The following is a 72089-nucleotide window of genomic DNA, read 5'->3' on the forward strand; positions in this document are numbered from 1 at the left end:
GACAGAGAGAGATAGAGGGGGGACAACAGAGAGAGACAGAGGGGGGGACAACAGAGAGAGACAGAGGGGGGACAACAGAGAGAGACAGAGGGGGAGGACAGAGAGAGACAGATGATGAGGATAGAGATAGAGACAGAGGAGAAGGACAGAGAGAGACAGAGGAGAAGGACAGAGAGAGATAGAGGAGGAGGACAAAGAGAGACAGAGGAGGAGGACAGAGAGAGGCAGAGGAGGAGGACAGAGAGAGTCAAAGGGGGGAGGACAGAGAGAGACAGAGGGGGGAAGACAGAGAGAGACAGAGGGGGAAAGACAGAGAGAGACAGAGGGGGAAGACAGAGAGAGATAGAGGGGGGAAGACAGAGAGAGACCGAGGGGGAGGACAGAGAGAGGCAGAGGGGGAGGACAGGGAGAGACAGACGGGGAAGACAGAGAGAGAGAGACAGAGGGGGAGGACAGTGAGAGACAAAGGAGGAGGACAGAGAGAGAGACAAAGGGTGAGGACAGAGAGAGACAGAGGGGGAGGACAGAGAGAGACAGAGGGGGAGGACAGAGAGAGACAGAGGGGGCGGACAGAGAGAGATAGAGGGGGGACGACAGAGAGAAACAGAGGGGGAGGACAGAGAGAAATAGAGGGGGGACGACAGAGAGTAACAGAGGGGGAGGACAGAGAGAAAGAGAGAGAGAAACAGAGGGGGAAACAGAGAGAAAGCCAGAGGGGGAGACAGAGAGAGAGGGAGAGAGAGAGAGAGACAGAGGAGAACAGAGAGACAGAGAGAGACAGAGTTGGAGACAGAGAGAGACAGAGGAGGAGGACAGAGAGAGAGAAAGAGAGAGACAGTGGGAGAGAGAGAGAGAGAGAGAGAGAGAGAGGTGGAGATAGAGAGGCAGAGGGGGAAACAGAGAGAGAGAGAGGCACAGAGGGGGAGACAGAGAAAAAGCCAGAGGGGGAGAGAGACAGAGAGAGAGAGGGTGAGACAGAGAAAGTCAGAGAGGGAGACAGAGAAAGAGAGAGACAGAGGGGGAGACAGAAAGAAAGAGAGACAGAGGAGGAGGCAGAAAGAGAGAGAAAGAGGGGAGAGAGAAACGGAGAGAGACAGTGGGGGATAGAGAGACAGTGGGGGAGGACAGATGGAGACAGAGGGAGAGGACAGAGAGAGACAGAGGGAGAGGACAGAGAGAGACAGAGGGGGAGGACAAAGAGAGACAGAGGGGGAGGACAGAGAGAGACAGAGGGGGAGGACAGGGAGAGACAGAGGGGGAGGACAGGGAGAGACAGAGGGGGAGGACAGAAAGAGACAAATGAGGAGGACAGAGAGAGACAAAGGGGGAGGACAGAGAGAGACAAAGGGTGAAAACAGACAGAGACAGAGGGGGAGGACAGAGAGAGATAGAGGGGGGACAACAGAGAGAGACAGAGGGGGGGACAACAGAGAGAGACAGAGGGGGGACAACAGAGAGAGACAGAGGGGGAGGACAGAGAGAGGCAGATGGGGGGACAAAGAGAAAGAGAGAGAGAGAGAAACAGAGGGGGAAACAGAGAGAAAGCCAGAGCGGGAGACAGAGAGAGAGGGAGAGACAGAGACAGAGAGAGACAGAGATGGAGGACAGAGAGACAGAGAGAGACAGAGTTGGAGACAGAGAGAGACAGAGGAGGAGGACCGAGAGAGAGAGAGAGAGAGAGAGAGAGAGAGAGAGAGAGAAAGAGAGAGACAGTGGGAGACAGAGAGAGAGAAAGAGAGAGACAGTGGGAGACAGAGAGAGAGAAAGAGAGAGACAGTGGGAGACAGAGAGAGAGAGCCAGAGGGGGAAACAGAGAGAAAGCCAGAGGGGGAGACAGAGACAGAGAGAGACAGACAGAGGGTGACACAGAGAATGTCAGAGGGGGAGACAGAGAAAGAGAGACAGAAAGAAAGACAGAGAGAGAGAGAGAGAGGGGAGAGAGAGAAACAAGGAGAAACAGAGAGAGACAGTGGGGGGAGGACAAAGAAAGACAGAGGGGGGAGGACAGAGAAAGACAGAGGGGGAGGACAGAGAGAGACAGTGGGGGATAGAGAGACAGAGGGGGAGGACAGAGGGAGAGGACAGAGAGAGACAGAGGGGGAGGACAGAGAGAGATAGAGGGGGAGGACAGAGAGAGAGAGACAGAGAAGGAGGACAGAGAGAGACAGAAGGGGAGAATAGAGAGAGACAAAGGGGGAGGATAGAGAGAAACAAAGGGGGAGGACAGAGAGAGACAGAGGGGGAGAACAGAGAGAGACAGAGAGGGAGGACAGAGAGAGGCAGATGGGGGGGGGGCAGAGAGAGAGAGAGAGACAGAGGGGGAGACAGAGAGAAAGCCAGAGAGGGAGGATAGAGAGACAGAGAGAGAGACAAAGTCGGAGGCAGAGAGAGACAGAGGAGGAGGACAGAGAGAGAGAGAGAGAGAGAGAGAGAGAGAGAGAGAGACAGAGAGAGAAAGAGACAGAGAGAGACAGTGGGAGACAGAGGGAGACAGAGGAGGAGGACAGAGAGAGAGACAGAGAAGGAGGACAGAGAGAGAGAGACAGATGAGGAGGATAGAGAGAAACAGAGGAGGATAGAGAGAGACAGAGGAGAAGGATAGAGAGAGACAGAAGAGAAGGACAGAGAGAAACAGAGGAGGAGGATAGAGAGAGACAGATGATGAGGATAGAGATAGAGACAGAGGAGAAGGACAGAGAGAGACAGAGGAGAAGGACAGAGAGAGACAGAGGAGGAGGAGACAGAGAGAGACAGAGGAGGAGGAGACAGAGAGAGAGAGAGAGAGAGAGAGAGAGAGAGAGAGAGAGAGAGAGAGAGAGAAAGCCAGAGGGTGAGACAGAGAAAGTCAGACGGGGAGACAGAGAAAGAGAGAGACAGAAAGAAAGCCAGAGGGGGAGACAGAGAGAGAGAGAAAGAGGGGAGAGAGAGAGAGAGAGAAACAGAGAGAGACAGTGGGGGATAGAGAGACAGAGGGGGATGACAGACGGAGACAGAGAGAGAGGACAGAGAAAGACATAGGGTAATGACAGAGAGAGACAGAGGGGGAGGACAGAGAGAGAGACAGAGGGGGAGGACAGAGAGAGAGACAGAGGGGGAGGACAGAGAGAGAGACAGAGGGAGAGAGAGAGAGAGAGAGAGAGAGAAAGCCAGAGGGTGAGACAGAGAAAGTCAGAGGGGGAGACAGTGAAAGAGAGAGACAGAAAGAAAGCCAGAGGGGGAGACAGAGAGAGAAAGAGGGGGAGAGAGAGAAACAGAGAGATACAGTGGGGAATAGAGAGACAGAGGGAGGTGACAGACTGAGACAGAGGGAGAGGACAGAGAGAGACAGAGGGGGAGGACAGAGAGAGACAGAGGGGATAGAGAGACAGAGGGGGGTGACAGACGGAGACAGAGGGAGAGGACAGAGAGAGACAGAGGGGGAGGACAGAGAGAGGCATAGGGGATGACAGAGAGAGACAGAGGGGGAGGACAGAGAGAGACAGAGGGGAAGGACAGAGAGAGACAGTGGAGATAGAGAGACAGAGGGGGAGGACAGAGGGAGAGGACAGAGAGAGACAGAGGGGGAGGACTGAGAGAGAAACAGAGGGGACAGAGAGAGACAGAGGGGGAGGACAGAGAGAGACAGAGGGGGAGGACAGAGAGAGACAGAGGGGGAGGACAGAGAGAGACAAAGGGGGAGGACAGAGAGAGACAAAGGGGGAGGACAGAGAGAGACAAAGGGGGAGGACAGAGAGAGACAAAGGGAGAGGGAGAGACAGAGAGAGACAGAGGGGGGAGGACAGAGAGACAGAGAGAGAGACAGAGTTGGAGAGAGAGAGAGAGAGAGAGAGAGAGAGAGACAGTGGGAGACAGAGAGAGTCAGAGGGGGAGACAGAGAGAAAGCCAGAGGGGGAGACAGAGAGAGAGAGAGAGAGAGAGAGACAGAGGAGGAGGCAGAGAGAGAGAGAAAGAGGGGAGATAGAGATAGAGGAGGAGGCAGAGAGAGAGAGAGAAAGAGGGGAGAGAGAAACAGGGAGAAACAGAGAGAGACAGTGGGGGATAGAGAGACAGAGGGGAGGACAGACGGAGACAGAGGGAGAAGACAGAGAGAGACAGAGGGGGGAGGACAGAGAGAGACAGAGGGGGGAGGACAGAGAGAGACAGAGGGGGGAGGACAGAGAGAGACAGAGGGGGGAGGACAGAGAGAGACAGAGGGGGGAGGACAGAGAGACACAGAGGGGGAGGACAGAGAGACACAGAGGGGGAGGACAGAGAGACACAGAGGGGGAGGACAGAGAGACACAGAGGGGGAGGACAGAGAGACGCAGAGGGGGAGGACAGAGAGACACAGAGGGGGAGGACAGAGAGACACAGAGGGGGAGGACAGAGAGAGACAGAGGGGGAGGACAGAGAGAGACAGAGGGGGAGGAAAGAGAGAGACAGAGGGGGGACAACAGAGAGAGACAGAGGGGAAGGACAGAGAGAGATAGAGGGGGAGGACAGAGAGAGACAGAGGGGGAGGACAGAGAGAGACAGAGGGGGGACGACAGAGAGAGACAGAGGGGAAGGACAGAGAGAGACAGAGGGGGAGGATAGAGAGAGACAGAGGGGGAGGACAGAGAGAGACAGAGGGGGAGGACAGAGAGAGACAGAGGGGGAGGACAGAGAGAGACAGAGGGGGGACGACAGAGACAGAGGGGGGACAACAGAGAGAGACAGTAGGGGGACAACAGAGAGAGACAGAGGGGAAGGACAGAGAGAGACAGAGGGGGAGGACAGAGAGACACAGAGGGGGAGGACAGAGAGACACAGAGGGGGAGGACAGAGAGACACAGAGGGGGAGGACAGAGAGAGACAGAGGGGGAGGACAGAGAGACACAGAGGGGGAGGACAGAGAGAGACAGAGGGGGAGGACAGAGAGAGACAGAGGGGAAGGACAGAGAGAGACAGAGGGGAAGGACAGAGAGAGACAGAGGGGAAGGACAGAGAGAGACAGAGGGGGAGGACAGAGAGACACAGAGGGGGAGGACAGAGAGACACAGAGGGGGAGGACAGAGAGAGAAAGAGGGGGAGGACAGAGAGAGACAGAGGGGGAGGACAGAGAGAGACAGAGGGGAAGGACAGAGAGAGACAGAGGGGGAGGACAGAGAGACACAGAGGGGGAGGACAGAGAGACACAGAGGGGGAGGACAGAGAGAGACAGAGGGGGAGGACAGGGAGAGACAGAGGGGGAGGACAGAGAGAGACAAAGGGGGAGGACAGAGAGAGACAAAGGAGGAGGACAGAGAGAGACAAAGGGGGAGGACAGAGAGAGACAAAGGGGGAGGACAGAGAGAGACAGAGGGGGAGGACAGAGAGAGACAGAGGGGGAGGACAGAGAGAGACAGAGGGGGGAGGACAGAGAGAGACAGAGGGGGAGGACAGAGAGAGACAGAGGGGGAGGACAGAGAGAGACAGAGAGACAGACAGAGGAGGAGGACAGAGAGAGAGAGAGAGAGAGAGAGAGAGAGAGAGAGAGAGAGAGAGACAGTGGGAGACAGAGAGAGTCAGAGGGGGAGACAGAGAGAAAGCCAGAGGGGGAGACAGAGATAGAGAGACAGAGGAGGAGGCAGAGAGAGAGAGAGAAAGAAGGGAGAGAGAGATAGAGGAGGAGGCAGAGAGAGAGAAAGAGGGGAGAGAGAAACAGGGAGAAACAGAGAGAGACAGTGGGGGATAGAGAGACAGAGGGGAGGACAGACGGAGACAGAGGGAGAGGACAGAGAGAGACAGAGGGGGAGGACAGAGAAAGACAGAGGGGGGAGGGCAGAGAGAGACAGAGGGGGAGGACAGAGAGAGACAGAGGGGGATAGAGAGACAGAGGGAGAGAACAGAGAGAGACATAGGGGGAGGACAGAGAGAGACAAAGGGGGAGAACAGAGAGAGACAAAGGGGGAGGACAGAGAGAGACAGAGTGGAAAGGACAGAGAGAGACAGAGGGGGAGGACAGAGAGAGGCAGAGGGGGGCAGAGAGAGACAGAGGGGGAGAGAGAAAGAAAGTCAGAGGGGGAGACAGAGAGGGAGGACAGAGAGACAGAGAGAGTCAAAGTTGGAGACAGAGAGAGAGACAGAGGAGGAGGACAGAGATAGACAGAGAAGGAGGACTGAGAGAGACAGAGGAGAAGGACAGAGAGAGAGAGACAGAGGAGAAGGACAGAGAGACAGAGGAGGAGGACAAAGAGAGACAGAGGGGGAGGACAGAGAGAGACTGGGGGGAGGACAGAGAGAGACTAGGGGGAGGACAGAGAGAGACTGGGGGAGGACAGAGAGAGACCACTGGAAGAGGGGAGAGACCAATGAAAGAGGGGAGAGAGAGACCACTGAAATAGGGGGAAGAACACTGAAATAGGGTGAAGAACACTGAAATAGGGGGAAGAACACTGAAATGGGGGAGAGAACAATGAAAGGGGGAAGAGAACACTGAAAGAAGGGGAGAAACACCAATGTAAGGGAGGAGACAGCACTGAAAGGAGTAGAGATCCATAGGGTCAGTTTCCCTGTCTCTCTCCCTCCTATCCCTGGGGTCACTTTCCCTCCTCTCTCCCCTATATCCCTGCCAGTCTCGCAGACAGCCCCTGCCCCAGCTACAAATTATATGTGCGCTATGAGTAGAGCCCTAACCCTGTCTGTCACACAACACCCAGCTCAGCATCCTCCCTGCCATCAGGAGAACTGCCCGCCCAGCATCCCGTTTGGGGGAATATCCATAAATGCGGTAAGTGCTGCTCCAGGAGCCCCCATAATTCCCCTCACACTTCCAATGTGTAGCTCTGTGCAGGTGCTCCTCCCTCCCGCTCTGATATGAAATATGACAGAGCGCTTCCATCAATATGGATTAGTCTGCCCCGGGTAGTCTTCCTGTTCCCTCTGCCGTGGTCCCTACTCACCCTAGCATCTCTTTTAGTGACAGTGATAGAGAGGGTGAGTAGTGTTACGGTTACCCTTAGTCTCGCTGAGAGATGGACCGCTTAGTAGCCTGGATTCCTATTGCTGAAGAGGGGAGAAACTGCTCTCCATAGTATTCTATATGAGTCTTGCAAATGTAGAATAATCCCCCTTAGCTGTAGTACAGCTAGGATACCCTTCTGCCCACAAAACGAGTCAACGCTGCGATTGAGGGACAACCAAGAACTGAGGACTGGGATGCCCAGCCTGCTTTTTATTTAGGTTACATGCACACAGGGCACTCCCAGGGGGGGAAGCATAAAATCCCCCATCACACATTTAGACAAAGCCCTTGGACAGGCCACCGCAGATAACAAGTACACACAAGAAAACAATTGAGTCCTTCTTATCACCTACCAGTGAATGCTTATCACAAACTTAATTACAGTACACAATATGCTAGGAAACCTGCCTCAGAAAATAGTTTTCTCAAAACTGAACAGAGTTAACCCTTTATGAAATGATACTTGTTACAGTTTTCTTGGAGCCCTTCTTAGGCGCTGGCTTGGCTGGTTCAGGCATTGCTGCTGGGAAATAAGTTTCTTCACAACAAAATAACTAATGCTTCTGTAACAGTGCTCCCTTTCTGTGGAACACTCTGGCAGACACGGTCTGACCCCTTTTCGGGGCAGACTAAGGCTGTCCAGACCGCTGGTTATGCGGGGCTGAGGTCGGTTTGTCTGGACAACCCGTCGGCGTTGCCATTCTGTTTCCCAGGTCTGTAAGTAATGGTGAAATTGAAGGGTTGCAACGATAAACTCCAACGTAATAGCCTGCCATTATCTCCAGAGACCCGGTTCAGCCACACCAACGGGTTATGGTCGGTGACCAGAGTGAACTCCTGCCCATATAAATAGGGAGTCAATTTCTTTAATGCCCACACCAAAGCCAAACACTCCTTTTCGACCGCTGCATAGCTGACTTCGCGGGGCAGGAGCTTCCGGCTGATGTAGGCAACTGGATGCTCCCCTCCATCTTCGCCTACTTGGCTGAGGACGGCTCCCAGCCCGAACATGGAAGCATCTGTATGGACGATAAAACGTTTGTTAAGGGCTGGAGCCGCCAAGACAGGAGCGTTAATTAGAGCATTTTTGAGAGCCTGGAAAGCCGTTTCACAGTGGGGAGACCACAGGACCTGTCGAGGTAAGTTCTTCTTGGTCAAGTCAGTCAGGGGTTTGGCAAGTGTGCTGTAGTCTGGTACGAACCGTCTATAGTACCCTGCCGTGCCCAGGAAGGCTAGGACCTGAGTCTTAGTGATGGGGGTGGGCCAATTGGCGACAGCTTCTATCTTGGCCGGCTCTGGTCGCTGCTTTCCACACCCCACCCGGTGACCCAGGTACTGTACCTCGGCCATCCCAAAGTGGCATTTTTCTGGCTTCAGAGTCAGGCCAGCAGCCCGGATCTGATCCAGAACCATTCCTATGTGAGCTAAGTGGTCCTCCCATGACTCACTGTGGATCGCTATGTCGTCCAGGTAGGCGCAAGCAAAACTCTGGAAGCCATCCAGGAGCCTATCCACCAAGCGCTGGAATGTAGCTGGGGCATTCTTCATCCCAAACGGCATTACCCTAAACTGATATAAGCCGAATGGGGTGACGAATGCCGACTTGGGGATAGCCTCCGGGGCCAGGGGAATCTGCCAGTAACCTTTGCAGAGGTCAATAGTGGTCAGGTAATTTCCCCTGGCTATACGATCGAGTAGCTCGTCTACCCTGGGCATAGGGTAAGCGTCCGTCACGGTCTTTTCATTGAGCCTCCGATAGTCTACGCAGAACCGGGTGGTCCCATCTTTCTTGGGCACCAAGACAACTGGGGAGGCCCAGGGACTATCGGAGGGCTCAATTACCCTGAGTTGGAGCATCTCACCGATCTCCTTCTTCATTCCTATCCTAACTGCTTCGGGGATTCGGTACGGAGCCTGGCGCAAGGGAGCTTGTCCCGGAGTATCTACCTGGTGGGTGGTTAAAGTAGTGTACCCTGGCTTCGGGGAGAAGGTGAGGTGTTTGGACTGTAGGAGTTGGTTGAGCTGCTCCCTTTCAGTGGGGCTAAGTCGGTCTCCTATCTGAACCTGAGCCACTATACCTGTGGGGAGACTCTTTTCTAATAGGTCTGGAATGGGTAGACTGTCGGGGCCTTCCTGAGGGGAACAACATACGGCCGTCACGTTCTCTGGTCGCTCAAAATATTCCTTGAGCATGTTTACATGGAATGTCTTTCTAAGATTGTTGTCGTGGCAGCTAGCTATCACATAAGTGGTGTCTCCCCTTTTCTCTACGATCTGGTAGGGGCCCTGCCAGGACGCCTGCAATTTGTCTGTCTTCACCGGCTTAAGTACTAACACCTTTTGTCCTATGGTAAAGATTCTCTTTCGGGCCCCCCGATCGTACCATACTTTCTGTCTTCTCTGGGCCGACTGGAGATTAGCCCGCACGGATTTGGCTAATTGCTCCATTCGGTCCCTGAGTTCCAGCACGTATGGCACAATGGGAACACCGTCAGTCTCCATCTCTCCCTCCCAGTGCTCCCGGATCAGGTTTAGGGGTCCCCGTACCTTTCTTCCGTAGAGCAACTCGAAGGGAGAGAACCCTGTCGTTTCCTGGGGCACCTCCCGATAAGCAAAAAGGAGGTGCGGCAGGAAGCGTTCCCAGTCTCGGTATTCCTGAGTGAACGTCTTGAGCATTTGCTTGAGGGTCCCATTGAACCTCTCACACAGCCCGTTCGTCTGGGGGTGATATGGGGAGCTCAGGAGGGACTTAATTTTGCAAACCTGCCAGAGTTGTTGGGTCAATTCAGCCGTAAATTGGGTGCCTCGGTCGGATAGGATTTCTTTTGGAAATCCTACCCGGGAGAACACCTGTACTAGTGCATTCGCTACCGTATCCGCTTGTATGTTGGATAGGGCGACAGCCTCTGGGTACCTGGTAGCGTAGTCCACTACGGTAAGAATGTAGCGCTTACCGGAGGGACTAGGGGTAGCCAGTGGTCCCACTAGGTCAATAGCAACCCGGCTGAAGGGTTCCTCTACAATGGGCATATTTACTAGATGGGCTTTAGGGTGATCGCCTCGCCTTCCTACTCGTTGACACACATCGCAGGTGTTACAGTAAGTTCTAACGTCAGCGTGTACCCCTGGCCAAAAGAACGTGTGAGTAATGCGGTGTAGGGTACGGGTTACAGCTAGGTGGCCTGCTAAGGGGATGTCGTGGCCTATCTTGAGGATTTCTTGACGGTATTTGTGGGGCACTACCAGCTGTCGCCTACGCTGTCCCCTTTTCTCTGTCCAGCGGTATAGTTTCCCTTTTTCCCATAAGAATGTTTCATTATCTGCCCCGCCCCCTCCGGTCTCTGCTCGTTCCCGGTACTTTTGTAAGGTCGGGTCAGTCTTAGACTCTGTCTCGAAAGCATCTGGGGTGTCCCAGGGTATGGGGCCTAACATGTCAGGCAAGGTCGGGGTAGGTCTTACCTGTGTCTCCCGCACTGGTGAGAGTTCTCGCTCCGTCCGGGCTTGGGCCCGTGTAGTCACTGGGTCCGCCTCGTTGTTGCATACTGGAGCATAGGCAGAAGTCATGGGGCCCAAATCATTGCCCAGTAGTACTTCGGCAGGTAAATTATCCATTATGCCCACGTTCACAGCCCCCTTTCCCGCTCCCCAATCAAGATGCACTTTAGCTGTTGGAATTTTGTACACATCCCCCCCCGCCACTCTAACGGCCACAGTCTGTCCAGATCGCTTGTGCTCCGGCACCAAATGACTCTGTACCAGCGTGATAGTAGCCCCTGTGTCTCTCAATCCCTCGGTAGATCGCCCCTCGAGCCATACCTTCTGCCGATGGTGCTGGCGGTTATCTGAGGCAGCATATACAGGGTCCGCCTCGTGAAGCGGCCCCAAATATTCCTCCATAGGGGCCTCTTGGTTAACACAGAGGGTCCGGGCCGGACGATATGCCCCAGAGGGGTAATTGTAATTCCTGGGTGTCTGGTGCGTATTAAGGGGGCAGCTAGCCATGAAATGCCCTGGTTGCTTGCATCGGTGGCAAGTCGGTCTGGGACGCTCAGAGCTGTTATTGGGTGGTCCTGAGTTTCGGGCGGGCCCTGCGGGCACCGGGGCTCGGAATTCAGCACGAGGGGGTGCACGGTAAACCTCTCTGGGTTCGTGAAGACGGGAGTCATAATGTTCATCGGCCAATTTGGCTGCTTCTTCTAAGGTAGAAGGTCGCCTGTCTCGCAGCCATTCCTTCCCTTGCTGTTCCATGCCATTATAAAAATGTTCTAAGAGAAACAATTGTAAAATTTCCTCACCAGTCACCGCTTTAATTCCGCTCATCCAGTGATTTGCCGCTCTCCGCATTCGGTGCGCCCATTCCATATGGGTATCGTTAGGCTTCTTTTTCGTGCCCCGAAACTGTCGGCGATACGCGTCCGGAGTTACTGCGTACCGTCGCAACAGTGTCTCCTTAACTAGCTCATACTGTGTCACTTCCTCAGCACCCAGAGTACGAAAGGCTTCCAGGGCTCGCCCGGATAGTTTCCCAGACAATATCGTGGGCCACTCCCTGTTGGGAATCTGGTGCAGGGCACATTGCCTTTCGAAGTCCGCCAAATATTCATCAATCCCTGTCTCGCTCTCTAGGAAGGGTCGAAATGCCGCATAGGGTATCTTGGGCCTCCCAGCATTTTCGACAGGGATGATTACCTGCGGGGCTTCAGCATTGCGGTGTGCGTTCGCTAGGTTGAGTTCGTGGGCTCGAGTCTCTCGTATATCCTTGTCCGCTTCCGCCATCAACTGCTGTACCAATTCCATGGAGGGGTTCGGCCCGTACAGTGAGAGCCTCTCCCGAACAATCCTGGTTTTTTCGTCACTAATCGTGGTCGGTGTTTCCGCCATTGTGAAGCTCTGATCCAGTTCGGTCAATTCTGCGATCAGCTCTCTCCTCGGCCGGTTGCTGGCGTACCCCCCTCTGCTTTCAAGTAAATCCTTTAGGGTTGTACGCTTCAATTTTTCGTAAGCGCTCTCCATCCGTTCTGTACCTCTCCTAGGAAATCCAGGAAAAATCCCACCGCTGCCGCCAAATGTTACGGTTACCCTTAGTCTCGCTGAGAGATGGACCGCTTAGTAGCCTGGATTCCTATTGCTGAAGAGGGGAGAAACTGCTCTCCATAGTATTCTATATGAGTCTTGCAAATGTAGAATAATCCCCCTTAGCTGTAGTACAGCTAGGATACCCTTCTGCCCACAAAACGAGTCAACGCTGCGATTGAGGGACAACCAAGAACTGAGGACTGGGATGCCCAGCCTGCTTTTTATTTAGGTTACATGCACACAGGGCACTCCCAGGGGGGGAAGCATAAAATCCCCCATCACACATTTAGACAAAGCCCTTGGACAGGCCACCGCAGATAACAAGTACACACAAGAAAACAATTGAGTCCTTCTTATCACCTAGCAGTGAATGCTTATCACAAACTTAATTACAGTACACAATATGCTAGGAAACCTGCCTCAGAAAATAGTTTTCTCAAAACTGAACAGAGTTAACCCTTTATGAAATGATACTTGTTACAGTTTTCTTGGAGCCCTTCTTAGGCGCTGGCTTGGCTGGTTCAGGCATTGCTGCTGGGAAATAAGTTTCTTCACAACAAAATAACTAATGCTTCTGTAACAAGTAGGAACCGCAGTAGAGGGAACTGGAAGAGTAACAATCACTGCCAGTGAGTGTAGGTACAGCCCAGCCAGATATTCCCCCTGGGGTCAGCAGAGCACACGTTCTTTGCTCCAAACCCCTACAACCCTCAACGCATACTCTTTTCCTATCACTTCCTCCTGGTCTGGGCCCTACTCACCATGCTGCTGCCTACAAAATAAAACTCTCTGCACTCTTCTGCCTGCAGCATCCCTGCTGACCATCTTTCCGGGGACATTTCTGGGGACATAATTTGTCCGGGGACAGTCTCCTCAATCCGGGGACTGTCCCGGAAATCGGGGACGTCTGGTCATCCTACACCAGAGGGCACTACAATAGAGTGCTATTGAGCGTTGGAAATGTCATTACAAGGAGTAAAGCATTTGCATTTGAGAAGATTTCAGAGTGTGCACTAAACCACTATGCACAGTGTGAGACAGACTTGGCCCTTCAGTTTGTACAGTGTGTGCCAGAGTCAGGCAACAGATCACTTTCATTTGTAGAGTAGGTAGGACTTACTTTGTAAATGTTTCTTATTTATTTGTGCAATTTCAGATTGTAACTTCAGTGTGGTAATTGTGTGGTGGGGCCAGGGGTCCATAAAAATACATTTTTTAGCAATATGCAGCAGTGTATTTATGATAATTTGACAATGCTGAATAAATTCTTTATTTAAAACCATGCATAAATGTTTCGTCCTCAATACACAAATGGTAGGTGCCCTTTTGACACATTTTTTATTTATTTATTTATATACAGTATATATATATATATATATATATATATATATATATATATATATATATATATATTACAGTTTACTGCCCCTTTATGCAAGGACTTACTAGATGCCAGGGAGCATTTATCTAAGATTTTTACATCTGCATAAAATGTTATATAGGCTAAGATTGCTCAGTGTTTGAAATGAGACAGGTTAACGTAACACTGTTCAGTTTACACTACAGCTGACTTAATTTTAAAATACATACAAACAAGCCTAAATCCTGCATTTAAACCATATTTAATGGTATGAGACCTAGTGCGACAGCTTATGGTTCCACCAAGACCATATACAGTACAGCATTTTCAAAATCCTTAAGTACAGCTGACAGATGGGAACATTTGTACATCAGATTTGAAGTGGTGCTTTTGGTTGGGAAAAATGGGGGGGGGGGGGGACCAAACATATGTCAACCTTTCAAAAGTACTTTTCTTCATCTACCCATTCTGACAGATCAATAATGTACAGAAGTATTTTTTTTTTGCACACTTACAAATATGATTCTTTAAAAAAGTGATCTCTTCATTTCTGCTATTTTTATCATGCATGTCACACACTGTTAATTTAGGGGATGGCAATGTGCAAACATTTTACCTACTGTGTTTCTGTTGAAGTCTGTGTTTATGTATTTTTGCTTTTGTTGGTGTCTCTATGAGTGTGTATGTGTTTTTTTCTGTGAATCTCTCTGTGAGGGTTTGTGTGTCTGTCTTTGTGCATTTTCTCTGGAGGTCTCTGTGAGGGTGTGTGTGTGTATGTATGTCTTTTTGTGTTTTCTGTGGGTGTCTCTCTGTATATCTTTGTGTGTTTGCTGTGGGTGTCTGTGAGTGTGTATATCTTTGTGTGTTTGCTGTGGGTGTCTGTGTGTATGTCTTTGTGTGTTTTCTGAGGCTGTCTCTGTGGGTGTTTCCTTGGGTGTAGTAAGTTTGTGTTTGAGTTTGTGTGTGTGTGTGTGTCCATTGTCTGTTTCTTTTTAGGACATTTTGACCTTACTACTGATTATTCACATCTTTCTACAGACTTTGAGACTAATGAGACCTTTTCTGGAAGTCACCAATACACCACTTGAATTATTGTTTAGGCCGTTCAGGGCCCTTCCTTTCAGCCACTGCATGCTGTTGGCATTCCATATTTTGTCTTGTAAATCTCCTTTTTTGACAACACTGTAGTCTACCTCATTACTTGTCAGGTCAATGTAAACAAGTGCTGAGTGTCGGTGTGGGTGTCTGTGTCTGAGGGTGTTTGTCTGTTTTTTTGTATGTGACCGTGTCTACTAGAGTATCTATATGTGAATCCTTATGTGTGTGTGTGTTTCAGTGTATGAGTGTGTCTGTGTTACTACCTTTACAACATTTCCAAGTTTGACTACACTTAAAGAGACACTGAACCCATTTTTTTTCTTTTGTGATTCAGATAGAGCATGCAATTTTAAGCAACTTTCTAATTTACTCCTATTATCAATTTTTCTTCATTATCTTGCTTTCTTTATTTGAAAAAGAAGGCATCTAAGCAATTTTTTTAGTTCAGAACCATGGAAAGCATTTGTTTATTGGTGAGTGAATTTATCCACCAATCAACAAGAACAACTAAGTGTGTTCACCAAAAATGGGCCGGCATCTACACTTACATTCTTGCATTTCAAATAAAGATACCAAGAGAATTTGATAATAGGAGTAAATTAGAAAGTCACTTAAAATTGCATGCTCTATCTGAATCATGAAAGAAAAGATTTGGGTTCAGTGTCCCTTTAAGAATAAAGTGCATATATGTTTTAGTCACTTGGTCAACAATTGTACCAGTTAAAGGGGGGGGGGGGGGGGAGGTGGCTGATCAACGGTTAAAGGGACACTAAACCCATTTTTTTCTTTCATGATTCAGATAGAGCATGACATTTTAATCAACTTTCTAATTTACTCCTATTATCAATTTTTCTTTGTTCACTTGCTATCTTTATTTTAAAAGCAGGAATGTAAATCTTATCAGCCAGACCATTTTAGGTTTAGCACCATTGATAGCGCTTGCTTATTGGAGGCTTACATTTACCCACCAATAAGCAAGCATAACCCAGGTTCTCAATAAAAAATTGTCCGGCTCATATACATCACATTCCTGCTTTTTAAATAAAGATAGCAAGAGAATGAAGAAAATGTGTTTGATAATAGGAGTAAATTAGAAAGTTCCTTAACCCCTTAATGACCGGCCCATTTTTCAATTTTCTTACCCTTAATGACAATGGCTATTTTTACATTTCTGCAGTGTTTGTGTTTAGCTGTAATTTCCCTCTTACTCATTTACTGTACTCACACATATTATATACCGTTTTTCTCGCCATTAAATGGACATTCTAAAGATACCATTATTTTCATCATGTCTTATAATTTACTAAAAAAAAAATAATAAAATATGAGGAAAAAATGGAAAAAAACACACTTTTTCTAACTTTGACCCCCAAAATATGTTACACATCTACAATCACCAAGAAACACCCATGCTAAATAGTTTCTAAATTTTGTCCTTAGTTTAGAAATACCCAATGTTTACATGTTCTTTGCTTTTTTTGCAATTTATGGGGCAATAAATACAAGTAGCACTTCGCTATTTCAAAACCACTTTTTTTCAAAATTAGCGCTAGTTACATTGGAACCCTGATATCTGTCAGGAATACCTGAATATCCCTTGACATATATATATTTTTTTTTAGAAGACAACCCAAAGTATTGATCTAGGCCCATTTTGGTATATTTCATGCCACCATTTCACCGCCAAATGCGATAAAAAAAAAAAAAGTTCACTTTTTCACAAAATTTGTCACAAACTTTAGGTTTCCCACTGAAATTATTTACAAACAGCTTCTGCAATTATGGCACAAATGGTTGTAAATGCTTCTCTGGGATCCCCTTTTTTCAGAAATAGCAGACTTATATGGCTTTTGGGTTGCTTTTTGGTAATTAGAAGGCCGCTAAATGCCGCTGCGCCCCACACGTGTTTTATGCCCAGGAGTGAAGGGGTTAATTAGGGAGCTTGTAGGGAGCTTGTAGGGTTAATTTTAGCTTTAGTGTAGTGTAGTAGACAACCCCAAGTATTGATCTAGGCCCATTTTGGTATATTTTATGCCACCATTTCACCGCCAAATGCGAGCAAATAAAAAAAAAAACTTAACATTTTTCACAATTTTAGGTTTCTCACTGAAATTATTTACAAACAGCTTGTGCAATTATGGCAGAAATTGTTGTAAAAGCTTCTCTGGGATCCCCTTTGTTCAGAAATAGCAGACTTATATGGCTTTGGCGTTGCTTTTTGGTAATTAGAAGCCCGCTAAATGCTGCTGCGCACCACACGTTAATTATGCCCAGCAGTGAAGGGGTTAAATTAGGTAGCTTGTAGGGAGCTTGCAGGGTTAATTTTAGAGATCAGCCTCCCACCTGACACATCCCACCCCCTGATCCCTCCCAAACAGCTCTCTTCCCTCCCCCACCCCACAATTGTTCCCGCCATCTTAAGTACTGGCAGAAAGTCTGCCAGTACTAAATAAAAGAGGTTTTTTTTTTTTTAAATAAAAATAATAAAGTATTTTAGCTGTGATGGACCCCTGCCTTAGCCCCAACCTCCCTGATCCCCCCTCCAGCTCTCTAACCCTCTCCCCTACCTAATTACAGCCATCAGCTGTCTGCCAGTACCCAGTTTGGCCCCAAAAACCCCCCAAAAAGTATTTTTATTTTATTTTTACTTAAAAAAACTATTTCTGTAGTGTAGCAGCCCCCCACAATACCCCCACCCCCACCCCCCTCCCAGATCCTTTTATATTTTTTTTTTTTTTAAAAAATCCCTTTTTTCCCCCTTTCTGCCCTCATTCATTGGTGTCAGTGTGGCTAATGGGTGCACGTGCACGCGCGTGCACACGCACATGCATGCTCACGTGCACACGCGCGCATCGTGCACGCACGCGCGCATCGTGCACGCGCACCCTCACACCCGGCACTATCGCTACCGGCGCAGAGAGGGCCACAGAGTGGCTCTCTCTGCATCGGGGGCTTGTAAAATGGTATTGCAGGATGCCTCCATATTGAGGCATCACTGCAATACCCTCAGAGCTGCTGGAAGCATTTGTGATCGCTTCCTGCACTCTGTTAGACAACTGACGTACCAGGTACGTCCATTGTCATTAACTGCTTGTTAATGCATGACGTACCTGGTACGTCAGTTGTCATTAAGGGGTTAAAATTGCATGCTCTATCTGAATCATGAAAGAAAAAAATTGGGTTTAGTGTCCCTTTAAGTAAGGGGCCCCAAAATTTCTAGTGGCAGCCCTGCAAATTTTTTAAATGTATTTTTAAAACGTTTAGACTTGGCTGATATATAATTATATTGCAATACAACAGAATTGTATAATTACAAGGTGTTTACTGTGTCCCCTTCTTTAATGTATATTCCAAATCAAGGACGTAGACGCAGCTGAACTCAGATAAACTCTGCTGCGCCTGACACTCTGACAGCACAGCGCCTGACAATAATTTACGCTTGCGCTCTACAAATTCTGACTGCGCATCCTCACACTGCCAGACGTCTGGCGCCTTTGGTCTACAGTACTGGTGTCGTCCTATAGAAGGCGCTGTTATATACACGCTCCCTCATACGGATATAAAAGCCGCACACAGTAGCGTGAAAGGTCTCTCTTGTCCTCGCAATCAAGCGGGGAGCCGGTGTTCAGAGAAAACAGCGGCCTGGATTCGTGTGACGGGGTTCGGGTTAGACTAAAGGCCGTAGTTTCGCTCAGAAATAATTACGGATGCACTCCTGACAGCTGTTTGCATATTAATACAATACATTGTGTGTACATAAATAGCAAAATACGGTAACCTCAGGCACTGCAACAGTAGACATCTAAGCTACCACATTCAATTACTCCGGCTCCCGGTCACCACTAACATCGGAGGGCACCGTATAACATTCTTTAAAAAAGAAAGAAAGAAAAAAAAAATCGCATTCTAGAACTCTTATAGTAACAATTACTGATTTGGTACAATTCCAACGAGTTGTGAAACGAACCACGTTTTAGTAAGATTGAAACATACCACTACGCATATATTACCTGTTCTAACGATTCCTTGAAACAGCTACGACGCGGCTTTACCACCATAACCTCATCTAATAAAGAACATATGTTATTGTATATTAAACAATAACACAACGCACTCCTCCCAAAAAATTGTTACTGAGGTTTCAATGCGCACAGTAGTAGCACCCAGTTAGCCCTTGAAGTCACAAAATATTTGAAATTTGTAACATTTTTTGGGCACCATCTAATTCACATACCTGGTCCCTGTTTTTAAATTATTTTGAAGAATTGGTTTCATATGCACAAAAACTTCCTTTGTCTTTTAAAGGCCTTAAAATTGACATTATTTCTCCTGTGGAGATCTTGCATAGCTATTTCCTACCCAGTTCATTACCCTGTATAACTTGAAGGGTGATGCACACAGCTGCTAGCAGTTACCCCATGGCGTCCCTGTATGTGGGTGACTTGCATCCTGATGTTACAGAGGCTATGCTGTATGAGAAGTTTAGCCCTGCAGGGCCTGTTTTGTCCATTCGAGTCTGCAGGGATATGATCACCCGAAGATCACTGGGATATGCTTATGTAAACTTCCAGCAGCCTCCGGATGGTGAGCCTCAGCATGCCAAGTGTAATGATTGTTAGATTGTCATCGCTTCTTCAGTTGTTCACTGGAATAGTTGATGCATATGGTGGTTCAAATCATATGGAGGTGAGAGATATAACCAATAAAGGTAGTTTTATCCTTTGTATGGCTAGTCATGGCCTGTCTTCAAGGTTATTTACATGGCCAGAAGTAGAGGCTATCCACGTTTCAACATAGGTGGTTGCCGCCTCTTGCAAATCCGTACCAGTAGTCTTATTCCAGCATACTGTATGTATTAATTTTTGTAGCTAAATAACAATGGTTATGTCTGTTTACTTATAGTAATTTTTTTTTCTAGCCTTGATTTTAGAAATGTCTGTTGAGCCTTGCCATTAGAATTGTCTTTAAAATGTAATGTATGTGTAAGGACATTGTTCTGAATGGCATATGTCTTTTAAGATATGTTACCAGTACGTAGCCTGCTTTACTATAAATAACCCATCCAAGTGCCAGCTGCTGCTTCTAAAGAGAGCATTTGCTGTCTGACCTGTTCTACACACCGGACAGTCTTTCAGTCTGATAACTTATCCTTTCATGTGTAATTATTGCTGCCTTACGCTATTCTTTCCTTGTCTAAACGTTAACATGACTTGGCCTGTCTTTTCTAACATAATAGAATAAGTCAATAACACATTTAAATTTGAGCAAACCTAGGTAGTCTATGGTGTGTGCATGTGCCTTGTTGCAAACAAGTGTTGCTAACACTGCTGACAAAAAATGCTCAAGACACTCCTTTGCCTACCTAAAAATAATTACAGTGAATGTCAATTTTGATGCTAAAGTGCCCGGTTTTAAAAAATTCGATTAAAAACAGGGGCACATCAATTCATCAAAATTTACATTTCACTCCTGTTGAGAAAAAAAAAAAACGTACCTTTTAATCTTTACAGCAGCTCCAGCTTCCTCCTCCCGTTGCAAAGCCTCTTCCTGAATCTAAAATGAGGAATCCGGCTTCCTCCAATCACGGTGTTGAATCAGACACTGATTCCCCCGGGGGGGAGCAGTGATTGGAGGATGACCTATCCATCATTTCTGATGTCAGAAATGGCTTGCAACGACCGACCGGAGGAAGCTGGAGCTGCTGTGAAGATTAAAAGGTAATTTTTTTTTTTTTTTTCTCAACAGTATTGAAATATATATTTTGATTAATTAAAGTGCCCCTGTTTTTAACCCCTTAATGACCACAGCACTTTTCCATTTTCTGTCCGTTTGGGACCAAGGCTATTTTTACATTTCTGCGGTCTTTGTGTTTAGCTGTAATTTTCCTCTTGCTCATTTACTGTACCCATACATATTATATACTGTTTTTCTTGCCATTAAATGGACTTTCTAAAGATACTATTATTTTCATCATATCTTATAATTTACTATAAAAAAAATTATAAAATATGAGGAAAAAATTGAAAAAAAACACACTTTTTCTAACTATGACCCCCAAAATCTGTTACACATCTACAACTACCAAAAAACACCCGTGCTAAATAGTTTCTAAATTTTGTCCTTAGTTTAGAAATACCCAATGTTTACATGTTCTTTGCTTTTTTTGTAAGTTATAGGGCCATAAATACAAGTAGCACTTTGCTATTTCCAAACCATTATTTTTCAAAATTAGCGCTAGTTACATTGGGACACTAATATCTTTCAGGAATCTCTGAATATCCATTGACATGTATATATTTTTTTTTTAGAAGAACTCCCAAAGTATTCATCTAGGCCCATTTTGGTATATTTCATGCCACCATTTCACCGCCAAATGCGATTAAATACAAAAATCGTTCACTTTTTTACTAATTTTTTCTCAAACTTTTGGTTTCTCACTGAAATTATTTACAAACAGCTTGTGTAATTATGGCTTAAATGGTTGTAAATTCTTCTCTGGGATCCCCTTTGTTCAGAAATAGCAGACATATATGGCTTTGGCGTTGCTTTTTAGTAATTAGAAGGCTGCTAAATGCCACTGTGCACTACATGTGTATTATGCCCAGCAGTGAAGGGGTTAATTATGGAGCATGTAGGGAGCTTTTAGGGATAATTTTAGCTTTAGTGTAGTGTAGTAGACAACCCCAAGTATTGATCTAGGCCAATTTTGGTATATTTCATGCCACCATTTCACCGCCAAATGCGATCAAATTAAAAAAACCATTAAATTTTTCACAATTTTAGGTTTCTCACTGAAATCATTTACAAACAGCTTGTGCAATTATGGCACAAATGGTTGTAAATGCTTCTCTGGGATGCCCTTTGTTCAGAAATAACAGACATATATGGCTTTGGCGTTGCTTTTTGGTAATTAGAAGGCCGCCAAATGCCGATGCATTTCACACGTGTATTATGGCTAGCAGTGAAGGGGTTAATTATGTAGCTTGCAGGGTTAATTTTAGCTTTAGTGTAGAGCTCAGCCTCCCACCTGAAACATGAGACCCCCTGATTCCTCCCAAACAGCTCTCTTCCCTCCCCCACCCCACAATTGTGTCCGCCATCTTAAGTACTGGCAGAAACTCTGCCAGTACTAAAATAAAAGCTATATTTGGGCTTTTTTGTGTGTTTTTTTTTTTTTTTAGCATATTTACATATGCTGCTGTGTAGGATCCCCCCTTAGCTCCCAGCCTCACTGATCCCCCACCAAACAGCTCTCTAACCCTCCCCCTCTGCCTTAATGGGCGCCATCTTGGGTACTGGCAGCTGTCTGCCAGTACCCAGTTTAGTAAAAAAATGTGCCTTTTTTTTTTTAAAAAAAAAACGACCTTTTCTGTAGTGTAGCTTCCCCCCTCCCCCCCCCAAGATCAACCCCCCACCCCTTCCAGGTCCCTTAGCTGTTTATTTACAGCTTTAAAAACTTTTTTTTTTTAAACTTTTCCCAGTTTTATTTTTCTGTAGTGCAGCGGTTCGCTCCCGCCCCGTGCGCGCGCGCTCCCGCCCGTCCCGCCCCCCTTCACTCCATTCGGCACATCGATGGCCGCCCACCCGCCTCCCAGACTTGCTCCCACCCACCAACGATACCGGCCACCAATGTCCGGTGCAGAGAGGGCCACAGAGTGGCTCTCTCTGCATCGGATGGCCAAGGGGGGTTATTGCAGGATGCCTCGATATCGAGGCATCACTGCAATAACCGGAAAGCAGCTGGAAGCGTGCAGGATCGCTTCCAGCTGCTTTCCAGACCAAGGACGTACGCCACACGTCCTCGGTCATTAACTGTATTTTTTTTTGAGGACGTGTGGCGTACGTCCTTGGTCATTAAGGGGTTAATCAAACTTTTAAAAACCAGGCACTTTAGCATCAAAATTGACATTCACTTTAAAACATCTCCAGATCCGCAAAACAACTACTTGCCTTGAAAGACAAAGTATCTAATATGCAAATGCTGCTTAACAAATAGCTGTTCAATGCAAAAAAGGTGTTTAATATCTTGTAAATATGCACTTCAAGAAAGAGAGTCAAAATGAACAAAGTTCACTGTATCTGAAACATAATAGTTTAATTTTGACTTTCATGCCCTTTACTTAACTGCTTTGCAATCTGTGTGTATTATACCTTGCCATATTTGACTATATATGAAATATATATATTTGACTGCTCTTCTCTACAGCTGAACGGGCTTTGGATACCATGAACTTTGATGTGATCAAAGGAAAGCCTATTCGCATTATGTGGTCTCAGCGGGATCCTTCCCTCAGAAAGTCTGGTGTGGGCAATGTTTTCATCAAGAACCTTGACAAATCCATTGACAACAAAGCACTTTATGATACATTTTCTGCTTTTGGAAATATACTTTCGTGCAAGGTAAGTAGATTCCTATATTTCTCCCTGAAATATGCACCATTGGTAAATTATGTAGCATGTGGAGTGATTCTCCTGAAATTATTTTTTTATATTTTTTTTGCAGGTTGTGTGTGATGAGAATGGCTCAAAGGGTTATGCTTTTGTACACTTTGAAACCCAGGATGCTGCAGATAGAGCCATAGAGAAGATGAATGGCATGCTACTCAATGACCGCAAAGTGTGAGATATACTATGGTACTTAGGGATGGTTAAGGTCATGGCTGGAAAATTTATATTATTTACCGGTCAGATGAAAAAGTTTTCTAGTTCAGTGTTCTATGATAAAGTCTTATGTCCACTGCAATCTCCTACTAGTCTGGGGCTAGTGTATTTTTGCAGCCCTGGTGATAGGAACCAAAGCTTTTTTGTTGAGTAGCCAGCTGTTCAAAGGAAAACAGAGTGTGGTGTGAGCTATGTGACAAGACATAGATAAGGACTTTATAGTTAGGTGGGAGAAACACAACTAAATTGGTCTGGTAGGAATGTGGTATACAGTCTTAACTTTTTTTTTTCCCTGTGCAGGTTTGTTGGACGTTTTAAATGTCGTAGGGAGAGAGAGGCGGAGCTTGGAGCCAAAGCCAGAGAGTTCACCAACGTTTACATCAAAAACTTCGGAGAAGATATGGACGATGAGCGCCTGAAAGAGACTTTCAGCAAATACGGTAACTTTTGAGGGTTTTTGCTCAGTCCCTTGCTAAAGTGCTGCCTCAGACCCTTCCTGGGGCCACATGCTTCTGAATTCCTGTGTGCCGTGGGTTACTATGTGAGCTTCCTGGCTCCTTTCCCGCATGTGGGCTCCTGGTATCACGTTTGCCGTGCACCTGCATGCTGTGACCCTGTAACCTCTGCGGGTAACTGGTGTCTCTTGGCTGCAGGGAAGACTCTGAGCGTTAAGGTGATGACTGACCCCAGTGGCAAGTCCAAAGGGTTTGGCTTTGTCAGCTTTGAAAAGCACGAAGATGCAAATAAGGTAAGAGCTCCCCTGGAGGACTAGGCAGGCAACTATAGTCTGCATGGAAGAACCAGGTGTGGGGGAGCTCTGCTAAACATGTGTGCATTAAGAAGAGGGGGCAGAATTCTCCTGGACACCTCTGACTCGTTCCTGTCTTCGCCAGGCTGTGGATGACATGAATGGAAAGGACGTGAACGGGAAGGTGATGTTTGTTGGCAGAGCACAGAAGAAAGTGGAACGTCAGGCAGAGCTCAAAAGGAGATTCGAGCAACTGAAGCAAGAGAGGCTTAGCCGTTACCAAGTGAGTAAACACAATCTACATGCTAATATTTCATATAGTATTTATTGTATCTTGCCGTCATACCACATTTCATCCTGCATCAATCCTCTATTTGGTGCCTTGCATCAGTAAGTATTTCTTTATTTTTATGCTTCCTTTTTTTTTTTTCCAGGGGGTGAATTTATATATAAAGAATTTAGATGACACCATTGATGATGAAAAGCTTAGAAAGGAGTTTTCACCCTTTGGATCAATTACTAGTGCTAAGGTGAGAGGAAAAACTGTGTGAACTAACATGAGGTTCTAAATATATAATGCAGCCAAAACGTATCTGTAAAACTTTCTCTTTTAACCCCATTAAACCCCTTTAATTCATGCATAGTTGTTGTTGTTTTTTTTTTTTAAGTAAACTCCCGGAAGTCCCTGGTCATTTCTGTATATGGAAGGTGTTATCCAGGCAATAGCTGCAGCAAAATGCACACATGCACTTTAGGGAGCAAAATCGCATGACACCTGACTGAAGCAGTGCACAGTATATAATGTGCACTGCTTTCACAAAGCATGTGAGATCATCCCCATGGAAATGAGCAAGCCTCTTGGCAACAAACAATAGAATTTTTACCTCCCTTGTGAAAGTTATAGGATTTTAAACATAGCACTGTTGATGAGGTTTGGCTGGGACACCCAGTGAAAGGGGCTGGAAAAACAAGAAGACACTCCCCCCTCTTCGCTGCATATGAAAAGACAGATAAACAGGAGCCGGGAATGTATACATCTGACACTGTGCGGCTTGTTTAGTAGTTTGAAAATCAGCACAATGTAATTAAAAAAAAAAAATAAGCAAAACTAAATTTTTACAAAAACACTACCAGATGGGCTATATAAATGGATCATCTTCAAAATATTTATGCAAAGAAACATCCAGTGTACAATGATGTCCCTTTTAAAATATAAACTCCGCCCCCCCCCCCCAAACTGTTTTACCTTAATTGACCCTTCTATATCATGCACATAACTCAAAATGTTTTATGGCACTTTAACGTTACAATTTGAGCAAGATCATACAACATTCTTTCTTTTACAAGATACAATGAGTCCACAGATTTCATCCTTGTGGGTTATCGCCTCCTGGTCAAAAGGAGGAGGCAAAGAGCACCACAGCAGAGCTGTGTGTGTGTGTGTGTGTGTGTGTATATATATATATATATATCTCCTCCCTTCCCTCCCACTCCAGTCATTCTCTTTGCCTGTGTTAGTGATAGGAAGAGGTAAAGTTCTTCGAGCAGTGGTGCCTTCAGTTTAGGTTCCCTGTCTTGTCCCTCCCTTTTCATCCGTGTACTATAGGTTTGGAATTGTATCCCACAAGTAAGGATGAAATCCGTGGACTCATAGTATCTTGTAAAAGAAAAGGGAAATGTATTCTTACCTGATAAATTTGTTTCTTTTACGATACGATGAGTCCATGGCCCGCCCTGTTTTTTTGTAAGACAGGTATTTAACTTTGTTAAACTTCAGTCACCTCTGCACCTTGGCTTTTCCTTTCTCTTCCTAACTTCGGTCAAATGACTGGAGTGGGAGGGAAGGGAGGAGCTATATATACAGCTCTGCTGTGGTGCTCTTTGCCGCCTCCTGCTGACCAGCAGGCGATATCCCACAAGTAAGGATGAAATCCATGGACTCCTATCGTAAAAGAAACAAATTTATCAGGTAAGAATAAATTTCCCTTTTTTCTCAACCTGACCTTTGGTTTAGTGTCCCAAAAGCTTACTGAGATTTCATCCTGGACACTGTGACAGACTAATGTGATGGTTTATTTGCAAAATAAACATCTCATTTATAAAATATAGCCAGTTGTTTGCTATGACCCAAGTATTTAAATCACATTTCAAATTAGTTTGGGCAAATACTCTATGCTATCATCTAAATGGCAGATAAAAACTGCGCTTTTTTTATTTATTTAAATGACTCATTTCTTAATTGGTTTGGTTTGTTCATTTATCTTACTGTATTAACATCTACTACCGAGAAATTTACTTCTCATCTCATTAACTGTAACGTAGCACTGTACAGTATAAACTTCTGCATATCTTTACTGTCCTCCTGGGGCACTATCAACTATCCTGTCTCTGCTGTGTGGTGCAGGGTTAGGGTTATTAAGTGCTAGAGAAAGGCAAAGGAAATCCAGATGGAGCATATTGCACCTTGTGTTCTGTCTCTACACCTTTGCTACAAGGTGTCTTTTAGGATTAGTGTTGTTCGCTGTTATCTACACCTGTTTACACTGCTTGTCCCTTACAGGTAATGCTAGAGGAAGGACGAAGCAAAGGTTTTGGCTTTGTGTGTTTCTCATCCCCTGAAGAAGCCACTAAAGCTGTAACTGAGATGAATGGTCGAATAGTGGGTTCCAAGCCTCTCTATGTGGCATTAGCTCAGAGAAAGGAAGAACGCAAAGCTCATCTTACCAATCAGTATATGCAGCGCATTGCGGGTATGAGGGCACTGCCTGCCAACACACTTATTAACCAGTTCCAACCTGCACCTGGGGGATATTTTGTTCCAGCTGTACCACAGGTAGGTCTACTGTTATTTTTGTGTAATGTGTTTTTATTATTTAAAAAAAAAAAAAAAAAAGGTTTGCAGATTGCATTGTTTATCCATATTCATCATTATTGTGCATAATATGAACCCCTCCTTTTCTAGGCCCAGAACAGACCTACATACTATGCACCTAATCACATGGCTCAAATGAGACCTGGTCCTCGCTGGCAGCAAACTGGACGCCCTCAAGGTAAGCAGATCATGCATGATTTAATTCTCCCATATCTTAGTAATGTGAACAAAAGCAGCGTAGAGATAAAGCATTGTAAACCTGACTACATGTCTATTACACTTACTGTACTTTGTTCTTCTTTTCTAAGGTTTCCAGCCCATGTCTAATGCACTTAGGCAGAGTGGGCCTCGTCAATCACTTCGTCACCTACCGCCTTCCAGTACTCAGGGCTCCCGTGGCATCCCCAGCATAACACAGAGAGTTGGTATGAGACATAAGCTGTTACATAGGCTTTTGCTTTTACAAAACGAAAGCAGTTATCCCAGTCAATGTGAGCAAAAAGTAAAGTAACATTAGACCCTTATTTGAAAGACCCTTCCCTCGCAACTAGGAATTCTTGGGCTTTTAACCATTACATATATCACAACTTTAGTTTGGACTGATGTTCATAATTAGGGGGAAATCCTTTGCACTAGAGAGGTTATTAATGATTACTTAACATGCACTCACTTAAACGTTTTCATATATATGTATATATATATATATATATATATATATATATATATATATATATATATGTTGCTCATTAAGATGTCACCATCTAGGAGTAATATTTTCTTAGTGATTTTAAAGGATTGTATCCTGCATCTATAGACCATACATTATATTCGTTTATGGCATTGACATTCTGTTGGGGCACCAACCATTATCTTGTTCCTGCTGTGTGGTGCTGGGATAGGATCAGTTGAGTGCCAGATAAAATGTAGAGGAAATCCAGACAAAGCATATTTTGCCTTGTGTTTTGTCTCTACACCTCTGCTACACAATCCTTTTCAGTTTGCTAGCTCTGTATTACACAATCTTCACCCTGTCTGCTCCTTTCAGGTTAAAGGGTAGACACAGTTAAATATTCTCTGAAGAAGCAATTAAGTTAGGTGAAGGAATTACACAAAACTTATCACCACTGATTTGCGAATTGTTGGATATGAGACAGCTTGTATATTTTGTACCAAAACAGAGGCAGCCTGTGATCTTAAAGAAAACTTCCCATTTAGTTTTTTTAGACATGTTTATCAAGAGTCAGAGTTCTTATGTTTGTTGCATTAGCTCTGGCTTGATTCAGAGAATAGCAAATAATGCTTTTTGGTTATGTTTTTATTGCAATTTTACATAGTGCCTGGACAAAAAGAATACTCTAATGTAGTATTAGAGCGTTTTATTTACTACTGTTTGCACAGAAATGTGTGTTAAACTCAAAAGGGATCAGCAATTCACTGCAGTTTAAACACAGTTCTGTGAAAGCAATAGTGCAATGATAAATGTGATAATGCATTTGAGCATTGTTTGTTACTTGTTATTGCTGATATGCTTTAAAATTGCTCAAGAAACTACTCAAGTTGACTTATGTATATATGCAATAGCAGAACATATTTATTGAATCTATAACACTTTCTTGCTGTGCAGGGGTGTCTTCTGCTACACAGACCATTGTCCCTCGTCCCCCAGTTGCCGCTGCTCCTCGTGCTGTGCCTCCTTACAAGTATACACGCTGCCCACTCCCTGGAGTTCAGGCAATACAGGTAGGTAGTTTGCCAACACTGCTGTGAAATGTAATCTTGAAACGTTGTTGCGGTGGGATTTTTTGTTGTGGTTTTTTTTTTTTTTTTTTTTTTTTTTTTTTTTGGGACAGTCTAGTCAAAATTACACTTTCATGATTCAGATAGGGTACGCAATTTTAAACAACTTTCCAATTCACTTTTATTATCAAATTTGCTTTGTTCTTTTGGTATTGTTAGTTGAAAGCTAAACCTAGGTAGGCTTATATGCTAATTTCTAAGCCCTTGAAGCCCACCTCTTATCCGAATGCATTTGACAGTTTTTCCACAGCTAGATGGCGTTAGTTTATGTGTGCCATATAGATAACATTGTGCTCACGCCCGTAGAGTTACTTAGGAGAGAGCACTGATTGGCTAAAATGCAAGTCTGTCAAAATAACTGAAATAAGGGAGCAGTCTGTAGAGGCTTAGTTACAAGGTAATCACAAAGGTAAAACGTATATTAATACTGGGTAATAAAGGCATTATCTTTTTAATCAGTACAAATTCTGCAGTAGACTGTCCTTTTTAAATAAATTCAATAAACATCATATGTTTTCATTTAAAGGGGCAGTAAACGCTTCTATTGTCTTACTATAGAGTACCATATCTATCTAAACATTTTTAGAACTCAACATTTTTCATTAACCAAACTCCACTTGCCTTATTACAAAGTGCATTGTATTATAGTTTCTGTTAAAGTCAATTTGGAAAGATAGGTAGCAGGATAAGCCTTGAAGTCTGGTGTGGCTTTTCTAATTCTCCAAACAGTATATTGCAAAGTGGTTTTACTATGCATAACTAAACTGCTTATATTTACATCTCATGGTATTAAGCATTTTCTTATTAGTGAATTAAAACTCCATCTTTCTCAATTCTGTATGAAACGTATCCGTTCTTTTTCTTTTCTGAATTAATTTTGTACGGGAGGTGTTTCAAATAAATGAATGTTTATGGAACCATGGAATCTGTATACTTTGCATAATTGTTAACATGGGTCCTGTATTCATAAATTAATATTAAAATCTAGATGTTAATCATGTGGTTAGGATACTTATAGGATAAACTTGTTTCAGTATTTTCTTTTGTGACTGAGTATTCATTTTTAAGATTCTTATATTATTTGAAGTTAAACATTGCTTATGCTTGCCCTACAATGAAAGAACACATGTTCAGACAAACTACATGGTGGATGGAGCTCTGATGCACTTTGTATCTCTTCCCACAGACTCCCCAGCCAGCTGTGCACGTACAGGGACAGGAACCTCTCACTGCTTCCATGCTGGCTGCTGCTCCTCCTCAGGAGCAGAAGCAGATGTTGGGTGAGTCTCTAGCTACAGTTTAGGAAGATCATGTGAGTAGAGGACAGACAGAACATATAAATTACTCGTATTCTTTCTTCAGGAGAACGTCTTTTCCCTCTCATCCAATCCATGCACCCCTCATTGGCGGGTAAAATCACAGGAATGCTGCTGGAGATAGATAACTCAGAGCTGTTACACATGCTGGAGTCCCCTGAATCACTGCGCTCTAAAGTAAGCGCTTTATGCTTGTTGACTTGGCTGCATTTTTCATCTGATGGGTTTGCATAGGTAGATGAGTGTATTCATTATCTTGGAACAGTACCAGATATGGTGAGCACCTGAGAAAATGTGCTTTGTAAATTCCTCTGTTTCTAATGACTTGGAGGTACACCTAAGTCACTGATAGTATAACCACCAGGAAGGACAAGAACCTGTGGATCCTGTAACAGTTATCCCAGGGGCTTTTCTGTAAAAGGAGAGCAAAGATAGACTGGATAATAAGGCACTTGTCTATCAACCAACTGCTAAGTAAAAGATTACTTAAAGGGACAGTCAAGTCAAAATTAAACTTTCATGATTCAGATAGAGCATGCAATTTTAAACAACTTTCCAATTTACTTCCATTAACAAAATGTGCAGAGTCTTTTTATGTTTAAACTTTTTAAGTCACCAGCTCCTATTGAGCATGTGCAGAATAAACGTGTATGCATTTGTGATTGGCTGATGACTGTCACATGGTACAGGGGGAGTGGAAATAGTGAACTTTTAAAATTGTCAGAAAAAAATCTACTACTCATTTGAAGTTCAGACTAAGTGCTATTGCATTGTCTTATCATGCATTTGTTGATTATGCAAATCTACTGTGTTGACTGATCCTTTAACCAAATTTAGATGATATCTCAGAGGACCCCTGATTATCAGTTCCCCCTTAGAAAACTCCTTGAAGAAGCAAGTGGAGACTATTATGGTCCATACCTCTGGTTCTTCAAATACATTTCCTTCTATAGGAAAAAGCTTAAAGGGACACTGAACTCAATTTTTTTGTGTGTGATTCAGATAGATCATGCAATTTTAAGCAACTTTCTAATTTATTCCTATTAATTTTTTCGTTCTCTTGCTATCTTTATTTGAAAAATAAGGCATCTAAGCTTTTGTTAGGTTCAGAACTATGGACAACACTTTTTTTATTGGTGGATGAATTTATCCACCAATCGCCAAGGACAACCCAGGTTGTTCACCAAAAATGGGCCGGCATCTAAACTTACATTCTTGCATTTCAAATAAAGATACCAAGAGAATGAAGAAAATTTGATAATAGGAGTAAATTAGAAAGTTGCTTAAAATTTCTTGCTCTATCTGAATCACAAAATAAAATTTGGGTTCAGTATCCCTTTAAAGGGCCAGTAAACCTAGGAAATTTTATATAATTCTGCACATAATGCAGAATTATATAACATTAGTTTAGCTCCAGAATTCAAAAGTGAATAGTTAAAAAGATATCACACAAAGAAAACAGAACACTGCTCTTGGCTCTACTGAGCGGGTCTGTTTTCTTCTCCTAAGCGCATCTGGACACACTGTCTAATCACAGCCGGCCGGATCGCGCTACTAAAATCAATGTAGCTCGCTCCCGCTACCAGAGTGGGAGCGAGCTACATTGATTTTAATAGCGTGATTGGGCGCGCTGTGAATAGACAGCATGCCCGTGATGCGTTTAGCATAAGAAAACAGACCCGCTCAGTAGAGCCAGGAGCGGCGTTCTGTTTTCTTTGCGTGATATCAATTTAACTATTCACTTTTAGAAATCTGGAGCTAAGCTAATGATATATAATTCTGCACTATGTGCAGAATTATATAACATTTCCTAGGTTTACTGGCCCTTTTAAGACATTTAAAGTGATTTTAATTTAATGAATTACTGCCCAGTATCTAAAAAGAATCTTGAGAACATGGGCACTTTAATTCATTAAAATTTTGAAAGACCATTCCTCTGCCGCATCTCCTACTTTCTTTAGCTGATTGATGAAGAATCCGGCTTCCTCCAATCGTTGCGTGCCCCATCTGGCATGCAGCTCGTGGGGCATGCAACGATTGGAGGAAGCCGGATTAGGCATCTGTCTGCTAAAGAAAGTAGGAGATGCGGCAGAGGAACTGCGTTGTTTACCATCACTAAATGGTAAAATTTTTAAAAATGAAGCGTCTTTCAAATTTTTAATGAATTAGAGTGCCCATAGATTCTTTTTAGATACTGCACAGTAATTCATTAAACTTTACAAACAATTTAAAGTGAAGGTCCATTTTGATGAATTAGTGCCCAGTTTTTAATAAACCTATTAAAAACAAGGGCACTTTAATTCATCAAAATTGACATTTCACTGTTTTCTTCAAAAACTTACCTTTTAATCCTGAATGCCGCTCCAGCGATTCCTCTGGCCGTCCAATCACAGCTCCCCCCGGGGGAATCTTGGCCTGAGGCAACGCTGTGATTGGAGGAAGCCAGATGCGTCATTTTGGACCCGCGAAGACGGCTTGCGACGGGTGGAGGAAGTGCTGGAGCAGCTGCCAGGATTAAAAGGTAAGTTTTTGAAGAAAACAGTGAAATGTCAATTTTGATGAATTAAAGTGCCCTTGTTTTTAATAGGTTTATTAAAAACTGAGCACTAATTCATCAAAATGGACCTTCACTTCAAGGGAGATTTAGGTAAGCTACTTGGAGTACTGATGCCTGGCAATCTGTGGGTCAAATTTAGAGCTAAAGTGGCCACTAGAAACACATTATCAAGACATTACATTAGTAAGGTAAAGGTTGATTTTTATGCTGTCTGCTAAATAAGACTGGAAAAACAAACAAACGGAGAATGGGAGAATACCCAAAACTTAATTCTCCTTGATTCACTACAGGTAGAGGAGGCAGTGGCTGTTTTGCAAGCTCACCAAGCCAAGAAGGATGCTGCGCAAAAAGTGGGGATCGTTGCTACCTCCTGAGCCAGGGTGACCTGTATGTATTCGCACTTACTGTACCAGCTATGCAAAGCTTTTAATCAAACATACGTTTGCATTATTGACACTAAGCTCATGCTGAACTCATAAAGGTTTGCTTTAAGAAAAAAAAAAAAGTTTAAATATGGCATTCTTCTAATGTTCCACCAGAGTTTGTGACTTAGTTTTTTATTGATGGAATTTTACTGCAAATGAGGGCCAGTAAAAGCTAATAACTTGTAAGCATTTGGTCAACATTAGAGTTTTAGGATCAAAAGATAAATTGGAATAAAATATAGAGATTGTATTTAAAACAAGAGTAGTTGCTTTAGCCAATAGTAAAGGTAGTAAAAAAAAGGTTCCACAGAGGCTAAGTGAGTGGACAGCATTAAAGGTTAAAGAACAAAATAATAAGAGTTTTGCGTTGACAATGAGTTTGTCAGTGTACTGTGTGAAAACCATTCTTCGAAGGATAGAAAATGGGCAGTTTTTCAAAATTCATTTATAAAATGCAAAGGTTTTGTTGCCTTAGTGAGCTTATTGACCTTCTCCAAACTTCTGGAAATTTCTATTTATTAATTGTTAAGGTTTGACCCTCCCTATGTCCCTTTGCCTAAAAATCACTTGTAAGATTATCTACAAAATGTCATTTTCTTGTGCTATTTTGTGATGCACGAACAAAAATATATGTGAGCAAAAAATGTATTTGATTTCAGTGCTCTGAAATATTCACTACTATTATTAGTTGCAACTGTAATTTGTTTTTACATTTTTTATTTTATTTTTTAAGGGATCAAAGAAGCCAAATAATCCCAGGATATGTGAGGGTTTTGAAAATGGCTGCCAAGTCTCACCTTTACCACATGCTGCTTATCTCGGCTGGAGATATTGTCTTGTTTGTATAACATGTGGTATATGCACTTTGTTGCTTTATGCCCTGGAGTTGAGAAGTTGCATCTTGGGTGAGCGCCACAAATTCTTTATATGGAGATATCAGCAGTCATGTTTTTATTTTTGGTGGTTTTAGTTCGAAAAATTTGGATGTAACCTGAAAACAATTTCTCTGAAATAAACAATTTTAGAATTACTGTGTGACTTGTTTTGCTTACTACTTTAAAAATAAGTAAACCTCAAGGCAGCTATTAACGTCAAGCCTATTTGTATGTTGCTTGATGATGACTGAAACAGAACATTGTACTTTATATCAACACCACTAATAAATATAAGTTATTTTATTGTTACAGTAAATGAATACTAAGCACACGTAACCGATTCATTTGTTTTTTGTTGTTTTGCTGAATATGCCAGCTTTTTTTTCTGTGGTTGCTGTTCTTATCAGCCAGTAAGCAACATATACTTAAAGTGAAGGTCAATTTTAGATAAATTAGTGCCCTGTTTTTAATAAACCTTTTAAAAACCAGGGCACTTTAATTCATTGAAATTGACATTTCACCCCTTTTCTTCAAAATATTACTTTTTAATCCTGTCAGCCGCTGTAGCGCATCCTCCGCCCGTCACAGGTCCAAAATGACGAATCCGGCTTCCTCCCATCACTGCGTTGCATCAAGCCATGATCCCCGGGGGGAAAGTCGTGATTGGAAGAAGACGGATTCCATATTTCTGACATAAGAAGAGGCTTCAGATGTCCGGGGGAATTGTTGGAGCAGTATTTAGGATTAAAAGGTACGTTTTTGAAGAAAAGGAGTGAAATGTCAAATTTGATAAATTTAAAGTGCCCTTCTTTTTAATAGGTTTATTAAAAACCTAGCACTAATTCATCCAAATTGACCTTCACTTTAACTATTAATTCTACACAAAGATGCACTTTCAATTTAAAGGTATATAAAACAGTCTGTTTCATTGTAATAAAAAAAAGCACTAAGCAGAGGCTTATACTTGGATACCACTGGAATATGTACTCTTCATGATTGTTAAATATTTTACTTTTTATTTTAACTTAATTTGTGCAGTTTTCATTACTTCTTGTTAGTCCTACAAGGGGCTGGGCTCTCTACAGGTAGGCATATCTAGCTTATAGGGACATTCCGGTCAAAATTTAAATGCACATAGATGAATTACATAATTGAATAGAAACATATTTGCAATATACATGCATTTTCAAAAATGCTTCTAGTAAAAAATTATCACTGTTTTAGTGTTTGGCATTTTTCTGTGCATGTGAAGTATAGCTAGATATTCTGTGTACCAGCAGCTTAAATACTGCAGCTGCTCAGAGCGCCAATGGGGCTTGTATCATGTCAGCAATTAACAAATTGAGTCATTGACAGATGGTACAAGCACATTAGGCGCTCTAAGCAAGGGATGTGTTCAAAATGCTGGTGCACGGTGCATACTTAAAGGGACAGTCTAGTCTAAATTAAACTTTCATTATTCAGATAAGGCATGTAATTTTAATCAACTTTCTGAGGGTCTATGACTTGCGCCAAAACTTTGCATTGCAAACCTTTATGGAATACGATTGCCACTCCCCTTTGCCTCCCACAGAATGGAGAGTAAACAATATCAACCACCCACTTAAATGTTTTAATATTAATTTCCTTTTAATAGGGGAGGTTATCCCACCCACATAACAAGATAGAATATTTATCTTATCCATATTCCTTTACTTATAAGTAGCTTTCCGAAAAGGCTTTAACCTCCACCTATGGAGAGTTTAGGAGAGAGAGAGAAAAAAAAACAGGATGGCCCTGACGCCATTCATATTTCTTAACATTTAAATAAACGGGTCCTTCTGTCTTTACTAGACTATCTTAAGTTCCTTACAAAAAACTTGAGCTGTCTCAACGTCATTAATTACTTTCATGGTGCCATTTATATCAATAACAATTCTTGCTGGGTATACTAATCTTGCTTGAAAATTAGCATTAATAAGTTTTGTACAAAATGCAGCCATAATTCTCCTTTTAGCTGCTGTCTCCGAAGAGAAGTCCTGATATAGTAATAGCTTATATTGTTCAATCTTGCATTCTTTAATTTTAAGGTAGTTCCTTAAAATAATTATCTTATCCTGAAAGTTAAGATACTTAATTTTTAACTATTCTGGGTTTAGAGTCCCCCCTTGTATCATCTTTAACCCTTCCTATTCTGTGTGCTCTTTCTACTAGGATAGGGGGTTGATTAAGCATACTAACACACTGAGGCAATAGGACAGACACAAAAGATCTTTATATTCCACGGTCTCAGGTAGACCCAACACTTTTATATTATTGCGCCTGGACCTATCTTCCAGGTCCTCTATCTTAGCTTGCAATGCTATTATTTTCCCTTCAGGCACTAGCCATTGTATCATTATTATTCATCTGCTCTTCTAAATTGGAAATTCTAAGTTCTGCTTCTTCTAGCCTGCTTGCAAATTGTCTAACTTCCAACATGAGATTAGAGAGCTCACTCTTTATCCCTTCAAACTGTGGTGTAAATAGCTGCTTTAATAGTTGTTTGTTCTCCATTAAAGTTAGAGGTGATTCTTCCTGTACACTTAAACTAGTATCAATATTTTTGGATATTTTTTTTACTTTAGATTTAGGGGGCATGGCTGGTGATTTACTAGTGGTTAGTGTCATAAATGTATCCATTCAAAAGTAAACAACAAAAAAAACAATTATGATAGACCTGCAAGGGCCTAAGAACCAGTGAATACTATAGTTTGTGAGCCTTTAATAGAGTTAGGGGCTAAGAAGGAGAAAGAGGAATAGTGAAATGGGCGTGAAAATGGTGGGGAAGAAGGAAAGAAGTGTAGAGAGAGAGAAAAAAGAGAAGAGAAAAAAAAAAGGTGACTAAGGCAATGCCTCCCAAATTGCAATAACTTAAAGGAAAATAAAACCCACATTTTTTTTCTTTCGTGATACAGATAGAGCATGCAATTTTAAGCAACTTTCTCAATTACTTCTATTATCTAATTTGCTCCAATCTCTTGATATTCTTTGCTGAAAAGCTAAGATAGGCTCAGTAGCTGATTGGGTGCTGCACATAGATGCCTATCAGCATATCTAAAGAAAAGCAAAGTATATCTAAAGAATGAAGCAAATTAGATAATAGAAGTATATTGGAACGTTGTTTAAAATTGTATTCTCTACCTGAATAATGAAAGAAAAATTGTGGGTTTAGTGTCCCTTTAAGTTGTCACTGCTATCTTATAACCGTGATCCCCTTCTATTAAGTAGATGATTCATACATGTTAAATGCACAACTTTTAGATATATAGATCTTAATATAGAGATGCTTCCGTAAGAAGTACAATATCTGATGTTCACGAACACCTTGCAAACTAAGTTATCACAACAAAACTCTTCTTATCGTATCTGTTTTTACAGCAAATAATTTACCCGTAAAAGGGAAAGTATGTGTATAGTAATATCAAACTACTACAATTATCTTATAGTATCAGGTTCTCTTGTTGCGACTTAAATATATAACAGAACCAATCTCTACACATAGCTACAGCAGATTATAGCAACACTGTAACCTTAATTAATTCTTTGTGAGGAGATTCTACAGTTTTCAGTGTACTTCAGTATTCTTAAATGTACACAGATTTTTCATAGATATAGAATCTCTACCGTTCTCTAGGACCAGTAAGCTAATTTACCATAACAGTGCATTTTTTGTCATGGACATTTTAACCCCAGACATTTTATGAAAAAAATCGTATGGTAATACCCAGCTTGCGTTTGTATGTATAACAAGGCTGGTCTCTGTTATAAACTACAATAAATTGCTCTGTGTCTGTTAACCCCAGACCAGCCTATATTTCTGCTTATCATTAAATACACCGCTTTTTAAGTACATAAATCTAAGTAAAGAAGTACTTTCATCAGAGATACAATATCTAAAATTCACTTATAATCTCAGTTTCTCTTTTTGTTGCCACTTGTATATACAGATAGCTACGGCAAGTTACTCTGTATCCATAGCAGCAATATAACCTTGATTATTTCTTTATATGAGAAAAATTCTTCAGTTTTCAATATTCTTACGTATATATAACTGTATGCAAGTATATTTCTTATATTTCTGTGGCCTCTACCCTTCTGAAAAGGGACACTTAGTTTAGGTAGGTCCTGGCCAGTCTCCGCCAACTTTTAAACTTGTTTATTAACTACCCCAAAAAAAACAACTTTTTTTATAATTGACTGAGTTTATAGCTAGCTGTAGTTCCTTTATATTGATGCAGAGAGGAGTATCAGAGTCATATTCTGTAGTTTCCAGTCCTTTTCTAGACTAACCACCTCCTCTTATCAATGTTTCTTTAGCTTTACTTGTCCCTCTCCTATAGGGTTTAAGGGTTTATTGTGGGTCTTGGTGCCTCCTCATTACTGTCGCAGGAGTCCCTCTCCTAGTATGATATTTTCCCCAGGGAGGGGGGGGGGATAGCTGACCGAAGTTTAAAGTATATACCGTTCTTGTGCTGGTTTTAAAATATGCACACAGTTACTTTTTGTTATTACTGATGTCCCTTTTAAACCCAGGAGCTACTGCATAGTTCCAAAATAATGTGGTCCTCCCTGTAGCTTTTACTGGAGACAACACAGCCTTACCTTCACCCTGTGTTCCACAGGGACTTTCACCGTCGAGTTCCCGGTAGTGCTCCTAGCAGGTCTATGTGATCAAGTGCTGACAATCTGGTCTCCCCAGTGGCACCTCTACCTCCACCACCAAAGTGATCCTAGGCCAAAAGATTTTAGGCCCCTTTTCAGCTGTGGCTGGAGCTTACCAGCAGCAGTGGACCTGCATGCAGCTACCGTCTGTCCTTAGTTGTAGCCGTGATTCTGCAGTCACTCTGCAATTGAGGCTGCTACTGATGGAGCCTGGGTGTGTTGGGCTAGCCGGCCTATAGCCAATATAGCGACTTCCGCTTACCAGGTCCTACCAATGTAGGGCATCAAAGTATCAGAGCTGGGTAATAAAGTGTGGGCCAACGAGTCCTGGAGCTATCGTCGGGCTGTGAGAGAGCGTGGATCAACAGCGTGTGCTTGCTCCTCCTACCGGAAGCACCCTCTTTCCGAAATTCCACAAAAGTTAACTTAATCAAAATGATTATACTACTGCAACTTTTATATGTAATGCAAAATATTTCTATTCTAATAACTAAGCAGGAAATTCAATATCTAAATAGTCTCTATAGAAGGTTCCTATGGGGAGAAGGTAGAAGACGCGTCGCTTTGGAAAAATTCATGCAACTTAGACAATTCAGGGGGTTAGCATTTCCTTATATCTCCCTATACAATAATATTTGTTTGGCTAAAGTGGCAATGGACTGGCTTACTGAAGGTGACTACATTGCATTTTTAGAGACGGAAAAGAAACTAGCCTATCCCTTTTTCTCTTGCTGCTATATTGCGCTGTCCAAGTAAATCTATTCCCAATAAAATTAAGAGGAGATACAAATACTTTCATATTATTAAAGCCTGGCAACAAATAAGATCTATACTTAAAATTAACCCTTTTATTTCTAATCTTTTACCTATTGCTGGCAACCCCTGTTTTATAGCTGGTCTCAATAACAGATTATTTACTAGGTGGGCTAATAACGGATTGATTTTTTTACACCAATTCTATGACATTGAGTCTTGCGGAATACATTCTTTTGACACTCTAAAAGAATGTTATGGTCTCATGAATACAGATTTTTATGCCTATCTTTAAGTTCGTCACTGGTTCTTTGTGACCACCAAGGATCTTAAAGGTACAGTCAAGTCCAAAAAAAACTGCTTTGTTCTTTTGGTATTCTTAGTTGAAAGCTAAAACTAGGAGGTTCATATGCTAATTTCTTAGACCTTGAAGACTGCCTCTAATCTGAATACATTTTGACCACTAGAGGGCATTAGTTCACATGTTTCATATAGATAACATTGAGCTCATGCACGTAAAGTGACCTAGGACTGAGCACTGATTGGCTAAACTGCATGTCTGTCAAAAGAACTGAAATAAGGGGCAGTCAGCAGAAGCTTAGATACAAGATAATTACAGAGGTAAAAAGTATATTAATATAACTGTTGGTTGTGCAAAACTGGGGAATGGGTAATAAAGGGATTATCTTTCTTTTTAAACAACAAAAATTCTGGTGTTGACTGTCCCTTTAAACAGGCCTTGGAATACAGAAGGGACTCTCTCTTTATAAAGCAGGAAATCATTTGATTAATTTTTGGTATAATTTATTAATGTCCATTATTAGGAGACTCTAATGTATGTAAATTATGTATAAGATGGCAATGTGAATTGGTGTCAACAGATTAGGTATCATTGAAACACAGTATTCTGAGTGTAGAGAAAGCTACGCCTTCAGCATCATGGCGGGAATCTTACTTTAAACTAATTAATCTGGTATACAAATCCGCAGCTAGATTGAATAAATGGTATCCCAATGCTCAAAATAATTGCCCTTACTGTAGTTTCCCTGAGGTGGACCTGGTCCACATGTTTTGGAGCTGCCCAAGAATCCCAAAATTTGGCAACGGGTACAATTTTGGCTAAGGAAACTTTTAAGGAACAACCTCATCTTGAGTAAAAAATACATCTTCTTTCTTTATGAAAGAGAACTCAACATACAGAGTTTATTAACACAACCATCTTAGGTGGGAAGTACCTCATTCTAAGAAATTGGAAGAGTAAAAGAGAACCAACCATCAATAATTTAACATTTTTATTACAAACTCAAGCAATAATTGAGCAGTTTGATAGTTCTAATGGTTCAGAAGCCCGTCGTATTACATTCTCTAATAAGTGGCTGGCATTTTTAAAGTTATATTAACTTAAAATCCAACGACAATTTATGACCCCTTTTTAAACCTAGACATTAATTAGTAGCTAGCAATATTATATTAAAGGGACAGTCAAGTCCAAAAAAAACTTTCAGGTTTCAAATAGGGCATGTAATTTTAAACAACTTTCCAATTTACTTTTATCACCAATTTTGCTTTGTTCTCTTGGTATTCTTAGTTGAAAGCTAAACCTAGGAGGTTCATAAGCTAATTGAAGGCCGCCACTTGAGGGCATTAGTTCACGTGTTTCATATAGATAACATTGAGCTCCTGCACGTGAATTTACCATGGAGATAGCTCTGATTGGCTAAAATGCAAGTCTGTCAAAAGCACTGAAATGAGGGGGCAGTCTGCTGAGGCTTAGATACAAGGTAATTACAGAGGTAAAACATGTATAATTATAACTGTTAGTTATGCAAAACTGGGGAATTGGTAATTAAGGGATTATCTTTTATCTTTTTTTTTTTATGCTTCATATATTTCTGAATATTTTCTGTAAATAGAGGTCAAGATTAATAATTACTCTGTAATCTCATGGCAGAGCAAATCTATTTCTGCCATACTCAATATATTGATTTCCTTTTACTAATGATAGCAGAGTATTGAACTTTTAATTTTAAATATTATATAGGTCCGTTTGGGGCCCTATCTTTTTGAGAAACTCAAAAATAGATAAACCTCCAAAGCCTTCTACATTAACTCAGTACTTAAAGATGCCTGAAGCCTTTATACTAAAATGCAGAGGGACCAGAAACACCTAATACACAGCCTATCTCGGCTAAAGTACATGAAGCTCTTCTTTCAGAAAATGAAACAGCCACTAAAGCCTATCTCAAACAACTTGCGTCAAAAGATGATATTCAAGCTATATTAATAGAGGTCCACCAGCTCTTCGGAGATATGAAAAGAGACATCACATCTGTAACTCAATAAGTGCAGCATATAGAAGAAAAACAGAATGAAATAGCAGGCACTGTGGAAAAAGTTACACATACACTTCAAGACCACAATGATACCCTGTTTTACCTAAAGGAAAAGGTTGAAGACTTGGATATTAAGGACAGGCGTGACAACATTCGTAGAGAAACGGGGATTCAATGGCACTACCTGGTTAATGTAGTGACTGCACCATAAATAGAGTAATAGCTCAATGAGTTAACATATAAAGGGATAGAAGGTGCTGTGTATTAAACAAATGGCCGCAACTTTCTAAAGCTCCTAACACAGCCGGGTGCCACACATTGTTTCTGAGCTCAAAACCCAGCTGAATAGCATGATACAGGTGCAACTAAGCTCAAAACCCAGCTGAATAGCATGATACAGATGCAATTACACTAAGCAACCCACTGGGAATCTATCGACACCTTCAGCAGTCAAATCGGCCCATATTTACCAGATACTTAAGAGCGGGCCTGTGATGAGGCCTTGAAGCGGTGACGCAAGAAACAATATAGAGCAGCCTGTGACATATGGCTCCTGTCCCAGCTCTGCAATCCTAACCTGCCGACCAGAGGATCTATAAACGCTGGGGCTTCTCAGACAGCCTCTTAATACCTGGTTCAAGTGAAGGCACACTGATTGCATTCCGGAGGGTCGGGTCTCCGCTCCGTAATGGTCACTGCATAGAGGCCAGGTTGGAGCATTTGCCGGATGGTGATACATATGATCAGGTACAGCAGGCAAGGCGCCTCTAAGGTATTGTTAAAACATGATATTTTGAATCAGTGCAAAAGACTTTCCTGCCTTCTGGGTTGCTGCACTTTTAAATCTCTCTCATTGGTCAAAGAACGGACCTATTCAGAGAGATTGAAATGAGATTTTTGAATGAATCACTTACGTACTTACCGCATCTCCCTTGGCAACCAACCAAGTGTAGAATGTGAGCGCAGGCGCAATGTGACCCTTAGGACGCCGAACAGAGCATTTATAAACCGCAGTTATTTTAAAAACTGTATTACACTTGATAAAACGGTCTGTGACTGTGAAACGTCGTGTGCTGAATATTGTTTTTAATAAAGTCTATTTTTATCAACATTAGACTTGCCACAGACTTTTGAATTTTAAACGCACATCTTTTTCACTCCCCACTGGTGGACAGTAATAGCCACGCTTTATATACAGAGGAGAGAGTTGTTCTGTGCATCACTGTTATACACACTGGCCGGTACAGTGTCAAGTCATCTCAAAGGAGCTTGCAGTATACCGATTGAGCAGTTTACTGGGCGACTGTAAGAGCCCATAAGGCACATATAGCACTTTTTCAGTGCTTTGGATTTTGTAAGTACGGGATATTTGAGTGGGGAATTCTTTGACATCATTGACCCTGCACTATTGTGGCGCCTTCTTTCTTTTTTATATCTTTGAACCTACAGGATTGTACTCCAACTACTTTCAGAAGAAGCAGCCTGCTACAGTTTATCGCTACCCTCTGCTGGGATATAACAGTTTATTAACTCTGAATGCGGAAACACCCCTTTTTCCTGAAATAAGGACACTTCATCAGAACTGATAAGTGCTAACTGCATTCATTAATTGAAGTTTTTTATAATATTTGTGTTCTTTATACTTGTGTTTTTTATTTTTAGCACTGTCTTGACACATTCATTGTGATATATTTGTGTTTTTAGCATTATTTTGACACATTCCACGTGATATATTGGTGTTTTAAGCATTGATCATTTGGTATAATACTTTAACACATAACGTTTAGCACATCTAGGCGCATCCAATTTAGCATATTTATATGTGATATACATCTATTAAATAAAACACATAGTCGACTTTTCTAAAGTGCACACCTGCCAAGCTCCTAATAACAGAGGTTCCAAAGCTCTGCAGTGAGGCATTCATATCTGGAGACCCAACTTATGATATTATATAAACTTCCATGTTCTATATTTTATGACTGTGGGATAGTTGTGGAGTGAGCTGTCACACTCTTTCTATAATATTGCTTTTACTACAACAGCTCTACCCTGCTGGCACATATATGGTTTACATTAAGACATACATATTGCTGAATGTCTGATGTAACCCCACAACTTACTGCTAAAACTGATCAGTATTCAAGTGCACACTTGGGCATATACCACCTTACTAATCATGTAAGCTCCCACACTTTCCTCCCCTTTCCCGCTGTTTGTTATATCAGCGGGTCATATCCTCATCCCCTTCCCGTGATCGCCCTGTGAGTGCACTGTCCCCGGAGAGTGTGGGATATATCCTTAAAGGGCATACTGAAATCCCAAGATGTCACAGAGGCGCCTAACAAAAAGGGACAAGGCACAAAAAAAACACACAGAACCCCCAAGAGGCAATCAATGCCCTTTTTAAGCAAACAGAGAGGGTCAAACACAGCTCAGAAGCTCTTTCTCTACACCCTGCTATGAGGGACACTACCATCGAAGAGTCTGATGACTCGAGAAGCATGTCCTCCGCAGTGGATACCACAGAAGAAGAAACACCTATTACCTACAAAGCTATGGAGGCTCTAATAGATGAAGTGAAATCCTGCATTAAATCTGAATGCGCAGATCTTAAAAAGGATATTAATGATCTGGGCCGTAGAGTGGACTCTTTAGAAGAACGCGAATATGTATTTTCCCAAAAAATGGCGGATCTATCCTCTAGGGTATCACATCAGCAACATCATATCATAGACCTAGAGGACAAGATGGACGACCTTGAGAACCACACAAGACGTAACAACTTGCGGTTCCGAGGTATACCTGAAACTGATGCCCAACGAAATCCAGGGTCACCTACAAGATCTCTTTGTGGAGCTAATAGGAACTGATAACGTACAGAGATCTCCTATTCCTTTAGATAGGGCTCATAGAGCACTACGCCCACAGCCACCTGCAGATTCCCCACCGAGAGACCTTATTGTCCGTTTTCAAAGTTATCAACATCGGGAAGATATATATAATTTGGCCAGGAAACAACAGGCTGTAACATTTCAAGGCAATCGCATACAGATCTTTCTAGACTTATCTCTGAGGACTCTGCAAAAAAGGAGAGAGTTCTCTACGCTGACCCTTCATTTGAGGCAGTTGAATATACCATACAGATGGGGTTTCCCTACCTCAGTGATCGCCAAAAAGAATGGTATCAGGTATGAATGCCGTGCACTGTCTGATATTGACAAATTTTGCAACCAACTGGGTATCAAATCGCCAGACAAGGGCATTTCGCAAACTTCACCAATTACTCAGATGGGCCGGACAACACCCAGACCACAGAGACGTCCCTGGTCAGATTTGACTTCTACCCAACCTAAACGTAGACAAGCCACTCTGGAGGATCCTGCGGCTGAACAACCAGGTTAACTGTAAGGAGTCATATATACCATTTACCTTTATTTGTTCTTACCTTCCTTGGGGAAGCCCTCTGCTGTTCGAATGCTGAAAGGAAGAACTGTTCTTTATTTTACCTATTCTGGTATTGAATTGTTGTCCTCCATGTGGAAAAACTGGACTGTGGCAAGTATAATGTTTCCTATATATAGTAACCATATATTGCTACCAGAGATATGTTTAATTCAAATAATATTGCTGAGGTTGTGGGGTTTCTTTTTTCTTTTTCAATGTTACCACTCTTATTTAGAGGTTAGGAAGTTAGCTCCTCATTTTCATAATGCTAATTAACCCTAGAGAATGTAATTATACTTTTTTTGTGCCCCCATCAACAGAAAGTCTTTAGGAGGGCCTTTATGTTGATAGTTGTATTCATTGTTGTACTTTATCTTTTTTACTTTGTATTTTATTTTATTCGTGTTCGCATCTATGTATATATATGCCTGTTCATATAAAGCTGAATGATATACTGAATGCTGAAGTTTATGTGCACCCGGTCTGTACAGTTGCCCCCAAACTCTATTGCAATACATCTTCTATAGAATTGTTTTGCTAATCTTATCCTGTCCTTATCTCCGTCTCTTGGTGGAGATCTGAGTTATATAATATATTTTTGCTCACCTTCATATCCTTTATCTTTCCCTTTCTTTCCCCCTTTCTTCCCCTATACCTTCCCCTCTTCAATTGTTGACTTTGATAGACGTCTATTTGAGAAAGTCCTACTTTCTAGTTGAGCTAGGTTACATTACATAACTTTGACACTAAAACTCGACTCCCTATAAAGTCCACTCGGACAGTAGCAAGCCAAAATGTAAAAGGTTTCTTATCTGCTGAGAAACGCTCATTAGCGTACTATGTCTTTTATAAAAAGAATGTTGATATAATGACACAAGAGACCCACTTTCGGAAACACAAGAGACCCACTTTCGGAAACGCAGCAAACCACAGCAGGCCATTAAATACTTTGACCGCCATTTTCTTAGCTCAGGTCCCGACAGAAGAAACGGTGTATGCATCTCCTTCAGACGTAATGTTCCGTTTGAGCTTCTCCACAAGCACTCAGATAAAGAGGATAGGATCCTGATTTTGGTGGGACTCTTATACGGTGGTCCAATTACCCTTGCCAACATATATGCCCCGGTCAGACCCGCACCATCTTTTTACAGAACTGTAACCAATACACTATTGGATATCTCCAAAGGCCTAATTATCCTGGGGGTGATTTTAATTTCCCTATGAATCCTGACTTAGACAATTCTACAGGTAAATCCTACCATAGAAAGAAAGTACTGAAAACCAACTGCTCCATACTACATTCCATCTCTTTATTCGACACCTGGAGAATAGCTCATCCCCTGCAAAAAGACTACACATTTTTCTCCCATCTCCAGCAGTCATACTCCAGATTGGACTATATAATGTGCTCTCAGACTTTTCTAACAAGCTTGATTCAATCAAGAATACACCAAACGCCCTGGTCTGACCACAGTATGGTACTTACTGTTTCTCGCTGGGCCCATAGATCTAGATCCACTCTCAACTGGAGGCTTAACGACTCCATACTGACAAACCAAGAGACCATAGGGGAACTCATCAAAGCAACTGATGAGTACTTCCTTATTAACAGGCCAGAAGACACCTCAGTTATAAACAATTGGGAAGCATACAAATGTTATATTCGAGGGTTCCTGATTAAACACGCTGCCAAACAACGTAAGCTCAATTCACACAGTTAACAAATAATTTATATTCCGCAGACATTGCTCACAAAGATGACCCAACTTCCTCCCAGAAACTACTGAATCTCACAGTAGCGAGCAATGCCCTTAACCAGTATCTAGTTCAAAATGCACATTTGAGGGCCTTTACAACTAAAGCGAAATTTTTCGCTGAGAGTAATAAAGCAGGACGCCTACTAGCAAGGTCGCTTAAAAAACAAAGATAGAACTCCTTCATTAGATCTATCACACACCCCTCAGGTACCCTAGTCAGTAAGAATGAGGAAATAACGGAGGCTTTTGTCTCTTACTACACCAAACTTTATAATCTGAATCCGCAACTGACCCAAGACAAACTTAGTAAAATTGAGCAATACTTAGACACTCTAAACACCCAAAAGCTCTCAGATGATGACAGAAAGTCTCTAGACTCCCCTATAACTCTTCAAGAAATTAATGATACTATTAAATCACTCCCTAATGGTAAGGCCCCTGGCCTGGATGGCCTAACTGCAAAATTCTACCAACTCCTCCAGTCCCAACTGAGTTCACAACTACACACACTATTCACCTCTATAGATGAGGGGGAGGTTTTCTCTCAACCCCTCTTAGAGGCCCTTATTACTGTCATTCTGAAAGCTAATAAGCCCGCCACACAGACAAGAAGCTATAGGCCTATTTCACTAATAAACATTGATATCAAAATCTACGCCAAAATACTTGCTAATCGTATGAATGTCATTTTACCTAACCTAATACACCCTGACCAAGTGGGATTTGTCAGAGGGAGAGAGGCAAAGGATAACACTATCAGGGTCCTACATTCCCTTCAGACTGCTCATGATAATCAGACCCAGCTAACGTTATTATCAACTGATGCAGAGAAAGCTTTCGACAGGGTCGATTGGCAATTTATGTGGGGGGCCCTGTCGAAATTTGGCTTTTCTAAAACCTTCCTTACCAGAATTCAAGCATTATACTTAGGTCCCAGAGCTAGAGTTAGTTAACGGTATTACGTCACAACCATTCCCCATTGCAAACAGCACCCGACAGGGCTGCCCGCTCTCACCACTACTATTTGCACTAACAATTGAGATCCTGGCCATACAGATTAGAGATAATGCAGATATCCTCGGTGTACAATATGAATCCCTTACTCAGAAATGTTTATTATTTGCAGATGATGTACTCTTTACTCTAAGTTTCCCCTCCACCACACTACCAGCCCTGCTACAAACACTGCAGCATTATGGACAAGTTTCTAATTTCTCCGTAAACATGGAGAAGTCGGGTATTATGCTGCTAAATGCGACCCCTCAAGATATGGATTTTATAACACACCACATTGCATTTAAAATTACTGATAAGCTCACATACTTAGGTTTACTGATTACCAAGAATCCCCATGACATTTATAATGCTAATTATATCTCTCATCAACGATCAGTTAAAAATCATTTGGAGGGTCATCTGTCAGGTCATCTGTCTTGGATAGGCAGAATAAACACTAAAAATTATGATAGTTCCAAAGTACTTATATCTTTTTCAGACTCTTCCACTGGCCTTGCCACACTCATCTATAAATACCCAGCAAAGGTTGATCGCATCATTCATCTGATCTTACAAAAAACCCAGGGTTTCCCAAGACACACTCTACATGAAATAAGAGGATAGGGGACTCAATGTCCCGCACATTTTGAACTACTACAGAGCTGTACACCTAGCAAGAGTGATTTCTTGGAATCACGCCCATCCTTCATCACTGTGGGTTGTCGTCGAGGGCTCCTTACTAGGGTTAGGACATATGAGAGACATCCCATGGCTTCCTAAGCCGCACAGACCGCCCCAGGCATACCAAAATCCTTTCGTCAAAGCCACTCTGGAGGTGTGGGACTATGTTATTACACACTTTAAAGGAATCACAACCCCGATTTCCCCCTTGTCCCCATTGTTAAACAATCGACTCTTTCTACAGCATACATCCTTTGTTCATGTCAACACTGTGAAAAATTTGCATAATCTACCTATTTACCTGTTAATAGATTCAGGATGCATTAAGGATAGACTAACATTGCAAGAAAATTTTGGCCCCCCTTTCCAGAACTGGTACACATACCTGCAAATTAGACACGTATTTCATAATAGCACACACAAGACGGACTTACTTAGACCTCTAACACCATTTGAACGAGTGTGAATAAATCCTGAAATTAAAAAAGCACATCTCTCCTTAACTTATAAACTACTCAAAGACACTTTCCCTGACCGCTGTCCCACATATATATCAAAATGGAACGCAGAAATTCCAGACAACATTACTGACGATGACTAGAGGCGTGGCTTTCGGGCTTCCCACTCGGCCTCTACCTCGTTACTTATATCTGAACTGAATTACAAAATTCTTGCACGTTGGTACCTGCCTCCACATCATCGTAGATGTATATATCCCACAGCTTCTTCCTCCTGTTGGAGGCGATGTGTTGAGGTGGGAACTATGACACACATCTGGTGGTCATGTCCACTCCTCACAGGGTTCTGGAACCAAATAGAAAATAGTATTAATAATATTTAAGGCACTCATATTACCCTCAAACCTAGTCTTATTCTCTTGAATCTCATGCCGACACTTCATTGTGTTTACCGACTGAAACTACTCCAATTAATGTTAGTTTGTGCTAAAAGGCTAATCCGAAGACTTTGGAAGACCCAAATAGTCCCCACACATACACAGTGGATGTCCGAGATAGAACATATTTTTACACTTGAAAAACAATATTTTTGCTATGTGGGCAGGCGTGATTTTATAGCAGATATTTATTTCATTTGGGAACAAGGACTTCAGTCTATCAATATACAATAACAGTATTCTCCTTACTACAATTGTAGAGACTTAAACCCCCATCACTATCCCCCTCTCTCTCTTCCTGCCATGCTGTTTTCTTCATGTTCTTCTCTGTATAAAAAATTGTAAAAACTTATGGGACAAATGACATTTTCTGTTTATATGCCTTTGCATCCTGTTATGTTGAAAATACTTTGCTGTGTCATATGTAAACCCAATAAAAAAACTATTGAACCAAAAAAAAAGAATACACATAAATTCACACACTCAATGCAGACACCAGGGGCGCGATCCGATATACGGCGTAGTTTTTGGCGCAAGCGAGGGACCCTATGCCACCCGTAGTTTCACCTTGTACATCGGGGTATTACATATACCCCGCCGGCAGTTCCTAAAGTGCCGTAAGTTGGATAAACTAGCGATGTCCAGATATAAGCGTAACTACAAATTTCTGGAGTCGCTAGTGACTTACGGCACTTTAGAAACTGCCGGCGCCTAAGAAAAGTTAAAAAAAAAAAAAAAATCTCCCGTAACTGTCTAACCTGCCTCCCAAAAATAAGCCCGATACATATACTCCTATATCCGCAATCCCCCCTCTCACTCCTAATAATAAATGTATTAACCCCTAGACCGACAACCCCCCACAACACAATAAGCCTAATTATTAACCCCTAAACCGCCACTCCTGGAGCCCTCCGCCACCTACATTAAATTTATTAACCCCTAATCTGACCCCCTACACCGCCACCACCTACATTAAATTTATTAACCCCTAATCTCCCGCCCCCAACGTCGCCGCCATTATATTAAATTTATTAACCCCTAAACCTAAGTCTAACCCTAACACCCCCTAACTTAATTATTATTTAAATAAATCTAAATAATATAACTATTATTAACTAAATTATTCCTATTTAAAACTAAATACTTACCTATAAAATAAACCCTAAGATAGCTACAATATAATTAATAAATACATTGTAGCTATTTTAGGATTTATTTTATTTTACAGGCAACTTTGTATTTATTTTAACTAGGTACAATAGCTATTAAATAGTTAATAACTATTTAATAGCTACCTAGTTAAAATACTTACAAATATACTTGTAAAATAAAACCTAACCTAAGTTACAAATACACCTAACACTACACTATCAATAAATAAATTAAATTAATTAACTACAATTAGCTAAAATAAAATACAATTAAATTAGATAAACTATAGTACAAAAACAAACACTAAATTACAAAAAATAAAAAAAATTACAAGAAGTTTAAACTAATTACATCTAATCTAAGCCCCCTAATAAAATAAAAAAGTCCCCCAAAATAATAAAATGCCCTACCCTATACTAAATTACAAATAGCCAATCGGATTGAAGTTCAATCCGATTGGCTGATTGGATCAGCAAATAGAATGCAAGGTCAATTCTATTGGCTGATCCAATCAGCGCTGATGAAATCAACCAATCGGATTTTTCCTACCTTAATTCCGATTGGCTTATAGAATCCTATCAGCCAATCAGAATTCGAGGGACGCCATCTTGGATGACATCATTTAAAGGAACCGTCATTCGTTGTTAATCCGTCGGCCAGGAAGGATGCTCTGCGCTGGATGTCTTCAAGATGGAGCCGCTCCTCGTCGGATGGATGAAGATTGAAGATGCTGCTTGGATGAAGATGTCTGCCGGTCCGGATGTCCTCTTCTGCCCGGATAGGATGAAGACTTCTGCCGGTCTGGATGTCCTCTTCTGCCCCATCGGATGAAGACTTCGGCCCGGCTGGGTGAACACGGCTCAAGGTAGGGTGATCTTCAATGGGGTAGTATTAGGTTTTTTTAAGGGGGGATCGGGTGGGTTTTAGAGTAGGGGTGTGTGGGTGGTGGGTTGTAATGTTGGGGGGTATTGTTCTTTTTTTTTACAGGTAAAAGAGCTGATTACTTTGGGGCAATGCCCCACAAAAGGCCCTTTTAAGGGCTATTTGTAATTTAGTATAGGGTAGGGCATTTTATTATTTTGGGGGGCTTTTTTATTTTATTAGGGGGCTTAGATTAGGTGTAATTAGTTTAAACTTCTTGTAATATTTTTTAATTTTTTGTAATTTAGTGTTTGTTTTTTTTGTACTATAGTTTAGTTTATTTAAGTGTATTTAATTTTAGATAATTGTAGTTAATTTAGGTGTATTTGTAACTTAGGTTAGGATTTATTTTACAGGTAATTTTGTAATTGTTTTAACTAGGTAGCTATTAAATAGTTATTAACTATTTAATAGCTATTGTACCTAGTTAAAATAAATGCAAAGTTGCCTGTAAAATAAAAATAAATCCTAAAATAGCTCCAATGTAATTATTAATTATATTGTAGCTATCTTAGGGTTTATTTTATAGGTAATTATTTAGTTTTAAATAGGAATAATTTAGTTAATAATAGTAATATTATTTAGATTTATTTAAATAATAATTAAGTTAGGGGATGTTAGGGTTAGACTTAGGTTTAGGGGGTAATAAATTTAACCCCTTAAGGACCAGCGACGTACCCTGTATCTCACTGGCCTTTTTTTCGAACTTTATTGTTTTATAGCACAGTCTTGCCACCAGCATTGAGACTGCTCTATTCCTGTCACAGCTTGTAATCTCTTTCTGATAATCCCTACAAAAGAGGGGAATATATATTCATATTCTGAACCCAACTGTGGGTAAGTAACATATAAGGAGTTACAGATAGGAATGTTGTATTACTGATATCAAAAGGTAGCAACTATTATTTGCATGGATTCTTAGCAAACAATGAAAATACCAGCACTACAGTTTATATAGGTGTGCTTCAATCAGGAGGCTTTGATGATACCGGAGGATATTAGGTCTCAGAGATACTGAATGATATACACCATGAGATATGATATACAATGAGGTAACAATAAAGTATACTTAGGCAATATAACGTTATATCTATAAGGGATAATGTAAGCTTACTGTGATACATAGAAGTTTGAATCTGTAGGAGAATCTGTGGCAGTTCCGACAGGTCTTTTGCTAGCCAGCGTGTGAGGATCAGTCCGTGTTCGGCGTGTGACGTCACCGCGGATGAATCTGTGAGATCCGGCAGAGGCGAAGAGCTGGAGAGAAGGTAGAATCCGTTCTAAGAAACAAAGAGGAATACCGGAACAGGGCACAGGAAGCTTGGGAAGGGAAATACCAAGCAATGAGTGTTATGCTTAGCTGGTTAAAATAGCGGAGCGCTGTATGTATAAACTGCCCCTTAAAGGTATAGGCACACCTCACACACCTAGATGTGACAGAATGCCCCCCCCCCCCCAAAGATCCACTCCGGGGATCATGGACGGGGCCTATCAGGATGACGCCTGTGAAAGAGTGATACCAACCTGGGTGCAGACAAATTACAAGCGGGTTCCCAGGCATCGTCCTCTGCTGGGTAACCCTTCCAATGGATGAGATACTGAAGAACACCCCGTCGACGCCTGGAGTCCTTGATAGATTGTACCTCGTAATTATCTGTGAGCTGAGAGAAGTTAGTAGGGGCAGTCCGAACAGGTTCCCCATCATGTACTGGAACGTATGGTTTCAGAAGGGAGACGTGAAAGGTGGGATGAATGGACATTCCAGCCGGCAATTCCAGAGTGACAGCGTTTCAGTTAACAATAGATTTTATTCAATATGGTCCTATGAACAGGGAACCAATCTTTTTGGAGGGTAACTGCAACTTCATTTTGTGTGTGGACAACCAGACTCTATCACCCACAACGTAGGAAGGTGGAGGACACCTGTTTTTGTCATAATATTTTTTATAATAAAGTTTTGTTCTGTTGATGTTATCCTTGACTTGAGTGAATGTCTGTGAAATAGAGTTTGTAAGATCATCAACTAAAGGACATAAGGCGTCCTTAGAGTTGTCATAATGAAAAGTTGGGTGGAAACCATAACTGATATAGAAAGGTGAAAGTTTGGTGGAGGTATGTACAGTGTTATTATAGGCAAATTCAGCATAGGGTAGCATAGTGGACCAATTTGATTGGTCGGAGTTAGTAAAGCAGCGTAAATAGGTTTCTAACCATTGATTTGTCCTCTCCGTTTGCCCGTTAGTCTGTGGATGGAACGATGTGCTAAGTTTTCGTTGGATATTTAAGGTTTTACAGAGTTCTGACCAGAATTTGCTGGTAAATTGTGAGCCTCTATCAGAGGTTATGGTAAGGGGTACACCATGGTAACCTACAACATGTTGCATAAGTAACTGAACTGTCTCTGATGCTGTTGGCAGTTTTGAAGTAGGTATAAAGTGAGCCATCTTGCTAAATAGATCCACTACCACTAAAATTGTGTTATTTTTACAAGACCTGGGTAGTTCGACTATATAATCTAATGCTATGTCAGTCCATGGTCTTGTGGGAGTGGGCAGGGAAAGCATCTGTCTGTATGGTGAGTGGGTACTGTGTTTTGATATGATACAAACCTCACATGTTAGTACATAATGTTTTATAGTTTCAGTCATGTGTGGCCAAAAAATACGATCTGGTAATTAAATCTATCGTCTTTTGACAACCTGGATGTCCTGCTAATGGATTGTCATGGTTTGAGCGTAGAACTTTTCACGTAAAGAAGGTGGTACATATAGAGTGTCATTATGGTACAATAAGTCATCTGGACCTAGGTGAAGTTGATTTACTGGTGTAGTCTCATCTGCCTTTTGATGGGTTCTAAACATAGCGGTAGTATCTTGTGTAAGACCTATAATATGGTCAAGAGGTATAATGGTTTGAGTGGGGACTTCTGGTGTAGGTCTTTGGTACATTCTGGAGAGTGCATCTGCCTTGTGGTTTTTGGTTGCTGGTCTGTAGGTAATGAGGTAGTTAAACCTATTGAAATATAAATTCCAGCGTACCTGCCTGGATGTGAGAGTCCTATTCGTTTTTAAATACTGCAGATTTCTATGGTCTGTGTATATCAAAATTGGGAGCTCAGTACCTTCTAAAAGATGGCGCCAATGTTCAAGTGAAGATTTTATGGCTAAAAGTTCTTTCTCACCTATGGCATAATGTGTTTCTGCTATATTTAGAACTCTTGAAAAGTATGCTACTGGATGTAAAGGGTGTTTCAGAGATAATCTCTGGGACAGAACTGCTCCAATAGCATGTTCCGAAGCATCTACCTCCAAAACGTATTGTAGTGTTGGGTTTGGGAACCTTAAAATTGGTGCAGTAGTAAAGTGTTGTTTGAGAAGGTCGAAAACCTGTTGACAATGTGGTGTCCAGATAAATTTAGTGCAAGCTTTGGTTAGGTTAGTTAGGGGTTTACTTAGAGTAGCAAAATGTTTAATGAATTTGCAATAGAAATTTGCAAATCCCAAAAAACTTTGAACCTGACGTTTTGTTGTTGGAGTAGGCCATTGTAAGATGGCTTGTATTTTACTTGACTCCATATTAATACCGTAAAAATAACCTAAAAATGTTATAGTGTCAGTGTGAAAGATACACTTCTCTGCTTTTGCGTATAAATGATTCTCACATAGTCGTGAAAGTACAGATCTTACATGCTTTATATGGTCCTGTCTATTCTTTGAATAAATGAGAATGTCATCTAGATATATGACAACAAATATATCAAGTAAATCTTTGAAGATGTCATTGATCAGGTGTTGGAATGTGGCAGGAGCATTACAGAGGCCGAATGGCATCACAGTATACTCGTATAATCCGTATCGAGTACGAAAAGCTGTGAGCCATTCGTCCCCTTTGCGCACACGTATAAGGTTATAGGCTCCTCTTAAATCAAGTTTAGTGAAGTAAGAGGACCCCTCTAGATGCTCTATGAGTTCCGGTATGAGAGGGAGAGGGTATCTATTATTTACAGTGCGTAAATTTAGCTCCCTATAATCAACAATTGGTCGAAGGCTACCGTCTTTGTTCTTTACAAAGAACATGCCCGAACCTGCTGGGGAGGTGGATGGCCTAATAAACCCTTTTTTAAGGTTCTCCTCAATGTAGTTCTTTAAATGAGATAACTCTGAGCTAGATAGAGGGTAAATATGGCCACAGGGAATATCTACACCTGGCAGAAGGTCTATCGGGCAGTCATACTTGCGATGTGGAGGTAGATTCTCTGAGTCTTTCTTACTGAAAACATCAAGGAAATCTGTATATTCGGATGGTATATTACAATCTGAGGTTTGGAGGATATGATGTTGGAGTTGGCAAGTGGTATTACAGTAGTCTGAATTAAATGTCATTGTAGAAGTGCGCCAGGAGATTTGTGGATCATGTAGACATAACCAAGTATACCCTAAATTAAGGGGGAAAATAGCTAAGGGAATTACATCAAAAGATATGTATTCGGTATGGTTGGTGTCAGTGGTTACCTTGATGGGTATGGTCTGATATTTAATAGGACCTGATGACATCTGAGTGCCATCAATAACTCTTACAGTAACAGGTTTATGTTTTTTTATCAGTGGGATTTTAATCACAGGTGAAAAATTCAAATCTATATAATTAGAACTTGCTCCAGAATCAACAATCGCTTTGGAGTGGAGTCTCTGGGTCTCCCACTGTAAAAGAACAGATAATGAATAATGGCTAGAGTCTGTTTTGTCAAAGGGGGGAGAAGTGCTCACAGGTCTTACCCGTCTTCTGTCGTGTGAGGGATGGGCAGTCCTTCACATTATGGTCAGGAGAACCACAGTATAAACAGAGATTCTTGCATCTTCTACGGAGCTTTTCTTGTGGCGTAAGGGGACCTCTGATGACCCCGATTTCCATAGGTTCAGATGTAGTCCTCGATGGAGACGTACTGTATGTGGGTGTGGGTGTAGACATACGCTTAGTAGTTGTGTCTGATAAAGTACGCTCATGTCTGCGCTCTCTTAAACGCCTGTCAAGGCTTATGGATAAGTTAATAAGCTCCTCTAATGTGTCAGGTAAGGGAACCCTTGCTATCTCATCCTTGAGTGAGTCTGATAATCCCAGGCGGAATTGGTTTTTTAGGGATAGCTCATTCCAGCCTATATCTTTGGACCACCTTTTAAATTCTGTGATATAATCTTCCACAGGGTGTTTATGTTGTTTTAAGGACCTCATAGCATTCTACGCTGTTAGTTGTTTAAATGGGTCATTGTATAATTGAGACATTGAGGTAAAAAATGCATCTAATGAGTATAATACAGGGTCATTAGCTTCAAAAAAAGAGTTAGCCCATATGCGTGCCTCACCCCTGAGATAGGAAATAACAGTAAGGACCTTGATGTGATCCGTGGGGAAAGTTTTAGGCTTTAGTGTAAACATTAGATAACAAGCATTCCTAAATTCTCTGAAATGCTTACGTTCCCCAGAGAATTTATCAGGTGGGCTAATTATTGGTTCAGGCAGAGCTTCAACCTTTTGTTTATCAGCAACTTCTTTAATGTAAGCTTTTAATGCTGTATTTTCCTGTTGTAAATTATTAAGTGCTAATGACATGTTTTCTACTTTCTCTGTTAGTGTTTGTACATGTGTGACTAAGTCCACTGGGTTCATTTTCAAGGCTTGGTATTACTGTCACAGCTTGTAATCTCATTCTGATAATCCCTACAAAAGAGGGGAATATATATTCATGTTCTGAACCCAACTGTGGGTAAGTAACATATAAGGAGTTACAGATAGGAATGTTGTATTACTGATATCAAAGGGTAGCAACTATTATTTGCATGGATTCTTAGCAAACAATGAAAATACCAGCACTACAGTTTATATAGGTGTGCTTCAATCAGGAGGCTCTGATGATACCGGAGGATATTAGGTCTCAGAGATACTGAATGATATATACCATGAGATATGATATACAATGAGGTAACAATAAAGTATACTTAGGCAATATAACGTTATAGCTATAAGGGATAATGTAAGCTTACTGTGATACATAAAGGTTTGACTCTGTAGGAGAATCTGTGGCAGTTCCGACAGGTCTTTTGCTAGCCAGCGTGTGAGGATCAGTCTGTGTTCGGCGTGTGACGTCACAATGGATGAATCTGTGAGATCCGGCAGAGGAGAAGAGCTGGAGAGAAGGTAGAATCCGTTCTAAGAAACAAAGAGGAATACCGGAACAGGGCACAGGAAGCTTGGGAAGGGAAATACCAAGCAATGAGTGTTATGCTTAGCTGGTTAAAATAGCGGAGCGCTGTATGTATAAACTGCCCCTTAAAGGTATAGGCACACCTCACACACCTAGATGTGACAGAATTCCCCCCCCCCCCCAAGATCCACTCCGGGGATCATGGACGGGGCCTATCAGGATGACGCCTGTGAAAGAGTGATACCAACCTGGGTGCAGACAAATTACAAGCGGGTTCCCAGGCATCGTCCTCTGCTGGGTAACCCTTCCACAAAGCCTGCTGGAGGGAGGGCATTAATAGCGTGTTCTTGCTAGACTTGTGCTATTATGTCCTGAAAAAACCCTTAACGACCAGTGACATACAGGGTACATTGTGGTCATTAAGGGGTTAATATAGTGGCGGCGACGTTTGCGGGCGGGAGATTAGGGGTTAATAAATTTAATGTAGGTGGCGGCGGTGTAGGGGGGTCAGATTAGGGGTTAATTTAAGGTAGGTGGCTGTGGTGTAGGGGGGTCAGATTAGGGGTTAATAAATTTAATGTAGGTGGCAGCGGGGTCCGGGAGCGGCAGTTTAGGGGTTTAACACTTTATTTAGGTGCGGCGGGGTCCGGGAGTGGTGGTTTAGGGGTTAAACACTTTATTAGTTATTGCGGTGGAGGATTGCGGTTGACAGGTAGATAGACATTGCGCATGCGTTAGGTGTTAGGTTTTGTTTTGCAGGCATTTTAGGGAGTTACAGTGCTCCCATACTCAGCGCAAGGCCTGCTATGGCTGCATTTTATGGCGAGGTGAAAATGGAGTAAGATTTCTCCATTTTTGCCACGTAAGGCCTTGCGCTGGATATTGGATACCGATTTACGATGCGGTCCCATGTTAGCCTATGGGAGTAAGAATTGCGGGTGACGGGTGAAATGTACGGGCATAAGTTGTATGCTACGCCGTATATGTGATACCAAACCCGCGCAAAAAACGGCGTCGCCGGCTTTTGCGGGCGAAGCTGCATATCGGATGGGGCCCCAGGAGGTTAATTTGAGTATATATGGATCCAAAAGGGGAAGAAAAAAACAAAAAAAAAACAAAGAAGGATTTACACTGACTATCAAGTTAAAATATAACTTTTATTTAACGCAATAAAATGGGAATTTAAAATACTGGGATGTGCAATTAAAATAAAAGCTGATAAAGAGTACGATAACTCAGATTGAGTACCCAGGTAAGAGTATGTAATATCTAATTGAAGGCCACAATAAGTGTGTAAACAAGTATCAGTGTGATTGGTGTGTACATAAACTAGGTACAGTCAGTGGGTTCACAATACATAAACAAGAGGTGTCACGTGAATTACTGACACCCACTGCTCTAAACTTCTGAAAACTTTGCAAAATTAAACCTATACAGGTCCCTATAGCTGGTAGTAGAACACGATAATTGAATCCTATCAGAAAATGTCCTGCATGCTTGACAGCTGGTTTAATCATTGAGACAATCCGTTTCTAATCCCTTTGCTGCTAAAAGGGTCTGAAACATGTTGCAGTCCACCGTGGCAAACATGAGGTTAAGAATCATCTATACAGGGAGTGCAGAATTATTAGGCAAGTTGTATTTTTGAGGATTAATTTTATTATTGAACAACAACCATGTTCTCAATGAACCCAAAAAACTCATTAATATCAAAGCTGAATAGTTTTGGTAGTTTTTAGTTTGTTTTTAGTTTATAGCTATTTTAGGGGGATATCTGTGTGTGCAGGTGACTATTACTGTGCATAATTATTAGGCAACTTAACAAAAAACAAATATATACCCATTTCAATTATTTATTTTTACCAGTGAAACCAATATAACATCTCAACATTCACAAATATACATTTCTGACATTCAAAAACAAAACAAAAACAAATCAACATTGCGTGCAGCAGCAACCACAGCCTCCCAGACACTGTTCAGAGAGGTGTACTGTTTTCCCTCCTTGTAAATCTCACATTTGATGATGGACCACAGGTTCTCAATGGGGTTCAGATCAGGTGAACAAGGAGGCCATGTCATTAGATTTTCTTCTTTTATACCCTTTCTTGCCAGCCACGCTGTGGAGTACTTGGACGCGTGTGATGGAGCATTGTCCTGCATGAAAATTATGTTTTTCTTGAAGGATGCAGACTTCTTCCTGTACCACTGCTTGAAGAAGGTGTCTTCCAGAAACTGGCAGTAGGACTGGGAGTTGAGCTTGACTCCATCCTCAACCCGAAAAGGCCCCACAAGCTCATCTTTGATGATACCAGCCCAAACCAGTACTCCACCTCCACCTTGCTGGCGTCTGAGTCGGACTGGAGCTCTCTGCCCTTTACCAATCCAGCCATGGACCCATCCATCTGGCCCATCAAGACTCACTCTCATTTCATCAGTCCATAAAACCTTAGAAAAATCAGTCTTGAGATATTTCTTGGCCCAGTCTTGACGTTTCAGCTTGTGTGTCTTGTTCAGTGGTGGTCGTCTTTCAGCATTTCTTACCTTGGCCATGTCTCTGAGTATTGCACACCTTGTGCTTTTGGGCACTCCAGTGATGTTGCAGCTCTGAAATATGGCCAAACTGGTGGCAAGTGGCATCTTGGCAGCTGCACGCTTGACTTTTCTCAGTTCATGGGCATTTATTTTGCGCCTTGGTTTTTCCACACGCTTCTTGCGACCCTGTTGACTATTTTTAATGAAACGCTTGATTGTTCGATGATCACGCTTCAGAAGCTTTGCAATTTTAAGAGTGCTGCATCCCTCTGCAAGATATCTCACTATTTTTGACTTTTCTGAGCCTGTCAAGTCCTTCTTTTGACCCATTTTGCCAAAGGAAAGGAAGTTGCCTAATAATTATGCACACCTGATATAGGGTGTTGATGTCATTAGACCACACCCCTTCTCATTACAGAGATGCACATCACCTAATATGCTTAATTGGTAGTAGGCTTTCGAGCCTATACAGCTTGGAGTAAGACAACATGCATAAAGAGGATGATGTGGTCAAAATACTCATTTGCCTAATAATTCTGCACTCCCTGTAATGTCTATGAAAACAATGAGAACAATAAAATAAAGTTTTGCAGCTAATACTCCCTAACATACAGGGGCACCTGTCCTATGCTAGTCATAGAGCCTCCGGGAGGTAACAGCAGCAGGTACAGGCTGAGGCTTGTTACAAAGTCATCGGTAGATACTGCAAAACATCTTTACTGCTCTGCCAACCTAGAGAACTACATTTTCGTTTATTAATATGCCATTAACGTCCAAAAAGCAGAAATCTAAACTTTAAGTTCAGTGGATGGCTTTATACTTATAATTATGTTTTGCTCAGTGTTTAGCATGCTTCATTTTAAAGCCATAGCTAGGTGTTGCTCCAATAAAGGTAGATGGCTGCAGTCTGAGCTCACATATTTTGGACCTAATTGATGTATGGTCCCATTCTTATTTGTATAACAGCTGCTTGCAATGCTGACTAAAAAAAATTAAAAGCCGTTTTAAGTGTCAGGGTTACTTACCTTTCACACTCCTCCAACTCTGCTGCCATCCCTCTGTCGTTGCGACTCACAAACCCCCTCCTGATCCCAGCTGTAAATTAAGATGCCACCATAAGTTGAAGTTCAACACAATGAGCTCTGCTCTCTCAATAGCTCCTCTCCACTCAACGGCTATCTCCACAATGAGATTTTCGCGCCGTCCACTGTTGAGGGGGAGGAGCCATGACATATGCGGCGGCGTGGTCTGGTACAGCGTATCAGACAGAGGCAGAGCACAGGCTGAAGTCCTGCTCGCACAGTTCAGCTTGTGCGATTAAAGCCTCTATAAGAAGGAGCTGGGAGCTAAACCTAGGAGGTTCATATGCTAATGGAAGGCTGCCTCTAATCTAAATGCACTTGAGGGCATTAGTTCACGTGTTTCATATAGATAACATTGAGCTCTTGCACGTGAATTTACCATGGAGACAGCTCTGATTGGCTAAAATGCAAGTCTGTCAAAAGCACTGAAATGAGGGGGCAGTCTGCTGAGGCTTAGATACAAGGTAATTACAGAGGTAAAACATGTATAATTATAACTGTGTTGGTTATGCAAACCCGGGGAATTGGTAATTAAGGGATTATCTATCTTTTAAAACAACAAAAATTTTGGTGTTGACTGTCCCTTTAAATGTACCTCATTACCGGAAATTAGTGGAGGATGGTGCTTTCTAATTTTCTCTTCTTTTTTTTTTTATCTCTTCCATTATATCTGGATACTCACATATCTTCTTGAGCTTAATATCTGGTAATATCTTTTTTATGCTTCATATATTTCTGAATATTTTCTGTAAATAGAGGTCAAGATTAATAATTACTCTGTTATCTCATGGCAGAGCAAATCTATTTCTGCCATACTCAATATATTGATTTCCTTTTACTAATGATAGCAGAGTATTGAACTTTTAATTTAAAATATTATATAGGTCCGTTTGGGGCCCCATCTTTTTGAAAAACTCAAAAATAGATAAACCTCCCAAGCCTTCTACATTAACTCAGTACTTAAAGATGCCTGAAGCCTTTATACTAAAGTGCAGAGGGACCAGAAACACCTGATACACAGCCTATCTAGGCTCAAGTACATGAAGCTCTTCTTTCAGAAAATGAAACAGCCACTAAAGCCGATCTCAAACAACTTGCGTCAAAAGATGATATTCAAGTTATATTAATAGAGGTCCACCAGCTCTTCGGAGATGTGAAAAGAGACATCACATCTGTCACTCAACAAGTGCAGCATATAGAAGAAAAGCAGAATGAAATAGCAGGAACTGTGCAAAAAGTTACACATACACTTCAAGACCACGATGATACCCTGTTTTACCTAATGGAAAAGGTTGAAGACTTGGATATTAATGACAGGCATGACAACATTCGTAGAGAAACAGGGATTCAATGGCACTACCTGGTTAATGTAGTGACTGCACCATAAATAGAGTAATAGCTCAATGGCTTAACATATAAAGGGGTAGAAGGTGCTGTGTATTAAACAAATTGAGAACAAACTAAAGATTGAATAAACAATCATAAAGAATACACATAAAGCATTCAATGCACACACACCAGGAGGTTAATTTGAGTATATATGGATCCAAAAGGGGAAGAAAAAAACAAAAAAAAAACAAAGAGGGTTTACACTATCAAGTTAAAATATAACTTTTATTTAACGCAATAAAATGGGAATTTAAAATACTGGGATGTGCAATTAAAATAAAAGCTGATAAGGAGTAAGATAACTCAGATTGAGTACCCAGGTAAGAGTTTGTAATATCTAATTGAAGGCTACAATAAGTGTGTAAACAAGTATCAGTGTGATTGGTGTGTACATAAACTAGGTACAGTCAGTGGCGGCTCGTGGGTTATTCAAATGGGGGTTCTCAATACATAAACAAGGGGTGTCACGTGAATTATTGACACCCACTGCTCTAAACTTCTGAAAACTTTGCAAAATTAAACCTATACAACACTTTTTTTTCATCATCATCAATCCTCCCTATAGCTGGCAGTAGAACACGATAATTGAATCCTATCAGAAAATGTAACCATGTCCTGCACGCTTGACAGCTGGTTTAATCATTGAGACAATCCGTTTCTAATCCCTTTGCTGCTAAAAGGGTCTGAAACATGTTGCAGTCCACCGTGGCAAACATGAGGTTAAGGATAGAACTTTGCCCCTACCTATCATCTATAATGTCTATGAAAACAATGAGAGCAATAAAATAAAGTTTTGCAGCTAATACTCCCTAACATACAGGGGCACCAGTCCTATGCCAGTCATAGAGCCTCAGGGAGGTAACAGCAGCAGGTACAGGCTGAGGCTTGTTACAAAGTCATCGGTAGATACTGCAAAATATCTTTACTGCTCTGCCAACCTACAGAACTACATTTTTGTTTATTAATATGCCATTAACGTCCAAAAAGCAGAAATCTAAACTTTAAGTTCAGTGGATGGCTTTATACTTATAATTACGTTTTGCTCAGTGTTTAGGATGCTTCATTTTAAAGCCATAGCTAGGTGTTGCCCCAATAAAGGTAGATGGCTGCAGTCTGAGCTCACATATTTTGGACCTAATGGATGTATGGTCCCATTCTTATTTGTATAACAGCTGCTTGCAATGCTGACTAAAAAAAATTAAAAGCCGTTTTAAGTGCCAGGGTTACTTACCTTTCACACTCCTCCAACTCTGCTGCCATCCCTCTGTCGTTGCGACTCACAAACCCCCTCCTGATCCCAGCTGTAAATTAAAATGCCACCATAAGTTGAAGTTCAACACAATGAGCTCTGCTTTCTCAATAGCTCCTCTCCACTCGACGGCTATCTCCACAATGAGATTTTCGCGCCGACCGCCATTGAGGGGGCGGAGCCATGACATATGCGGCGGCGTGGTCTGGTACAGTATATCAGACAGAGGCAGAGCACAGGCTGAAGTCCCACTCACACAGTTCAGCCTGTGCGATTAAAGCCTCTATAGGAAGGAGCTGGGAGCAACGCCTAGTGCAGTGCTGCACAATAGATCACTGACTGACAGGCATAGGGCTCTCTACCGCACGTGCGGATGAGAAAAAAAAATACACAATAATAGTTTTTTTCTTTTATCTTTTTTTAAAAAAAGCCTGGATATCAATTTTTGGGGGTAAAAATAAAATATAATTTTTCAAATAGGGGGCTATTTGAAAAATTATATTTTATTCAGCAAAAAGTTTTTTTTCCTTTTCTGTCTGCTTGGGGGTTCACGTGCGGGAGTGCAGAAATGGAGGAGCCACCACTGGGTACAGTGTTTAGAAGTAAAAATAAATTTATAGTATGGTAACAATGTTACCTATATTGAGCACACTGTACCTTGATATAGATACTACACAGAAGGGTGTAACCAAATGTTTGCAATATGAATGAAATCAATAATAACCGCTTAATAAGATGACAAAAATCTTAAAGGGACAGTCTACACCAGAATTTTTATTGTTTGAAAAGATAGATAATCCCTTTATTACCCATTTCCCAGTTTTGCATAACCAACACAGTTATAATAATATACTTTTAACCTCTGTGATTATCTTGTATCTAAGCCTCTGCAAACTGCCCCTTTTTTCAGTTCTTTTGACAGACTTGCAATCTAGCCAATCAGTGCCTGCTCACAGATAACTTCTCGTGCACGAGCACAGTGTTATCTATATGAAATACGTGAACTAACACCCTCTAGTGGTGAAAAACTGTTAAAATGCAATCTGAAAGAGGTGGGCTTCAAGGTCTAAGAAATTAGCATATGAACCTCCTAGGTTAAGCTTTCAACTAAGAATACCAAGAGAACAAAGCAATATTGGTGATAAAAGTAAATTGTAAAATTGTTTAAAATTACATGCTCTATCTGAATCATGAAAGTTTATTTTGGCCTAGACTGTCCCTTTAAGGTATGAAAGCAGAGTCAAATACTTGACTTTAGTTAGTATTCGTAGGAGACGAAATAAATTTCAATCACATTTGGTATTTAGTCAAAATATTATCTCCAAAGGAATAACAATATGTGATTTGTATTGAAAACTGGGATTAAACCCTGTGACAATATCATATTGAAGTAGAGAAAAAGGCAGTTGAGATTATACTCGATTATAATTAATTCAGCACCTGATATAGTATCTTATTAAATTGAATCATGTACACAAGAACATACCAGTGCACAAAATTACACTAGAATTGGTTTCAGACAAAAACGGAGCTTTTAATAAGCTGATATTATGCCCTCATAGTTTACATATATTCAATTTGATACACACTAGTAGGTTATTACCTAGTATCCTCGGGCGATAGGCACCATAAGTATAAAGGCTAGGAGCGATACAGCTCTAAAGTGAACCCTTGTCAAATTAAATGCTGCCCTTGCAGTACTCAATCAAAGTAAGTTATAAGTAGGCTGACCATATTTCCTTGAGACAAAAACGGGACATTGAGATGTCAAAAACGGGACAGGGTTAAAATTCTTTATTCATAGGGAAAAAAAGTAAGATTTTAACAAAAGTTCTTTTATGACATGAATATAAACTATTGAGCCAACAAGTATCCTTAGCCGAGTTGCCCAAAATCATTGTTACATGGTGGATAAACTGAGAAAAATGTGGAAATAGTTACTTGATAATGATAATTGTTATTTTTATAACGTCTGTACAACCAGCACTGCAGCAGCATAATAATAAGTATAATTAATGACAATTTAATTGATTGACAGGCACAGACACTGGTCTTACTTTGGCCATGCACAATTCTTGCAGAACTTAGACATTTGATCTACTTGATCACTATGTTTGTATGTTCACACTGTGACACAAGAAGATGGTAAGAATTATCTCTCTGGTGATGGTCAGCCACTAATTCGGGTGATGGCAGAGGCAGATGATCATCACATCAGATGAAGACAGATCTAGTCCGACTCCTGTCCTTACTAGGCACTAGCTAGTAGTTCTAACTTCCCTCTCGTGACCAGTCTCTCTCCTCAGTTCAGTCTGACAGCTCACGACTGAGTACTGACCTGCTGTCACTTGCTTTCAATGATCACGCCCCTAATTTTGAGTGCGGGCGGCATAGACGCGGTGCTGTGGATCATGTGGGCATGGCCACCCAACCCAAACCCTGCAGTTAAAAAAAAACTACCCTTCCTGCCGGCAGGCAGTTTAAAAAATGTTAGTAAGTGGTATGTGTGCTAAAAAATGACACTTGCGCAGGTCGCACAGTCTAATAACCCTCAAAACGGGACAAAATTAATATTATTAAAGAAACGACGGGACAGGGGAAGAAACATAAAATAACGGTACTGTCCCTTTCAAAACGGGACATATGGTCAGCCTAGTTATAAGTAACTATTGCTATTAAGCATATACTAATCCTTACAGTGTGCCCTAACATACACAGGAGCTCCCTGACTCCTCACCAATGCCCTAACATATTTTGCCGTTTACACAGCTTTCTCAAAGGGTAAGCGCGCATCGTGCTGGAGGCTGAAATGTATTGCGTTATGAGACGCAGGTACCGCCTCCTTACTTCACGTCATAGTGACTACGTATCTTAGAAACCTCCTCCGGGGAAATCAGCTGTTTGTCAATACATACGCTGTACTTAGTGATTCATTGTAAGTGTGATCGTAGCATTAGACAATAGGGGATGGATTGTATGTGACATACTCAATTGCATGGTTTCCCAGATAGACGTGAAACAAAACCGTTAGTTGTTATAATCAACATCAGTGGGTTATTAATATGGTGTCCATAAAAGACGTGCAATACATTTTATACCATATGAGGTTTGTGTGTGTAGGTGGACTATATATCCTTAATTGTGAATAGTGATACCCATCTGATAAAATTCAGTGGTAGGATATAACATAAATTTAAATAGTAGTTTATCTAATGCTTGATTTATTATAAAAGTTGCTAAAGAGTAAAAGCAACCAATAGAAGAAAAATTAATAGACTAAAATGAATCAGTTTATGTTTAAAGAGGCACGCAGTGATTGTGTGATGAAAAAAGGGGGAGAAAACAAATTAAAAAGTGAGGTGGTGTGTATTGGCTGAGAAAAGGGCTAATGTGCCAAAACTCATAAAAGTTAATGTAGGGACCATTGCCTGAATTGTATATAAGTGATTAATCTAGGAGATTATTAGTTTATAATATCTCTGCTTGAGTGGAGATATTGTTTTATACGTATCCACATGCAAAATATTCTCATATCCGATCACCTTACAATGAATTAAAACAAAACAAAACAAACTTGCTGATATTTACTTAAGTAATTTTCATGAATGTATAATAAAAGTGGGGGAGGGGTCTTAATATGACTCACAGAAAGGGGGCAAAGTTATTCTGTTCATTCAACCCCGATAGATAGACAGAATTCAATAAAAATATCCATTTACTTTCTGCACGTAATAGTACTATTTCTTGATTGCCACCTCTAATTCCTAAATTTATTTTTTGTAAACCAAAACAACAAAGGTCTGATTGTTTTGATTTGTGCATTTTGAGAAAGTGTCTTGCGACAGAGGTAATTGTTTTACCTTTGTTAGTATCTTGTTGAGCATTTTTAATATTTCTCAGATGTTCCTGTAATCTGATTCTTATTTTTCTAGTGGTCATACCCACATAGATTAGGTCACACTTACACTGAAGTGCATAGATTACCCCTTGAGTTTGACAGTTAATATGGGCATTGATTTTTTTGTATCTTGCCAAGTCTGTCAGTAATTGCATTTCTTTTAAGCATACAATTGCAAGTACTGCAGGCTCCACACTTGAAAGATCCATTGGTTAATTTTGTTGATGTTTTGGCACCTGAAAAGTGACTTAGGCTAATCATATCTTTAAGATTGTGTGCTCTTTTGTGACAACATTCGTATTAGAGGAATTCCCGAATCAGTAACACCTAATGCTCTGTCTGGTTACCTACAGGATTTATTTTGAACCATGAAAGGGACTCCATCTTCCAAGGACATAATTATAGAGAGAGCTCACAGGGCCTTAAAACTACGTCCTCCGCCTTAAGCTCCACCACGAGACGTGATAATTAAAATATTGAACTTTCAAGACAAAGAGGAGATTCTAAAATGCTCCAGAGCAAAACAACAGATTACACATGCAGGCATATCTTTACAATTGTTTTCAGATTTAAGCCCAGCAACTCTGCAAAAAAGGAGAGACCTCAGGTATATCACTTCTGTCTTACAGACAGAGAAAATACAGTATCGCTGGGAATTCCCGGTTAGCATCACGGCAACCAAAGAAGGAAAATCAAATACATTCCAGACCGAAAAAGATCTACCGGACTTTTGCAAAATACTGAACATTCCTTTAATTAGAGAAAACAAGATGAGCAGGTAAAAGTGTAAGTGGAATAAGTGGCAGTGCAAACTTAATAACAAGCCTGAAAACAGTCCCAAAGAGTCCCAAAGAACGTTGCGGCACATTGAATGGGGGAGAGACTCCACAAACCTTATGCCCCTATTGCACACTACTATCCAATCCCTCACACTTCTGTATCCATCACAGACTAAGTGTAGAGAGAGAATCTAAGTAGAATATGCAACCTGTAATAGATCACCCATTTCAGGTTAGTGACCGGATAACAGGCTGACGGGGAATGAACACAGGGTAGATGATCCTTCAAATAGGCTAATTCACATAATTAGATTAAAGGTTCTTCGCTCACCCCCTTTCCGGTACCCAATGTTATAGAATGTGTAGCGGTCGTCTTCACCTCGACCAGAGAAAACTTTTCAAGCGCAGTGTTCCGTTGTAGATCCTCACTGCAACGCCGATGTCTCGTGTTGCTGCTTGGTCATGTGACCGGAACTAGGACCCAGTTGCACGTATCCAGAGCTAGACATCAACTGCCAATAGGAAGCCATTTTCGGGTAGTCAGTGAGTTAGCTGTACAGGTAGGGATAAGGGCATAGAACAGAACAACAATCCGGACCCCTGTAGTCCGTAATAGCAGCAAATTCAGAAAAGAGTAGTAGTCCAAGACAGCCCTTGTAAAAAATAAAAATCGCCTTTATTAATCTTCTTAAAACTTCATCATGGGGACATACAAGTGGAATACAAAAAAAAAAAAAACGTAGCCAGAAAGAAGGTCTGACCGCTTTCGGTCGCATGGACCTTAATTATAGACTTAAACTAGTACACCTGTTCTCTCCTTTTAGAGAGCATTACAAGCACACTGATTGGTTAAAAATACTGGCCACGTAATTATTTCTATCTTAAAGAGGAATGCATATCAAGATAACAATTGGTACATATTGTTAAAAACTGGACAAAGGGAAAAATTCATATAGTTACTAACTTATAACATATAACATAAAAACAGTAACAGGTTATCAATACAGTACATATTAAATGGCATATGTTCCCAAACAGACTAATCATATGAATGGCGTATAGCTTCTAACAGTCTAATCATAATAAATGCAAACCAATAGTAGCATGTACAACATAATAAATAAACTGAAACACTGTCTACCTGAAACTATCCCAAATGACTCTTTAGGGACTATATAGGCAGAACATTCATATATTACCATCTAAGTGAACAATATTAAAGGACCAGTCAACACAGTAGATTTGCATAATCAACAAATGCAAGATAACAAGACAATGCAATAGCACTTGGTCTGAACTTCAAATGAGTAGTAGATTTTTTTTCTGACAATTTTAAAAGTTATGTCTCTTTCCACTCCCCCTGTACCATGTGACAGCCATCAGCCAATCCCAAATGCATACACGTACCATGTGACAGCCAGCAGCCATTCACAAATGCATACACACTTATTCTTGCACATGCTCAGTAGGAGCTGGTGACTCAAAAAGTTAAAATATAAAAAGACTGTGCACATTTAGTTAATGGAAGTAAAATGGAAAGTTGTTTAAAATGACATGCTCTATCTGAATAATAGTGATACCCATCCCAGCTAATTAGTTGAGATAACTTATGCTATAATGTTGTAGATTTCCTTATCAATCTTGCTGATTAGCTTAATATAGGCAAGAAGCCATGCATATAATCGAAAATCATTACTAGAGCAAAATTCCACTGTACAGGAGTCAGTGGTGACTAACGTTGCCAATAGTTAATTATATCATATTCAGAATTAAAACCTACTGGTACCAAACAATTGAGTTTGAATATCCAGTAAGTCTCTTGTCTACACAACGTGGACAACCTATCACCCCCTCTTGTGGTTTTGGGAATTTGCTCAATTGCATGCCATTTGAAGCTTGTCACATCCTGATCATGTATATCCAAAAAATGTCTTAACAGTGCGGAGCATGGCCTTTCGCCTGATATGTATGATAAATGTTCCCTCACTCTGGTACCTACCTCTCTTGTTGTTCTACCTACATACATTTTTCAGCACTTAAAGTACTCAATGAGGTAGATGATGTATGTACTCCGACAATTTATACATCCCTTGGTGTAAAAAACCTCGCCTGTATGACGAGACTTAAAGGACCTACCAGTCTGGATATGGTCACATGAGGTACATGAACGTCTACCACACCTGTAAGTTCCATCATGACGTAGCCATGAACTGGATGGTTTAGCTTCTCTGAGCAGACTGGGAGATAGTATGTTCCCTAGTGATGCAGCCCGTTTAGACACAAACATACATCCACCTTCTATCTTTTCTCTCAATTTCTTATCCCCCATCAGTATAGGGAGGTTCTTACCAATAATCCTGCAAATCTCATTGTATTTGTTTTGGTTAGAGAAGGAAGTTATAAATTTAGGTTTAGTCTGTTTCTGAGATAACTCAGACTTCTTGTTCTTGGTGCATGTAAGAAGAGTCGTCCTGTTCATTCTGCCCACCTCTTTATGGGCCCTCTCCACAATCTCTTTCGGATAACCCCTTTCTTTGAGCCTTATCTTCAAGTCTCTACTTTCCTCAAGAAACACATCCTGTTGGGTGCAGTTGCGGCGCACCCTCATAAATTGACTCTTAGCTATACCGCTAAAGACATGCTTGGGGTGATTGCTTTTAGCATGCAACAAACTGTTGCCTGCAATTGGTTTCCTGAAGAGTGAAGAGACAACTTTGCCCTCTCGGGGCAGGCCCTTGAGGGAAATATCCAAGAAAGAGATGGTGTCTTTGCACCACTCATAAATAAATTGAATGCCCACATCATTGACATTAAGCTCTTCTACAAATATTTTAGCCGACTCTGAGTCTGCTGACCAAATCATAAGCAGGTCATCAATGTAGCGAACATACTTAATGACATGTCCAGACGGGAGGGCACCACTACCTCCATAGACGTGGGCCCTCTCCCACCAACCCATAAAAAGGTTGGCATAGGAGGGGGCAAATTTTGCCCCCATAGCGGTCCACGTCTCTGGAGGTAGTAGCAGCCCTGGAACATGAAGAAATTATGCTCAAGAAGAAATTTAACAGACCGCACTATAAATTCCTTCATTTCAGCTGAAAGATCTGTGAACAGATCCAGATAGAATTCCACAGCTCTCAGGCCAAATGAGTGAGGAATAGAGGAGTACAGTGAAACAACATCCACTGTTAGCCAACTGTACTCCTCCTCCCATGTTACAGCTTCCATCACACATATGGCCTGAGTCGTGTCCCTTATATAACTCGGTAGTCTCGGGACTAAAGGTTGCAGGAAATGGTCCTCCCATTTTGATAAAGGTTCCAATAAGGACCCAATGCCCGCAAAAATGGGTCTACCTTTGACATTTATTAGGCTCTTGTGCACCTTCGGGAGGTGGTGGAAGATGGGATCAATTGGATTTTTTACCAATAAATGATTCGCCGTCTTATAACCCATTAGTCCATCCTCCACCGCCTCATCAATCAGGTGACTCAATTCCTCACGAAACCTAAATGTTGGGTCCCCAGGGAGCACGAAATAGGTCTCAGAGTCGTCTAGCTGACGACAAGCCTCAGCCACATAACTTAC

At 41.6% G+C, this 72089-nt stretch overlaps 1 protein-coding gene and 2 non-coding genes across 3 annotated transcripts; all 3 read left to right on the forward strand.

Annotated features, from left to right (window-relative positions):
- Window positions 1–18090: 18090 nt before the first annotated feature.
- On the forward strand, window positions 18091–33905 carry PABPC4 (poly(A) binding protein cytoplasmic 4). Its single transcript, XM_053707316.1, has 15 exons — window positions 18091–19082; window positions 22705–22898; window positions 23002–23117; window positions 23460–23599; window positions 23813–23907; window positions 24053–24190; window positions 24342–24437; window positions 26468–26740; window positions 26870–26957; window positions 27088–27204; window positions 28404–28519; window positions 29763–29856; window positions 29939–30069; window positions 32740–32836; window positions 33608–33905. The coding sequence occupies exons 1-14, from the start codon at window positions 18890–18892 to the stop codon at window positions 32821–32823; spliced, it is 1875 nt and encodes a 624-aa protein (XP_053563291.1). The 5' UTR covers window positions 18091–18889; the 3' UTR covers window positions 32824–32836; window positions 33608–33905.
- LOC128654782 (small nucleolar RNA SNORA55) lies at window positions 26275–26403 on the forward strand. The gene has a single exon (XR_008401508.1). It is a non-coding gene; the product is annotated as a small nucleolar RNA SNORA55 (small nucleolar RNA).
- Window positions 27636–27766, forward strand: LOC128654783 (small nucleolar RNA SNORA55). Its single transcript, XR_008401509.1, has one exon. It is a non-coding gene; the product is annotated as a small nucleolar RNA SNORA55 (small nucleolar RNA).
- Window positions 33906–72089: the final 38184 nt, after the last annotated feature.

Source organism: Bombina bombina, chromosome 3 (assembly GCF_027579735.1).
Source record: "Bombina bombina isolate aBomBom1 chromosome 3, aBomBom1.pri, whole genome shotgun sequence".
NCBI lineage: Eukaryota > Metazoa > Chordata > Amphibia > Anura > Bombinatoridae > Bombina > Bombina bombina.

Bases quoted from the DNA above. Each gene is read 5' to 3' on its own strand.
- PABPC4 (XM_053707316.1), top strand. From the start codon at position 18,890: ATGCACACAGCTGCTAGCAGTTACCCCATGGCGTCCCTGTATGTGGGT. The intron at 23,600-23,812 runs GTAACTTTTGAG...TCTTGGCTGCAG, and splicing joins AGAGACTTTCAGCAAATACG to GGAAGACTCTGAGCGTTAAG. The intron at 30,070-32,739 runs GTAAGCGCTTTA...GATTCACTACAG, and splicing joins CTGAATCACTGCGCTCTAAA to GTAGAGGAGGCAGTGGCTGT.